The sequence below is a fragment of the Lathyrus oleraceus genome, chromosome 2 (genome assembly GCF_024323335.1).
Source record: "Lathyrus oleraceus cultivar Zhongwan6 chromosome 2, CAAS_Psat_ZW6_1.0, whole genome shotgun sequence".
NCBI classification, from domain to species: Eukaryota; Viridiplantae; Streptophyta; class Magnoliopsida; order Fabales; family Fabaceae; genus Lathyrus; species Lathyrus oleraceus.
Genome location: NC_066580.1, coordinates 27168840 through 27240928, shown reverse-complemented (window position 1 = coordinate 27240928; position 72089 = coordinate 27168840). Strand labels below are relative to the sequence as shown.

The following is a 72089-nucleotide window of genomic DNA, read 5'->3' as shown; positions in this document are numbered from 1 at the left end:
ATATTTCGCTCTGTCTTGGTTGTGTGTTCAAACAGGTTTTCTAAGTCCCTTTTTATAGAAGCCTTCTGTTGGGCTTGGACATCTTGAAAACCCTAAATCTATTTTCCAATCAAATCTTTTTATAACAGCTGTATAGATCTCCTTGGAAAATAGGTAAATCTGGTTGTAATCCATGATTGAATGCGCCAGCTAGCCATATCTTCAATCATCCAAAGATTGCCATTAATTGTGCAATCACAAAACACCAGACATTCATACTGAATGTTCTGTGTACAGGATGTCATGACATCGGGTCTGACATCCTGGAAAAATCCTGCATAATCCAATAATTCCTTTTATAACTTCCAACAGGTACAACCATATCAGATGCCATGACATTGTGTAGGTCATCTGAAACAATCCTGCATGAACATGTCTTTCATTTAAGCTCCAGCAGGTACATCCAACATCAGAAGCCTTAGCATTGTAAATGGCATTCTGAAACAATCCTGCATGCACATGTTCTTGAACTCCAACAGGTACATAGGAAATCTCATGTTAAGACATCACACATGACATCTTGTGAACACTCTTTGTTTTACCAAAATTGCTGCCAACACTTAGAATTAACAAACTCCCCCTTTGGAAAATTTTGGCTAAAACATATATCTGTCCTTTTTGTTCACAAGGCAACCTATCAGCAGTTAAACAACTTATCAGAAGTTTAAACAGCAGCAGAAGCAAAACAATTACTAGCTATGGCTACTAGTAATACACACATGCACAAGGGTACTTCTCCTCCCCCTAAATCTGTGCAACAAACAACAGAATTACTAGTTATGGATGCAACTAGTAAGACACACAAATGCACAATGCACAATGCACAAGGGTACTTCTTCTCCCCCTAAATCTGTGCATTCATCAAATAACAGTTACTGTAATTCCAGCACCTGCACCATCCAGAATGTCATACTGACATCTGCTTCAACATCAACACCTGTGCACCATATCAGACATCCTTTTTGACATCTGTAACAAACAGAATTACACATTCTGTTTTAGCACCTATGCACTTCCTTCTTCCTTTAATAATAGTTGTCCTCCAGTCCAGCCATATACAACTTCCACACATCAGCTTCCATATCAAGCACTTCTCCCCCTTTTTAGTCAAAATTGACCAAAGGTGACCAATTAGACAAAATAAATGTCTATTAGCCTAGCAGAGAATGGTAGATCAGATGTTATAACATTAAGCATGTTAAAACAAAATATTCAGGAAGTACACACCATCATTATACACAACTGATAGCTGAGATAATGAACAAATCCAAGGAACTCATTAAGAGCCCTAAATATTACATAACAGGTATCAATAAGGACTGCCACAAAATACAAACATTTCAACAGAAACAAAACATCCAAGCTTCCAAAACAGTCATAACAACATCCAGAATAGCACACATGTCATCATAACATGGGGACCATCACCACAACTTAGTCTGAGGAGGTAGCATCTTCTTCAGATTCAGAACTGCCACTAGATTGATCTTGAGAATTAGACCTCTTACTTGAGGTATGGGCATCTATCTCCTTGGCTTCACCATCTTCCAGATGGAAGGAAATGTTGTCCAAATGCACAACTGCAACCTTAGCTGGAGACTTTCTAACAGTTTGCCTTTTAGCAGGTGAGATGTCTAGGACATCGTCTTCGACATCATCTTCAGAATCAGAGCTTTCTCTGATTTTCCTCTTCTGAACCTCTACTTTACTTCATGATTTAGAAGGACCTACAGCAGCAGCCTTCCTACTAGTTCTAGCTGTCAACATCTCAGCCATAGTCTTGCCTTTCCTGGTTTTCATTTTCTTTGCAACACTTGGTTTCAAGTGATGAACCAAGGTGTCATCCTCTTCCTCCGAACTCTCTTCCTCCAGATTAACAACATTCTCAGCAGTGTCATGCTTCTTTATTGGCCATTCTTTGACTTGACCAACAATGATTGTCCTACAGACTTCATTATCTGTGGCTTCTAACTCAGCAGCTCCTTCTGTTCCTCTCCTTAGGAACTTATTCATTATAGTTGGGGAGAACCTTACACACCTTCTTCTCACAAAGACCTTGCAGTATTCTTTGTTATTCTTGTCAGAAATATCCTCTGGGATATTCACCACAAACTCCTCCACTAAACCTTCAAAACATTGGGGCAATGCACTAACTCTTTTCATCAACCCAGCAAACTTGATTAATTCCATAACCTCCTTCACTTCTACAGCCTCCTTCCCTAGCTCCCTTTCTACAACAACTCTCCTCTGTATAACAAATTTCCACTTTAATTGCTATAAATTCCCATGAATACAAATCCCCGATTTCCCTCTTAAACATTCAAATTGATTAGCATCCAAAGCTTTTCTAAATATGTCAGCTAATTGCATCTTTGTAGGAACATGCTCCAGTGCTATGATCTTCTCTTCCATAAGTTCTCTGATGAAGTGATGCCTGATATCAATGTGCTTTGTCCTGCTGTGCTGAACAGGATTTTTGGAAATAGTTGTAGCACTCAGGTTGTCGCAGTACACTGTCCTGACATCTTGTGTGACATTGTGTTCAGTCACCATTAGTTTCAACCAACCCTGTTGAGAACAACTACTTCCAGCTGCTATGTGTAAGACCCCAATTTTGTCCCTAAGATCCCTTATGGCATCATATCATATCATATCATTGCCTCAAGGATCTTTGTGCACCTTTGCTTCCCTCCTAGTGGGTGGGTTATCTTGTGAGTGTGATTCTTGATCACCAAGCATGTCTTGCATTTGTATATCATTGCTTTTCATCTGTTTATCAAACCAAAAGTACAAAAATATTGTCATCTAACCATGTTACTTGCAGATGAAGTCAGCTAGGTCAAAACAGTCAAATCAGCCATTGAACAATAGATGGTGGCCATTCTTGAAGAATTTGGGCACCATGATCATTCATCAAGAGTTCATATGAGTTGTGACATCATTTTGAATCAAGATATCAAGTGGTAGGGGCTTGGAATTCATCAGAACATGGTTCAGTCAACCAAAACTCTAGCAAAGTCAACTGTGGTCAACTGTGCATTTAATCAGTGATTTGATGGTAGGAATTGGTCTAAGAGGTCTCATTCATGTCCATATAAGCCTCATATAACATGTCAAACATCCACAGTGAAGAATTTGAAGTCAGACAAGAAATTTCCAAAAATAGAAAGTTGACCTGTAATTGGATTTTGCCAAAAATGGAAAATTCTTCTCCTCAAAATTACTTCATCATAAAAGCTTCAAATGAATTTTTGTCCAACATGAAAGTTGAAGATCTTGTTCTCCCATTTCCAAAAAGTCCAAGAACACTCATTTCTCATGTGTGGTTGGCAAGTTATGATCAAATCATTCTCAAAAATTTTTGAACTTCAAAGTGGCATATCTTCCAAACCATTTGGCCAAATTGAGTGAGGTTTTTTGCTACAAGTCATATTTGATGTGCTCTATCCAAATCCTTCATCACATTTTACCAAAAACCATCCAATCAAAATGGCCTTTTTCAAGTGGTTTGAATTTAAAAAGAGGAGGTGAAAAAATGACTTTTCAAATTGACCATTTCCAATGCATTTTACCATTTGCCAATGTTCAGAAATCATGTTTTGGATGTGCTTAAAGCCTAATTTTCGCACTGTAGCACATGCACATGCAGCATTTGAGTTAATTTTACTAATTGCCAAAAACACTTCATTTAACCAAATTGTGATTACCATTCCTTAACCAAGCTTATGCATCATTAAACAGAGTATATATGCTTCATTTCTGACTGCAAAAACCCTAGCCACACTTTGCCAAAACAGAAAAACTTCATTTTCTCTCAAACTCTCATTTTTCCTCACTTGAACTTTTTTCTGAAAATCTCAAAAGGACCCGTGTTCTTGAGCATTGTTCCATCATTTGCCATCATTTTGGAGGCCTTTGCAAGCTTTATCTCCCAACTGTAGAGCAAGAATCCGCACTGTTCCATTGAAGCACCTCACATGGCAGTTCTCGATTTAAGCATAACCCAACATTGTTGAGCTAAAATTCTTCCTCCATTCATCATCTGGAACATCCTTGCGCATCTGTTTCAGCTCATCATAGCCAAATAACCACTGTTCCATCATTGTTCTTCAAATTTGGTAAGATTTCGAACCTAGCTATTCTTGAAATCATAATGTGCTTTGAATAGCTCTTGCCTTGCTGGTTTTACTGAACTTTAAATCATGGAAAATGCTTGAGTATTAAGAAAGTTATGTTGACATGAAGTTTTATATATGGATGATATTTTGCTCGATTCTTCCATAATAACATGAGTTAGTGTAAATCAAGGTTGGATTTGTGATGTGCATGGTTTGCTGGTTTGAATGGTATGCTCATTTTCCAATTCTGGGGCAAAAGTTCATCACGATTGATGAACAAGATGAACAGTAGCCGAAACCCTAATTTCTAAAACCCAGGTCGCGTTTGGCTGCTGAGTTTTTTTGTTTTGCATGTTGCTTACTGTTCCATTGCCATGAAGCCAGTAAGAACGTGACACCTCCTTAAGTGAAACGCAGAGTTTCACTTAAGGGACCAAATAATTAGGGTCATGCCACTGCCGTGTTATAATTTCATTAAATCATTTTATTTTTTTAATTTTTATTTCATTTTGTATGCCAATCTTCCAAAATTCATAAGTCACTCAATTTTAATCCAAATTTGATGGGATTTTTTGTGAAATGCTCCTCATGACCTCTAGTTTTTTAAGATGATTTTTCCAGATTTTTTGCATGTGTGGATTTTAAAATGTGCTAGGGTTTGTTCATGTTGTCCATTTTATGTATGTTATGCCAATTTGCTTGTGAAATGATGATGCTTAATCAAATGCCTCTGAATTTTTTTGTGCTTAAACTAGACATGTTCATGGTGATTTTGGTGTAGAGTTTGTGAATTTATCATTGCTGGTTGATGAGATATGAATTTTTGAATAGGGGTGTGACAATTTGTGTCACACCATTCATGTCCAACTTCATGATTTTAATTACCATGCTTATTGAATTCAAAATGGTCTGGATTTTTGCATGAACATACTTGCGGATGTTTAGAATACATGTGAATTTTTCTGGAATTATTGATGGCATTTCCTATTTGATTGGAATTTTCTCCCCTGTTTGGTCATTTGTTGATTTTTTGTGACACATGTTTGTATATGATTTGTGAAATTCTAATGCTTAATTGGATGGACTTGAAATTTGACATGTGAATTGTAGACATCTTAATGTTTGTCATGGTTTTAGTCCCATTCATTTATCATGTGTTGCCACTGTTTTATGATTTATTGAAGTTGGTGCATGTTTTGATGCTTTGTATGAGTTTGCTTGAACTTGCTTTGACTTTCTGATTTTTCATTGACCTACTTCCTTTGATCCAAATGAGCTGAAATTTGGTATGCTTATCATGTTATGGATGATGTTTGATCATGAATTATTTGAGAATTTTTTGAAATGTTTGTGATTGGATTTGACTTGAATCTTTCTGTTGACTTCTATGAGCTTCTATATGACATGTTTTGACCTAATTTGTTTGTGAAATGATAATGATGAATGATATGAATGTGAAACCACTTGGGTTTGTTTGTTAATTGTTTGAACTTGATTTTGGATAGCTTTCACTTGCTGTTTTGGATTTTTTATCTCCTTTTGACCCTAGGCTTGTCCTAGTGGTCTTGTTGCTCATGTTTGAGTTTGGTTTTTCAGGTTAAGAAGCAAATGCCTTAAGGAGACTTATGCAAGTTGATTAAGTTTGTTTGATTATCATGAACTAACTTGTTTGTTTTGTAGGATGCTTAGCTCTTATGCTTTGAGCTTTGTGCATTGCACATTTGACTGATTGTGTTGGTCCTTATCTTATATTGGTTTTGAATTTGAGTTGTGTACTGATTTTATTTGATTGATTTCAGGTACCTTTAGTTGCTAATAGTTCTTTGAGAACTTGCTTTGCTTTGCTTGATAGCATTTGCATTGAGGTAGAATCCTTTTTCTTCATGTAGTCTGGAAAACCTGGCCTGTTACTTGGCCAGGCAACTGTCTGAAGTCCTCCTTAAGAGGCAATGTCTGTGCTTGTTTACTTTTGTCCCAAGCAGGAAAAGTCCTTTGAATAAGGCAATTGGTAGACAAAAGAGATATGTAACTTATCTCCTACTATTCTGTGAGTCACTCACCTTGCTCACACTACTTGTGTTGATGCATAGTGAGTAAAAACCCAAGATCTATAAAGTCTAACTTGTGGAGAGAGTTCCTACTTTCTGAACTCCCACACCTTCTATCATTTGAAGCTCTCCCTGACCAGGGATAAGAGCATGAGGCACACCCCTCATATCCTTTCATCTGCTTCACCTTGGCTCTCAATGTCAAGGTTAAGAGCACCAGTAACCTTATTCCAGTTGGCTTCAATGCCTAACCCTTTGTATGAGCCTAATTGTTTGGTTATAGAGTGTGTTGAATGACTTTGATTGATTGATTACTTAGTTCATTTGTACATGTCTGCTTGCATGCTTTGTGCATTTATCATCATTAATTGCTCATTAGTGCATGATCATTTCATTTGTCTTTGTGACATATCTTTGTTGTTTGCCCATTGAGGACAATTGTAAGACCATTCATTGGCCATTGTTCTTATGATATGGAAGTGAGTATAAGACCATTTCATTGGCCACTCATCTTCTCTTTGCTTGACGCTTTTGTTTGTTGTATGTGAGGATGCAATTGTAAGTCCGTGTAATTTGACATTTGTTTTCCTATGATCATATGTTGGAGGTTAGAGTAAGCCCAGATAGATTGGCATCTAACATCCAAGTGTTTGCTTTGTTGTTGGAGATTGGTATAAGTCCAGATAGATTGGCATCCGGTATCCACTTTTTATTTCTTTGTTGAGGAGATTGGTATAAGTCCATAGAGTGGCCTCTGATATCCAGTTCTATTTTAGTAGATTGGTATAAGTCCAGTGATTGGCATCCGGTATCCGTTTTTGTTGACTTTCTTCTTTTGCTTTGCTTGTTTGTTATTGCTCATTGCCTATTCCAAAGGACACACTTGAGTCATCTTCTATATGATTTCAAGAGGTGAACCTTCTAGGAAGTTTTACACTCCATCTTCATCCATTTTATCCTAAACCTTTTCACCCATTACTTTCAAAACTTGAGATAGATATTGTGCAAACATCTTCATGCTTTTAAATTAAAAACCTAGACCCCAAGTCCTTGACTTTTTCAAACTCCATTTCATAGTACTTCTTTTGAATCGATCTTAATCATACTTTGACCCTCCTTTTGTGAATAATCATAATCAATTAACTTCACCCATTCAATTGTTTTGTGGCTTTGTCCATTCTTGCTAAGTTTTCATACACTAGCCATAGGTTTGATTTATCCTAGTTGGTTGATGTCAATCTCACCTATTTGTCCTTAGTTGATTGAATTGTAAGTCTTCCTTGCTTATTATAGGGTTAACCCCTCACTAGCAAGTTGAAGCTGTTCTCACATGGTGGACTTGTTGTTTGTATAAGGTTGAGTTTTCTCCCGTGGATAACGTAAGACCTTAAGGCTTGTGTTTAAAATTGAATCCACTAACTTTTGGAAATCTTTTAGCCGAACTACGGCGTTTTGATCCTTACCTTTGATGGGAGGTACGTAGGCAACGGGTTCATCCGTTCGAACACAAAAATAATAAAAATTGTATATTCTTCTCTCATCATCCCAATCATGTTTGCACAATAAATATTTCATAACAAATAACAATTTTATACAACAAGTGTGAAAAGGGCTCCCTAGGAGTACCTAGGACATAGTGGGTGCCTAACACCTTCCCATTGCATAATTTACCCCTTACCCAGACTCTCTGATCTTTTGATTAGTTTTCTATGTGTAAAACTTCTTAGGCTTTTGTTCGCTTTTTAGCCAGTCCTTTGGATAAATAAAAGTGCGGTGGCGACTCGATTCATTGTATGCTTTGCTTATGGTTTAATCAATAAATCATATAGCGACGAATACACCGCTACAGAAAAGTGGCGACTCTGCTGGGGAGCAGATCCTTGGTGGTATTGCCTACTTTTCACCATTGTTGTGTGCTATATTGTTATTTGTTATATGACATATTTTTGTACCATATGGGATGACTGTATTGATTGTAATGTTTGAATTGCTTGATATACAATTGCTGTTTGCTTTGGTGATCTGTGAGATGAGTTCTATACCCGAACTCGAGTGCACTCTAGGATAGGAGAATGGCATAGTCTTGTTGACTGGTGTGGAGTATTCCTTAGCCAGTTGACTTGCGAGTCCATTCACTTGGTGGAGGTCATGTTGGATTAATAATGTCACACGAGTTATTTGTGGTTAGGCATTATTCTTTCAATCATGTGCCGCAGAAGCCAAGGACCGTAGTTTACCAAACCCATCTTGGCCTATTTTTAGGAACGTAATGCGGAGGTCGTTCAGATGTAAGTTCTGATGCGATTGTTACGCGATACTACACTCATAAGAGTTTCTCTTGAGAATATTTTTGGAATACGAGTATTCGTTCCTCCGATAATATTCGAAAGATGGAATGATGATTATGGGAACCTCTGATAGAACATGTCTGGCAGGTTTAAACCCTAGTACACTCCCTTTGGGTGGTTCTTAACCGAGACTCCATGCTCGTGATTCTCAACAAACCCGTGATTCATGGTTGAGTCGTTCAGACAACCTTAATATTAATGGAACCTGGGCGTTGATCAGGCATAAAACCTAAATCCCCCAAAACGGATGGTTGATATTAAGGATGTTCGAGCCGGTTCATGTACCGTTAATATCAATGGAACTTGGGTGTCGATAAGGTGAAAACCTAAAATCCACCAAAATGGATGATTGATATTAGGGATACAATGAGCTTTCCCATGACCTTTGTTTGGTGTGACTTGTTTGATCCTTGAGTGTGATTGTTGCATTCATGCATTCATGCATTCATCTGCACTTCATGTCATCAAAAGAAAAAAGAAAAATTTCAAGGAACTTAAAAGGGTTTATTTGCGAAATTTTCAGACATGGAAAGACCAAAAAGGCATACAAAGAAGTACAACTTTAAACAGCCCGATGTAAAAGAGTTAAGGAATCTGACATCTTATGTATTAGATCCCTTGGGTTTCAAAGCTCGCTATGGGAAGCTTCTGCCTCTGCTGACTACTCAGGTTGACGAAGGGCTGATGAGTACTCTAGCCCAGTTTTATGATCCGCTGTATCATTGCTTCTCATTTCCGGACTTCCAGCTGTTGCCTACCTTGGAGGAGTATTCTCATCTCATTGGGATTCCGATTTTGGATCAAGTGCCGTTCAGTGGCCTAGAGAGTATTCCGACTGCTCGAGAGATTGCGAGCTTGTTGCACATAGATGAAGATCTGATTAGGGCTAATCTGACTACCAAAGGCGGAATTCAGGGTTTTCCTTCCGAGTTCCTCATTGCTCAAGCTACCTTTTATGGGAAGGCCATGAGTGAGGATGCCTTTGAGGCTTTGTTTGTGCTGCTCATCTATGGATTGGTGTTGTTTCCCAACTTCGACAAGTTCGTGGACATGAACGCCATTAGGATCTTCTCAGTTCTTAATCCCGTTCCGACTTTGTTGGGCGATGCCTATGTCTCTTTGCATCTGAGGAACGCAAAGGGTGGAGGAGTTATTGTCTGCTGTCTACCTCTGCTATACAAGTGGTTTATTTCGCACTTGCCGCAGACAATTGCTTTCAAGGAGAACAAGGGATGTCTACGGTGGTCTCAGAGACTTATGTCTCTCACCAATGATGATATCACTTGGTATGATCGTGTGTATGATACCGTCCAGATCATTGACTATTGTGGTGAATTCCCTAATGTGCCTCTTCTTGGCACATGTGGTGGGATCAGCTACAATCCCATTCTCGCACGACGTCAGCTTGGGTTCCCCCTGAAGGATAAACCTCATAACATTCTGTTAGAAGGTATGTTCTTCCAAGAGGGTAAAGATCCCCAAGGCCTGAAAGCCAGATTTGTCCGTGCTTGGCGCAGTATTCACAAGAAGAGTAGGAACGAGTTAGGTCCAAAGAACTGCATTGCTTTGGAGCCATACACCTCCGACAGAGAGCTGCCGTGTACTTGATGCCGTATGATCATCCGAGACCTACACCGTTGGATGTGGTTGGGCCTTCAACCCTCCCTACCCAACGTGTAGAGGAGTTGAGAGAAGAAGACCTTTCACGTGCTTGGATCCGTGAAAGAGAAGAATTGCTTCAGCAGCTCAAGGAGAAGGACGCTATGATTGAGTTCCTCGAGCATCGAGTGATCGACGACCCGAACGACGCTTGGACCTCTCTGCTTCCTCAGTCTTCCAAATTCTGGAAGAGGAGGTATGATCGACTTGCAAAGGAGAAAGCAGACATGGAAGCGGCCTATGAGAGAGAGATCAAGAAGCTGTGCACTTCTCGTCTTCCAGCATCCCTAGCTTCTAGGGATCCATAGGATGTTTATTTCCCTTTTCTCTTTGTAATGATCAAAAATGCTGTACTTCTTTGTCTCGATATATTGAATGAAATATTTTCCATGAGAAATTAAAATGTTTAACTATTCAAAATATTGCAAATAATACCCTAAGGGTTCCTTGAAAAAAAACAAAGCATATGCACAAGCATTTCATGCATCATTTTTGCATAAGCAGGTACCCTTTGTTTCTGGTCTTCTTGTCCTAACTCTGTGTTCTTCATTTATTTTGAAGACAAGCTGACTCACCGGTATTATACTCGAGTCAATTCTGCGAGAGTTATGGAGCAGCTAGAACAAGAGAACAGAGAACTGAAAGAAGAGGTCGCCAGACTTGGCGCTTTGATGGAGCAACTCCTCGCTGCTAAAACTCAACCTGCTCAACCTCCTGCAACGCCTACTCAGAGGACGATTATCTTAGAGGTCGCCACTTCGACTGTGCCAGTTAGTGCTCATCCGGTGCCCAATGTTATGCCAGCCGGGTTCCCTTGGGGGATGCCTCCAGGTTTTATGCCTGATCTGCCTGCGCCAACATTTGCTCACATGCCGGCATCTAGCCCGGTCCCTGTTCCCGCTCCTCCTGTCGTGCATACCATGCCAAGGGTAGACGACACCATCTATCACTCCGAGCCGTCTGAGGGCCCGGACGTTTATGAAAAGATGGACGCCATGAACGACCAGTTCCTTGAGCTGAGAAAGGAATTGAGGACTCTTCGAGGTAAAGATTTGTTCGGCAAGTCTGCTGCCGAGTTGTGCCTTGTTCCCGGTGTGAAGATACCGATTAAATTCAAAGTACCTGACTTTGAAAAGTATAAAGGGAACACCTGTCCACTTGCTCACCTGGTCATGTACGCCAGGAAGATGTCTACCCAGACTGATAATGATCAACTTCTGATTCATTATTTCCAAGACAGTCTGTTCGGTGCCGCGCTCAGATGGTACATGAGCTTGGACAGTGCCAACATCAGATCCTTCAACGACCTTGGCGAAGCTTTCGTGAAGCAATATAAGTATAACGTCGATATGGCGCCTGACCGAGATCAACTCAGGTCCATGTCGCAGAAGGACAAGGAAACTTTTAAGGAGTACGCCCAGAGGTGGCGAGAGCTGGCAGCTCAGATCACTCCACCGCTTGAGGAGAAGGAAATGACCAAGATCTTTTTGAAGACTCTTGGCTCATTCTATTATGAGCGGATGGTAGCAAGCGCTCCCTCTGATTTCACCGAGATGGTGAACATGGGGATGTGTCTCGAAGAAGGTGTCCGTGAAGGACGATTGGCGAAGGATGAGAGCTCTTCCTCTAAACGATATGGAGCGTTTAAGAGGAAGGAAGGGGAAGCACATGCTGTGCAATCCCATCCCAAGCATAGAAGACCCTCTGCTCAGAGGAAGCCTGCACGTCGTGCCGGTCATCAGCACCAGGTGGCTCATATAGCACCTGTATTCAAAGATAATGCTCAGCAACATCAGCAATATCAGCATCAGCAACAGTATCAACAGCCTCAGTATCAGCAACAACCTCGTCCACAGCAACAGGCTTACCAGCCTCGTGGCAGTACAACCAATCAAGCTACCTTGGGTTATGATAGGAAGAAGATTAGCTTCGATCCAATTCCTATGACATATGCAGAGCTTTATCCTTCCTTGTTGGAAAGGAAATTGGTTTCTCCCAGGGATCCTCCTGCCATTCCTGCAAATCCACAATGGAGGTACAAACCAGATCAACATTGTGTTTACCATTCCGGTGCTCCGGGCCACAACATCGAGAATTGCTACCCACTCAAGACTAAGGTTCAAGACCTTATGAGATGTGGAATCTTGAGCTTTGAAGATTCAGGCCCGAATGTCACCAAGAACCCATTGCCTGCGCATGGAAAGTCAGTTAATATGGTTCAGGAATGCCTTGGGAAGTACAAGGTCAGATATGTAAGCCACATCAGGCAGTCGTTGGTTGAATTACATCGTTTGATGTGTCAGTACAGCTACTTGGAGCATAACCACGACAAGTGCCGCGTCTGCTCGGTTAACCGCTTGGGTTGCGATCAAGTACGAATAGAGCTTCAAAAGTTGTTGGATGAGGGTACCATTGAGATTCTGCAGAATCGCAATGTTGACAAAGACGAGCCTGAGGTGAATGTGATTTCACCAGTGTTCAAGCTGCCCGAGCCTGTTGTTATTCGTTACAATAGCAACAAGCCGAAGGCTTCCTCTTCTTTGGTCATTAAACCTGCCGGCCCTGTGCCCTATTCATCTGATAAAGCCGTACCATTCAGATATAACCCTGTCGCTGTGCAAGATGGGGTGGAAGTGCCTTTACCTTCAACTTCTGTGACCAACGTCGCTGACGTAAGTGGGTTGACCCGAAGTGGTCGTGTGTTTTCTGTGCCTCCTAAGGCTGTTGCTTCTGATACGGTTGAGCGTCCGGTTGGGACCGCTGTTAATAGTCAGAATCAGGCACGTGATGTTGCTAAACCATCCTCCTCTGTACACAAAACTCCTGTTTCTTCAGTTGGCCCGAGTGGCATTGTGGATGAAGAATCTGATGAGATGCTGAGGCTCATCAGAAAGAGCGAGTACAACGTTGTAGACCAGCTTCTACAAACGCCATCTAAGATTTCCATCCTTTCTCTGCTGCTGAATTCAGAACCCCATAGGGAGGCTCTGCAGAAAGTCTTGGATCTGGCGTATGTTGATCACGACGTCACCATTGAGCAGTTTGATAGTATTGTTGCAAACATCACCGCTTGCAACACTTTGAGCTTTTGTGACGCTGATCTCCCTGAGGAGGGAAGAGACCACAACATGGCTTTACATATCTCCATGAATTGCAAATCTGATGCAATGTCCAATGTGCTGGTGGACACTGGATCTTCTCTAAATGTATTGCCAAAGACCACACTCTCTAGATCGTCGTATCAAGGTCCTCCTATGAGGAAAAGTGGGGTTGTTGTGAAAGCATTCGATGGGTCGCGTAAGACAGTGATTGGGGAAGTGGATCTCCCAATCAAAATTGGACCAAGTGATTTCCAGGTTACCTTCCAGGTAATGGATATCCACCCATCTTATAGCTGTCTCTTAGGCAGACCATGGATTCACGAGGCTGGCGCCGTGACATCCACCCTACACCAGAAGTTGAAATTTGTGAAGAATAAGAAATTGGTTGTAGTAGGGGAGAAAAGGCTCTCCTGGTTAGCCATTTGTCTTCTTTCTCGTACATTGACGCTGAGGACGAAGTTGGAACTCAGTTCCAAGCTTTATCTATTGATGAACCAATCGAGAAGAAGTCTCCTTCATTCACTTCCTACCGTGATGCAAAGCTGGCCATTGAATGTGGTGCAGTTGCTGGTTTAGGGAAGGTGATTGAACTTGAAGATAATAGATCCCGGGCTGGCATTGGCTACTGTTCTGGGGCATTTAATGAGCAAGGTTTGTTCACGAGTGAAGGATTCATTCATGATGATCAACCTGAAGAGGAAGCTGCTGCTATCTTGGAAGAGGATGCAGAAGACGTGAACAACTTCGTTATTCCTGGTGGTGTCTGCCACAATTGGGTCGCTGTAGATGTTCCTACAGTCATCCATAGATCAGAGTAATTGTTCACTTTGTTTGAAACCCTTCTCCCATGCCAAAAGGAGAAGTGATGACATTGTTGGCAAAGCATATATACAATGATGTTTTCATTCAATTAATGCATTGTTAAACATTTGTTTTTCCTTTGTTTTCACTTTTCGCTTTTTTGCATGAAATCAGTGATCACAAAAAACCCATAAAAACAAGAATAAAAACAATCTTTTTCACTGCATAATGGTTTGCTTGTTTACATTGCTAAAGTTTTTCATTAACCAAAATCATTATGCAGGTTGATCCTAAAACCCATTGAACATAATGATCCAACGCCATCTCCCAATTTTGAATTCCCTGTATTTGAGGCAGAGGAAGATGACGTTGAGGGGATTCCTGATGAGATTACCCGTCTCCTTGAGCACGAAGAGAAGATCATTCAGCCGCATCTCGAAGACTTGGAAACAGTCAACTTGGGGTCTGAGGATTGTGTTCGCCTGGTGAAGATTGGGGCACTCCTTGAAGGGTCTGTCAGGAAGATTTGATTAGTTTGCTACGAGAATATTCAGATATCTTTGCTTGGTCCTATGAAGACATGCCGGGTTTAGATACAGATATTGTGCAACATTTCCTGCCTTTAAAGCCTGAGTGCGTGCCTGTGAAGCAGAAGCTCAGAAGAACTCATCCAGATATGGCAGTGAAGATCAAAGAGGAAGTTCAGAAGCAAATTGATGCGGGGTTTCTGGTGACTTCTACATATCCTCAATGGGTGGCCAATATTGTGCCTGTTCCTAAGAAGGACGGAAAAGTCCGTATGTGCGTTGATTATAGAGATTTGAACAAGGCTAGCCCGAAAGATGATTTTCCTCTACCACACATCGACATGTTGGTAGACAATACAGCTAAATTCAAAGTCTTTTCGTTTATGGACAGATTTTCCGGATATAATCAAATCAAGATGGCGCCAGAGGATATGGAGAAGACAACATTCATCACACCTTGGGGAACATTCTGTTATCGAGTGATGCCCTTCGGTTTGAAGAATGCCGGAGCCACGCATCAACGAGCTATGACTACCTTGTTTCATGATATGATGCACAAGGAGATAGAGGTCTATGTTGATGATATGATTGCTAAGTCCCGAACGGAAGTTGAGCATTTTGAGCATTTGTTGAAGCTTTTTCAGCGTTTGAGGAAGTTTAAACTTCGCCTGAATCCGAACAAATGTACATTTGGAGTCCGTTCTGGCAAGTTGTTGGGTTTTGTGGTAAGTGAAAGAGGTATTGAGGTTGATCCTGCAAAGGTCAAAGCAATACAAGAGATGCCTGCACCCAAAACTGAGAAGCAAATCCGAGGTTTTCTTGGCCGCTTGAATTACATTTCCAGATTTATATCCCACATGACTGCCACATGTGCGCCGATATTCAAGCTCCTCCGGAAAGATCAGTCTCATGATTGGACCGTGGATTGCCAGAAAGCTTTCGACAGTATCAAAGAATATCTGTCTGAACCTCCGATATTGTCTCCGCCTGTGGAAGGAAGACCTCTGATCATGTATTTGACAGTTCTTGAAGACTCGATGGGTTGTGTACTTGGTCAACAAGATGAATCAGGGAAGAAGGAATTTTCTATATATTACCTCAGTAAGAAGTTTACTGATTGTGAGTCTCGGTACTCTATGCTTGAGAAGACGTGCTGTGCTTTGGCTTGGGCTGCTAAGCGTTTGCGCCAGTACATGATAAATCATACAACTTGGTTGATATCCAGAATGGATCCGATTAAGTATATCTTTGAGAAGCCTGCTTTAACTGGGAGGATTGCCCGTTGGCAGATGTTGTTGTCCGAATATGATATTGAGTATCGAGCTCAGAAAGCTATCAAAGGTAGTATCTTGGCTGACCATTTAGCGCACCAGCCGATCGACGATCATCAGTCTGTTCAGTATGACTTCCCTGATGAGGAAATTCTGTATTTGAAGATGAAAGATTGCGATGAGCCTACACTTGATGAAGGTCCGGAACCTGGTTCCAGGTGGACGATGGTGTTTGATGGCGCTGTTAATCAATATGGAAATGGAATTGGGGCAGTGATTATTACTCCTCAAGGTTCACATATTCCATTTACAGCAAGGCTAACTTTCAAATGCACGAATAACATGGCGGAGTATGAAGCCTGTATTATGGGACTTGAAGAATGCATTGATTTGAGAATCAAGAATCTTGATGTGTATGGTGATTCAGCCCTGGTTGTTAATCAGATCAAGGGAGAATGGGAGACGAATCAGCCTGGTCTCATCCCATACAAAGATTACGCAAGGAGAATTTCAACATTCTTCACAGAAGTTGAATTTTACCACATTCCTCGAGAGGATAATCGGATGGCAGATGCTCTTGCTACGCTTGCTTCCATGATTGTGGTCAGACGGTGGAATGATGTCCCCAATATTACTGTGATGCGTTTGGACAGACCAGCTCACATATTTGCAATCGAAGAAGTGAAAGATGACAAGCCTTGGTATTTTGATATCAAGAATTTCCTCCAGAACCAGGTATACCCGCCCGGGGTATCTGTGAAAGATAGGAAAACTTTGAGAAGGTTGTCAGGCAGTTTCTACCTCAGTGGTGAAGTGCTATATAAGAGAAATTTTGATATGGTTTTGCTCAGATGCGTGGATAGACACGAAGCAAACCTGTTGATGACTGAGGTCCATGAGGGTTCATTTGGTACTCATTCCAATGGACATGCCATGGTGAAAAAGATGTTGAGAGCAGGCTACTATTGGCTGACAATGGAGTCTGACTGTTGCAAGTATGTGAAGAAATGTCACAAGTGTCAAATTTATACGGATAAGATTCATATTCCTCCGACACTTCTGAATGTGATTTCATCACCATGGCCTTTCTCTATGTGGGGGATCGACATGATCGACATGATTGAGCCGAAAGCGTCCAACGGACACAGGTTTATTCTCGTAGCAATTGATTACTTCACCAAATGGGTTGAAGCCGCTTCGTATGCGAATGTAACCAGGCAGGTGGTTGTGAAGTTTATCAAGAACCAGCTGATTTGCCGTTATGGTGTGCCAGAGAGGATCATTACTGATAATGGATCTAATCTGAATAATAAGATGATGGATGAGTTGTGCGCTGAATTCAAGATTGCACACCATAATTCCTCTCCCTACAGACCTAAGATGAATGGGGCTGTTGAGGCTGCTAATAAGAATATCAAGAAGATTATCCAGAAGATGACTGTCACGTACAAAGATTGGCATGAGATGCTGCCATTTGCTTTGCATGGATATCGTACGTCTGTACGCACTTCAACAGGGGCAACCCCTTTCTCTCTTGTTTACGGCATGGAAGCTGTTCTCCCAGTAGAGGTGGAGATCCCATCAATGAGAGTCTTGATGGAAGCCAAGTTGACTGATGCTGAATGGATGCAGAGTCGTTATGACCAATTGAATTTGATTGAAGAGAAGCGATTAACTGCCATGTGCCATGGTCAGTTATATCAGCAGAGAATGAAGAAAGCATTCGATAAAAAGGTCAAGCCTCGTGTGTTCCGAGAAGGTGACCTCGTGCTCAAGAAAGTTTTGTCTTTCGCGCCCGATTCCAGGGGCAAGTGGACTCCAAACTACGAGGGTCCATATGTTGTTAAGAGAGCCTTTTCAGGCGGAGCTTTGATGCTTACAACAATGGATGGGGAGGATTTCACTCGTCCTGTGAATTCAGATGCAGTCAAGAAATACTTTGCCTAAAAAAAAAGTATATGCAAATGAAAAACAGAATAGCTCGCTAAGTTGAAAACCCGAAAGGGCGGCTTAGGCAAAAATGAGCGTCTCGGATGAAAACCTGCAAGGGTAATCCAGGCAAAAATTAGAGACTTGAAAAAAATAGAATATTTGCATCCCGCTAGATTGAGTACCTCACCCTGGGGCAATCTAGGCAAAAATTAGGGATTTGGCAAGTAACTGCATCCTGACAAGACTTTCTGTTTCACCAGCTGTCATTTCGTCAGAAGATTCTCGATTCGTCGTCAAACTGAAGCTTCGAATACATCGAGATTCAAATTGGTAGAGAAAGGATCATTATGTTCAATGTAGCCCTCTTCCAATATATATCACTGATTTCAAATTTGGACAGATCTATGGAGTCTTGCCATTTGCAGGCTACCATTCCATCAAATGAATTTGAGCTTTTTATCCAATTATTTGCACTCTTATTTGTTTCAACTCAACAAATGTTTTGCATGTTTTAATTGATAAAATATCATTGTTTTTAAACAAATCAAATTTTTCAAAATTTGCTGTTTTAAACAAAGTGAATATCCATAAGGTTGAAAGGATACTCAAGAATATCTCAGTGCTCTCCCAAGGGTGGCATGATCTCCAACAGGTAAGACATTTGGTTCATATTCCTGGTTTGGTTGTATCTTCTTTCTCCAGATCTTGTGATGGGGTTGTTCCCTAGCATAGTTGCAAGCAGAGTGTTGTTGAAGACTCAGTTTTCTCCAGCAGCAGTTTTCCCCAGTAGAGTTGCTTATGAAGTTGGATTCTACTTGGATGATGTTTTTCTCCTTCAGTGGGTTGTTCCCCGGAGTTTGTTTGGAGTTGCAAAGCTCTTTGTTTCTCAGTTGATGCTGAGATCCCCTGCGGATCTTCGAGATTTTCTCTTGTTCCCCAACAGATTCGTCTTGGTGGCTGTTTTGCCCGTTGTGACTTTCTGTACCCTGATTGGGTTGTTTGCTGATCCATCACTCAGAGGTTTGGTGTTTCCTGATATTTCTGATCCTCTGCTCCCCAGCAGTACCCGCAGATCTATGCTTTATAGCCTGTAGATCTCCGCAGATTGGTTTTCCAGTTGGTTCTCCCCTGGAAGTATAGTACCGGGCGTTTGATTCCTGGACCTGTTTGTGTTAGATATGTCTGTTTTGTCAGCATTCATCAAACATAAATCACGCATATTCATGCATATTCATAAACATTCAGATATTCATGTTGCATTTCTTGCCATATATCTTTTGTTGATTGTTCCTTGCTATGGTGGTGCAGATCCCCAATAGATCTCCCCTAGCAGATGTCGGGTGTTAAATCTCTCCATATAGAGTCAGCCCCATAAGCAGAAAGTGTTGTCTTTCCTTCTGCAGTTCCCCACTGAGATATATCCTCGTGGATGACGGTTTCTTCCGTTTCCTCCCAACATATATATTGGGATGGATTTTCCTATTTGAGTTACATCCTCATTTGGACATGTCTTGATTCAGTCTGTCTTTTCGGATTATTCCCGAATTGGCTATTTGTCAAAATGTCTTGTGCTTCCCAGTGGGTTGTTCCCCAGCGGAGTTTTTCGGGCCTCTACCCTTATACCGGTAGTTGTAAGTCCTATTTTCTTTGCCTTTTCAGCGGAATTCATGGTTATATACCTTTTATTCCTCGGCAAGAATTGGTGGTTTTCTACCTAGTAGGGGGTAGTCGTAAATCCTGTTTCTTACTCTCCAACAGAGTTTGTGATTTGTTATAAACCTTATTTTTTGGTTTCCCGTGCGGATTTGTGATTTGTTCTATCCCCACGCAGAGTTTGGTTTTCTACCCCGTATTCGGTAGATGTAAACCCTAATTCATGGTTATCCCCATCAGAGTATGGCTATTACCTCGTATTCGGTAGTTGTAAGTCCTATCTCTTTTCCCCTAACAGAGTAACCTTTGCGGTTCGTCCTGATTATAAGTGGATTCCTGTTGTAGTGGTTTTATCCCTAACAGAGTTGGTGTCTCCCTGTGGTGATTTCTATCCCCAGTTGAGTTTGTGGTCTTTTACCCCGTATTCGGTAGATGTAAAATCCCAAGTGTTGATGTTTCTCCCCAGCGGAGTTTGTGCCTTGTGGTACAGTTGGATAATTGCCGGATGCTTGCAATTTATCCCCAGCGGGTCTCCTTTCATTTACCCTTGCGTTCGTAATGTTGTTGCTCCTTTTTGATTGGTCATCATTATATACCTAGTTTGGTACCCCGATACCTTTCTTTTCGGTCGATTTATCCTTTATTAACCCTTATACCGGTTGTGGATAATCTTACATGCGAGTATGTTATTCACGGTCTGCCGGTAATGAATAATATATCTCATGCACTCTTCAGTCGAAGCCTTTTGTGTTTCCCTGGTCGAGTAAGTTTCGTTATTTCCCTTTGCGGATTCGAATATCTGTTGTTGGATGATTGCCGGATGCTTGCAATTCATCCCTTTGAGTTATCTTTCGTTTACCCGGATGCTTGGTATCGATTGTCTCTCTTTTTGGTTAGTCACCTATTATATACTTCGGTATCTCTGGTGTCTTTTCCTTTCGAGTATATTATTCACGGTCTGCTGGTAATGGATAATATGTCTCATGCGCTCTTTAGTTGGAATCCTTTGTTGATTTTCCCCAGCTGAGCAAAATTCGTATTCTTTGTAGAATCGAATATCCATCCCTTAACCAGTTTGTGTTTCGGATGATGAGTGTGTTTGGCATATATACCAATCCACGTTTTCGGTAGATCACCTATTATATACTTCGGTATCTCTGGTGTTTCTTACCATGCGAGTTTATTATCTACGTTCTGACGGTAATAGATAATATATCTCATGCGAGTTTTCTTATCCACGGTCTGCCGGTAATGGATATTATATCTCATGCACTCTTTGGGTTTGTGTCCCCAGTTGAGTAAGGTTCGTTTTCCCGTTGTGGATTCGAATGTCCATCTTGTAAGTCGATTTGCTTTTTCAAGCCCTCCTTTCGGATGATGAGTGTTTTGGCATATATACCAATTCACGCTTTGGTCGGTCACCTATTATATACCTCGGTATCCCTGGTGTTCCTTCCTTTCTGCTCCCTATTATGACTTTGGTCCCTTGTGGAGTCAGATTTTCCTGAGTTTATGTACCTTTTCCAGGTCTTTCTCAGATGTTTGGTTGATTGATATCTCTCACCCTTATACCGGTCTTAGATATTCATTCTTCCTGAGTTCGTTACCCTTATACCGGTAACATCTCATTCTTTGGTGCTTCCTCAGTGGAGTTTCCTGTTGCTTCTCCCCAGGAGTCAGCTTGTGTCTCTCCAATGGATGTTTTTCCTTTGGAATTTTCTCTTCCCCAGTGTGAGTCCTTCACTCCCCAGTGAGGTCTCCAGTCAGATTTCTGTTACCCTAATCAGAGTCGTGCCTTGTTCATGCTGTGTCAGTTTTGTTTTTCCCCAACTTAAAGTCGTGTCCTGCTCACGCATCCTTTTTCTTTTACTATCCCCAATAAGAGTATTGTTAGAGTCTCTGTTCCTGGTGAATGTATTACTCCGATGGATCATCTTTTCTTCTGTGTGAATCATACTCCCCACAGAGTTTGTGTCTTTTGCATACATACATTTGCATCATGAGGTCTCTTAGGGACCAAAATTTGTCTCATTACTATTATTTAAGCCCATTCTACCGCGTCGAGATGAAGATTTCTAAACTTCACTTCTCCGGCTAGAATGACCTTAAATAGGGGCATCTTTAAGACCCCAATTTTGTCCCTAAGATCCCTCATGGCATCATATCATATCATATCATTGCCTCAAGGATCTTTGTGCACATTTGCTTCCCTCCTAGTGGGTGGGTTATCTTGTGAGTGTGGTTCTTGATCACCAAGCATGTCTTGCATTTGTATATCATTGCTTTTCATCTGTTTATCAAACCAAAAGTACAAAAATATTGTCATCTAACCATGTTACTTGCAGATGAAGTCAGCTAGGTCAAAACAGTCAAATCAGCCATTGAACAATAGATGGTGGCCATTCTTGAAGAATTTGGGCACCATGATCATTCATCAAGAGTTCATATGAGTTGTGACATCATTTTGAATCAAGATATCAAGTGGTAGGGGCTTGGAATTCATCAGAACATGGTTCAGTCAACCAAAACCCTAGCAAAGTCAACTGTGGTCAACTGTGCATTTAATCAGTGATTTGATGGTAGGAATTGGTCTAAGAGGTCTCATTCATGTCCATATAAGCCTCATATAACATGTCAAACATCCACAGTGAAGAATTTGAAGTCAGACAAGAAATTTCCAAAAATAGAAAGTTGACCTGTAATTGGATTTTGCCAAAAATGGAAAATTCTTCTCCTCAAAATTACTTCATCATAAAAGCTTCAAATGAATTTTTGTCCAACATGAAAGTTGAAGATCTTGTTCTCCCATTTCCAAAAAGTCCAAGAACACTCATTTCTCATGTGTGGTTGGCAAGTTATGATCAAATCATTCTCAAAAATTTTTGAACTTCAAAGTGGCATATCTTCCAAACCATTTGGCCAAATTGAGTGAGGTTTTTTGCTACAAGTCATATTTGATGTGCTCTATCCAAATCCTTCATCACATTTTACCAAAAACCATCCAATCAAAATGGCCTTTTTCAAGTGGTTTGAATTTAAAAAGAGGAGGTGAAAAAATGACTTTTCAAATTGACCATTTCCAATGCATTTTACCATTTGCCAATGTTCAGAAATCATGTTTTGGATGTGCTTAAAGCCTAATTTTCGCACTGTAGCACATGCACATGCAGCATTTGAGTTAATTTTACTAATTGCCAAAAACACTTCATTTAACCAAATTGTGATTACCATTCCTTAACCAAGCTTATGCATCATTAAACAGAGTATATATGCTTCATTTCTGACTGCAAAAACCCTAGCCACACTTTGCCAAAACAGAAAAACTTCATTTTCTCTCAAACTCTCATTTTTCCTCACTTGAACTTTTTTCTGAAAATCTCAAAAGGACCCGTGTTCTTGAGCATTGTTCCATCATTTGCCATCATTTTGGAGGCCTTTGCAAGCTTTATCTCCCAACTGTAGAGCAAGAATCTGCACTGTTCCATTGAAGCACCTCACATGGCAGTTCTCGATTTAAGCATAACCCAACATTGTTGAGCTAAAATTCTTCCTCCATTCATCATCTGGAACATCCTTGCGCATCTGTTTCAGCTCATCATAGCCAAATAACCACTGTTCCATCATTGTTCTTCAAATTTGGTAAGATTTTGAACCTAGCTATTCTTGAAATCATAATGTGCTTTGAATAGCTCTTGCCTTGCTGGTTTTACTGAACTTTAAATCATGGAAAATGCTTGAGTATTAAGAAAGTTATGTTGACATGAAGTTTTATATATGGATGATATTTTGCTCGATTCTTCCATAATAACATGAGTTAGTGTAAATCAAGGTTGGATTTGTGATGTGCATGGTTTGCTGGTTTGAATGGTATGCTCATTTTCCAATTCTGGGGCAAAAGTTCATCACGATTGATGAACAAGATGAACAGTAGCCGAAACCCTAATTTCTAAAACCCAGGTCGCGTTTGGCTGCTGAGTTTTTTTGTTTTGCATGTTGCTTACTGTTCCATTGCCATGAAGCCAGTAAGAACGTGACACCTCCTTAAGTGAAACGCAGAGTTTCACTTAAGGGACCAAATAATTAGGGTCATGCCACTGCCGTGTTATAATTTCATTAAATCATTTTATTTTTTTAATTTTTATTTCATTTTGTATGCCAATCTTCCAAAATTCATAAGTCACTCAATTTTAATCCAAATTTGATGGGATTTTTTGTGAAATGCTCCTCATGACCTCTAGTTTTTTATGATGATTTTTCCAGATTATTTGCATGTGTGGATTTTAAAATGTGCTAGGGTTTGTTCATGTTGTCCATTTTATGTATGTTATGCCAATTTACTTGTGAAATGATGATGCTTAATCAAATGCCTCTGAATTTTTTTGTGCTTAAACTAGACATGTTCATGGTGATTTTGGTGTAGAGTTTGTGAATTTATCATTGCTGGTTGATGAGATATGAATTTTTGAATAGGGGTGTGACAATTTGTGTCACACCATTCATGTCCAACTTCATGATTTTAATTACCATGCTTATTGAATTCAAAATGGTCTGGATTTTTGCATGAACATACTTTTGGATGTTTAGAATACATGTGAATTTTTCTGGAATTATTGATGGCATTTCCTATTTGATTGGAATTTTCTCCCCTGTTTGGTCATTTGTTGATTTTTTGTGACACATGTTTGTATATGATTTGTGAAATTCTAATGCTTAATTTTATGGACTTGAAATTTGACATGTGAATTGTAGACATCTTAATGTTTGTCATGGTTTTAGTCCCATTCATTTATCATGTGTTGCCACTGTTTTATGATTTATTGAAGTTGGTGCATGTTTTGATGCTTTGTATGAGTTTGCTTGAACTTGCTTTGACTTTCTGATTTTTCATTGACCTACTTCCTTTGATCCAAATGAGCTGAAATTTGGTATGCTTATCATGTTATGGATGATGTTTGATCATGAATTATTTGAGAATTTTTTGAAATGTTTGTGATTGGATTTGACTTGAATCTTTCTGTTGACTTCTATGAGCTTCTATATGACATGTTTTGACCTAATTTGTTTGTGAAATGATAATGATGAATGATATGAATGTGAAACCACTTGGGTTTGTTTCTTAATTGTTTGAACTTGATTTTGGATAGCTTTCAATTGCTGTTTTGGATTTTTTATCTCCTTTTGACCCTAGGCTTGTCCTAGTGGTCTTGTTGCTCATGTTTGAGTTTGGTTTTTCAGGTTAAGAAGCAAATGCCTTAAGGAGACTTATGCAAGTTGATCAAGTTTGTTTGATTATCATGAACTAACTTGTTTGTTTTGTAGGATGCTTAGCTCTTATGCTTTGAGCTTTGTGCATTGCACATTTGACTGATTGTGTTGGTCCTTATCTTATATTGGTTTTGAATTTGAGTTGTGTACTGATTTTATTTGATTGATTTCAGGTACCTTTAGTTGCTAATAGTTCTTTGAGAACTTGCTTTGCTTTGCTTGATAGCATTTGCATTGAGGTAGAATCCTTTTTCTTCATGTAGTCTGGAAGACCTGGCCTGTTACTTGGCCAGGCAACTGTCTGAAGTCCTCCTTAAGAGGCAATGTCTGTGCTTGTTTACTTTTGTCCCAAGCAGGAAAAGTCCTTTGAATAAGGCAATTGGTAGACAAAAGAGATATGTAACCTATCTCCTACTATTCTGTGAGTCACTCACCTTGCTCACACTACTTGTGTTGATGCATAGTGAGTAAAAACCCAAGATCTATAGAGTCTAACTTGTGGAGAGAGTTCCTACTTTCTGAACTCCCACACCTTCTATCATTTGAAGCTCTCCCCGACCAGGGATAAGAGCATGAGGCACACCCCTCATATCCTTTCACCTGCTTCACCTTGGCTCTCAATGTCAAGGTTAAGAGCACCAGTAACCCTATTCCAGTTGGCTTCAATGCCTAACCCTTTGTATGAGCCTAATTGTTTGGTTATAGAGTGTGTTGAATGACTTTGATTGATTGATTACTTAGTTCATTTGTACATGTCTGCTTGCATGCTTTGTGCATTTATCATCATTAATTGCTCATTAGTGCATGATCATTTCATTTGTCTTTGTGACATATCTTTGTTGTTTGCCCATTGATGACAATTGTAAGACCATTCATTGGCCATTGTTCCTATGATATGGAAGTGAGTATAAGACCATTTCATTGGCCACTCATCTTCTCTTTGCTTGACGCTTTTGTTTGTTGTATGTGAGGATGCAATTGTAAGTCCGTGTAATTTGGCATTTGTTTTCCTATTATCATATGTTGGAGGTTAGAGTAAGCCCAGATAGATTGGCATCTAACATCCAAGTGTTTGCTTTGTTGTTGGAGATTGGTATAAGTCCAGATAGATTGGCATCCGGTATCCACTTTTTATTTCTTTGTTGAGGAGATTGGTATAAGTCCATAGAGTGGCCTCTGATATCCAGTTCTATTTTAGGAGATTGGTATAAGTCCAGTGATTGGCATCCGGTATCCGTTTTTGTTGACTTTCTTCTTTTGCTTTGCTTGTTTGTTATTGCTCATTGCCTATTCCAAAGGACACACTTGAGTCATCTTCTATATGATTTCAAGAGGTGAACCTTCTAGGAAGTTTTACACTCCATCTTCATCCATTTTATCCTAAACCTTTTCACCCATTACTTTCAAAACTTGAGATAGATATTGTGCAAACATCTTCATGCTTTTAAATTAAAAACCTGGACCCCAAGTCCTTGACTTTTTCAAACTCCATTTCATAGTACTTCTTTTGAATCAATCTTAATCATACTTTGACCCTCCTTTTGTGAATAATCATAATCAATTAACTTCACCCATTCAATTGTTTTATGGCTTTGTCCATTCTTGCTAAGTTTTCATACACTAGCCATAGGTTTGATTTATCCTAGTTGGTTGATGTCAATCTCACCTATTTGTCCTTAGTTGATTGAATTGTAAGTCTTCCTTGCTTATTATAGGGTTAACCCCTCACTAGCAAGTTGAAGCTGTTCTCACATGGTGGACTTGTTGTTTGTATAAGGTTGAGTTTTCTCCCGTGGATAACGTAAGACCTTAAGGCTTGTGTTTAAAATTGAATCCACTAACTTTTGGAAATCTTTTAGCCGAACTACGGCGTTTTGATCCTTACCTTTGATGGGAGGTACGTAGGCAACGGGTTCATCCGTTCGAACACAAAAATAATAAAAATTGTATATTCTTCTCTCATCATCCCAATCATGTTTGCACAATAAATATTTCATAACAAATAACAATTTTATACAACAAGTGTGAAAAGGGCTCCCTAGGAGTACCTAGGACGTAGTGGGTGCCTAACACCTTCCCATTGCGTAATTTACCCCTTACCCAGACTCTCTGATCTTTTGATTAGTTTTCTATGTGTAAAACTTCTTAGGCTTTTGTTCGCTTTTTAGCCAGTCCTTTGGATAAATAAAAGTGCGGTGGCGACTTGATTCATTGTATGCTTTGCTTATGGTTTAATCAATAAATCATATAGCGACGAATACACCGCTACACTATGTATTCAGCTTGATATATAACACAAACACCATTTTCATCTTTGAATACTTTCGAATATGTAGGAGCAGGAGTCCTTACACGCTCCATGCCAATCTTCTTAACATTTTTCTTGGCACATTTGCTTTGAGATGGAAAAATAGACTCTTCTATCTGCTTGACTTGTAGCCCAAGTCCAACAAAGCTCTTCCCAACTTCAGACTGCATTTGACGAGCAACATGTTCTACCATCTGATCTGACCTCCTACCAAACCCAATATTATCCACATCTGTTTGAGCCACCATGAGCTTTTCTCCTTATGGTTTCAGACAACAATCTTTGAAGATTTCAACCACATCAGATTTATTTTTGGTCCAGATGTATCTGGAGAAATCATCCACCGCTGCAAACTTCTTTCCACCAAGGCTTTTCACCTGCATGGGTCCCATCAACTTCATATGGAGGAGTTTCAACCCTTTGGAAATGATGTTAAGTCTGATTTTCTGGTGTGATATCCTTGTCTGACATTTCCCACAGACTTTCAATTTGGGAGTTTTTCTAGCAGATATAATCATCTTCATGCCTTTCTCCTTGACTGAGGTACATTTTGAGGAGTAACTAATTTGATAGTTCCACATGTAACAGTTGTCTTTGGTTCTGACTCCTTCCATGATTACTTCACTTTCTTTGTTGGTAATCACACATTCAGTTTTAGTGAAGTTAACAGTTAGACCTTGGTCACATAATTGACTGATGCTTATTAGATTTGCAGTCAAGCCCTTAACAAGTAGGACATTGTCAAGATCAGGAATTCCAGGGTAATCAAGCTTACCAATCCCCTTGATTTCACCCTTTGCTCCATCACCAAAGGTTACATAGCTTGTGGCATGAGGATGAAGGCCCGTTAGCAGGTTTTTGTTTCCAGTCATGTGTTTGGAGCACCCACTGTCAAAATACCAATCTTCATTGGCTGAAACTCTGAAGGAAGTGTGAGCTATTAGACTTTTAACATTAGTCTTAGGAACCCATTGCTTTTTGTTGACAGGCCTGTACTGTTTGGGTCTGGGTTGATAGTGAGTCTGATGATGAACAGGGCTAGGATAACCATACAGCTTATAGCAGAAGGGCTTCAGGTGACCAAATTTCCCACAGTAATGGCATCTCCATCTTTGGTATTTCCCTTTCTGCTGTCTTCTCTTCCGATGTTGTGACATCACAAATTTGCTTTTACTATGGCTGCATTTTGGTTTGGCTTGAGGTTTGCAACCAGTGTAACTGCACTCAGGCTTATATTCATTATACCCAATGCCAGATTTGTCTCATGTTATTTGTCCAGTTTGGAGAATCTTGTCTTGGGAGTCAGATCCATTGTTTAACATCCTTACATACTTGGTCATCTCTTCTAGTTTAGAATTCAAGAACAAAGCTTCAGTTTTTAACTTGGAGATGATTTCCACATTGTCTGCCTTCTCATTCTCCAGCTGTACTATCTTCTGGCTTTCAACTTGTTGACTTTCATCTATCTTGGCCTTCTAAACCACTACTTCTGTTTTCAATTTGGAGATGATTTCCAAGTGTTCTACCTTCTCATTCTCAAGTTGAGTTATTTCCTTCTTCTGGCTTTCAACCTGTTTACACAACTCTACACTTTTGAGACACAACTTTCTGTAGGTAGTGGCCAACTCTTCAAAGGTTACTTCACCATCACTTGAGTCTTCATCAGAATCCCATCTTCTAGTCAAGGCAGTCATAAGATTTGCAGATTCTTTTGTTTCACTTCCATCTGACCAAGTGGCAGCAAGACTCCTCTTCTATTTCTTGAGGTAGGTCCCACATTCAGTTCTAATGTGTCCATACCCATCACATTCATAGCACTGGACTCCTTTTTCTTCTTTGGACTTCTCCTCTGACCTTACTCTTCTTCCATTGCTGATGTCATATGAGATGTTCTTGACATTTGCCTTGGATCTCACATCCATTTTCTTTAACAATCTGTTGAACTGTCTCCCCAACATTGCAACTTCATTGGCCCATTCTTTATCCACATCTTGACTGTTTTCCTCTTCTGTGTTTGATATGAAGGCAATGCTTTTGGTTTTATTTTCAGTTCCATCATTCAATCCCATCTCAAAGGTTTGGAGAGAACCAATTAGCTCATCTACCCTCATGTTGGAAATGTCTTGAGACTCTTCTATGGCAATCACCTTCATTGCAAATTCTTAGGGAGTGACCTGAGTATTTTTCTTACCAGCTTTTCATCTGTTATCTTCTCTCCCAGGGCTCCTGAAGCATTAGCAATCTCAAGGATACTCATGTGAAATTCATGAATGTTTTCATCTTCTTTCATCCTTAAATTTTCAATTTTGGAGGTGAGCAGCTGAAGTCTAGACATCTTTACCCTAGAGGTGCCTTCATGAGTGGTCTTGAGAATGTCCCAAGCATCTTTGGCCACTTCACAGTTGTTTACCAGCCTGAAAATATTTTTGTCTACCCCATTGAATATTGCATTCAATTCTTTAGAGTTTCCAAGAGTAAGATCATCCTCCTCCTTGGACCATTGTTCTTCAGGCTTCTTCTAAGTAGTGGATTCTCGTTCTTTAGTAATGACAGGATGCACCCAACCTGTTAGCACAACTTTCCAAGCCTTGTTATCAAGAGATTTCAGAAAAGCTACCATTCGAGGTTTCCAATAGTCATAGTTAGAACCATCCAAAATTGGTGGCCTATGAACAGATCCTCCATCTCTCTCCATTGTACCAGAAAGTATTGCCCCTAGATCTCACCCAGAACCAGAGCAGGATGCCCGCTCTGATACCAATTGAAATTCTGGTATCAGATATAAGATGTCGAAGGTAATGTCACGATACTAATATCTGTTAACACACAATGGATAAAAAATACAGAATGGTAAAGCAAATAACACAAGCAATTGTTCACCCAGTTCGGTCCAGCTCTCCGTACACTTCAACAAGTTACAGTCTTTCTCACCTAATCTCTACCCGTGCAATTTCTACCTAAGCACTCTTAGATATGAGAACCCACTCACTTCCCTTACAATCACACACCAGTGATTTTAAACAACAATCCCTTGTGAAAAGAAAATACTTTTCAATTACACACTCTTGATTTTACTTTACAGTTTTAATCAAGAAGACACACTTTTGATCTTGCTTCAAAGCTTTGATCAAGAAGACACACACTCTTGCTTAACAGCTTTAGAGTGACAAATTACAACCACAAATCAGTCCAATTCAATCATCTATGGATGACTTGAATGACCTACAAGTCTTACGACTAAACAGACACAAACCCTAGCTCTCTCTATATATTTCGCTCTGTCTTGGTTGTGTGTTCAAACAGGTTTTCTAAGTCCCTTTTTATAGAAGCCTTCTGCTGGGCTTGGACATCTTGAAAACCCTAAATCTATTTTCCAATCAAATCTTTTTATAACAGCTGTATAGATCTCCTTGGAAAATAAGTAAATCTGGTTGTAATCCATGATTGAATGCGGCAGCTAGCCATATCTTCAATCATCCAAAGATTGCCATTAATTGTGCAATCACAAAACACCAGACATTCATACTGAATGTTCTGTGTACATGGTGTCCTGACATCGGGTCTGACATCCTGGAAAAATCCTGCATAATCCAATAATTCCTTTTATAACTTCCAGCAGGTACAACCATATCAGATGCCATGACATTATCTAGGTCATCTGAAACAATCCTGCATGAACATGTCTTTCATTTAAGCTCCAGCAGGTAAATAGGATATCTCATGTTAAGACATCACACATGACATCTTGTGAACACTCTTTGTTTTACCAAAATTGCTGCCAACACTTAGAATCAACACTATCCACAGCGAAGATCAAGAAAAAACTACCTTTACATGCCCTTATGGAACTTCTGCCTACAGACGAATGTCGTTCGGCCTCTGTAATGCCCCAGCTACTTTCCAACGCTGCATGATGTCAATCTTTGCAGATTACATAGATGGTATCATGAAAGTGTTTATGGACGATTTCTCGGTTTGCGGATTTGATTTCCACAATTGTCTTGCTAACCTTGAGAAAATCCTGGAGAGATGCGTGGAGGTAAACCTCGTGCTAAACTGGGAAAAATGTCATTTCATGGTAACCGAAGGAATAGTTTTAGGACATATAGTTTCCGAAAAAGGTATAGAGGTAGATAAAGCTAAAATAGAAGTTATAGAAAACCTAAAACCACCAAAAACCATAAGAGAAGTCCGAAGCTTTCTTGGACACGCTGGATTCTATCGGTGTTTTATTAAGGACTTCTCTAAAATCACCAAACCTTTAACTGGACTTTTAATGAAAGATGCTGAATTCATTTTCGATGAAAAATGTAATGACGCATTTAATCTTTTAAAGCAAGCGTTAGTATCGGCACCCATTATGAAACCACCTGATTGGTCGGAACCTTTTGAGATAATGTGCGATGCTAGTGATTACGCAGTTGGAGCCGTTCTAGGACAAAGGAAAGATAAAAAATTACATGCCATTTATTATGGCAGTAGAACCCTAGATGCTGCCCAACTTAACTACGCAACAACTGAAAAAGAATTACTCGCTGTAGTATTCACTATAGACAAATTTAGATCTTATCTAGTAGGAGCAAAAATTATAGTTTACACCGATCATGCTGCCATTCGTTACCTATTAAGTAAAAAAGATGCCAAGCCCAGGTTACTCCGATGGATTCTATTACTACAAGAGTTCGATTTAGATATAAGAGATAAAAAAGGCACTGAAAATGTAGTAGCCGATCACCTTTCTAGGCTAGAACATCTAAAACCTGAACTAGTACCCATAAATGATGATTTTGCCTATGATAGACTGATAGCTAGAGTAGAAACCATTGAAGATAATAACCTAGACCCTTATGAGCACCCCCAAAATTCCTTAGCAATAAGTAACGTACCTTGGTATGCAGATTTCGTTAATTACCTAGCTGCTGATATAGTACCCCCTGATCTTGACAACCACCGCAAGAAGAAATTCTTCCACGATGTGAGAAACTTCTATTGGGACGAACCGCTCCTTTTCAAAAGGGGTAAAGATGGCATTTTTCGCTGTTGCATTCCAGAAGAAGAGGTAAATAATATTATCGAGCATTGTCATTTTGCACCTTATGGTGGACATGCGAGCACCTCTAAGACATACGCCAAGATTCTTCAAGCTGGCCTATTCTGGCCTACCATGTGGCGTGATGTCTATGCTTGCATTGTCAAATGTGATAGATGCCAACGCACTGGAAACATTTCAAGACGTGATGAAATGCCTCTAAGAAACATTCAGGAAGTAGAACTCTTTGACGTATGGGGTATAGATTTCATGGGACCTTTTCCACCATCCTTAGGAAACAGATATATCTTAGTAGCTGTGGACTATGTGTCTAAGTGGATTGAAGCTATAGCTGCACCCACAAACGACACTAGGGTAGTAATCAAACTATTTAAAAACTATATATTCCCTAGATTTGGAACACCACGTTTAGTCATAAGCGATGGAGGATCACACTTTATATCGAGAATATTTGACAAACTTTTAAGAAAATATGGAGTTAGGCATAGAGTAGCAACACCATACCACCCACAGACTAGTGGCCAAGTAGAAGTATCTAATAGGGAGATAAAACAAATCCTAGAGAAAACTGTTTCTATTTCTAGGAGAGACTGGTCTCAGAAGCTTCAAGAAGCATTATGGGCCTACAGAACCGCTTTCAAAACCCCTATAGGAACTACTCCTTATCAACTAGTCTATGGAAAATCTTGTCACTTACCTTTTGAATTAGAGCATAAGGCCTATTGGGCCATTAAAACTTTGAATTTAGACTACCTAGCCGCTGGAGAAAAGCGTACCCTAGACATTCATAAATTAGAAGAACTTAGGCAATCGGCCTACGAGAATGCGAAAATATATAAAGAGAGGACAAAATCCTATCACAACAAAAGAATAGTAAAGAAAAACTTCAATATAGGCGATCCTGTTATCCTTTTTAACTCTAGGTTACGACTCTTCCCTGGAAAGCTACGTTCAAGATGGACCGGTCCTTTCGAAGTATCAAAGATTCTGAGGTCCAGAGCCGTAGAAATCAAGAACGACACCTGTAGTCCATTCATCGTAAATGGACAAAGACTGAAGCTCTACGAAGGAGGAGACATTCCAGCATACTACTCGAGACACACCCTGATTGATCCACCGATTCCTACTACTACAGGTGTATAAATTCTAATCGTCAAGCTAATGACGTTAAGCAAGCGCTGCGTGGGAGGCAACCCATGGTTTTTCTTTCATTTTACTTTTTCGCATTTATTTAATTTAATTTTTCTTTTATTTTATTTTATCATATTTTGCATTGAGACTAAGATTTGAATGGTTTGTATTTTCAGGATCACTTTCTTAACTTTTACAGGATACAGGATTTCGATGACATGCACGTGTCCTATAGAGATAATGCTCAGAGGGAGCGCTACATTGCTTTGTATCAGCGCCCTATGGCACCCACACGTTATCCTGATCAGCACTGTATGGAGGCACTGGGTATCGAGCCGAGTATCTGATTCCTTAGCCACCAGCTTCACTGGGACGAGTTTGCTGATGACTTGAGTAACACCTACAGGAACCTGACATTGGAGTTCCTGAGTTCATTTGACTATGACCCATATTCTGGACCAGATAGGAATGCTGCTTTCAGGCTTTTCGGAGTTGAGTACTCCTTCAGCCAGAAAGAGTTCGGGGACTTATTGGGTTTCCAGACCACTCCTGATGCTATCCCAGAGACACCTATGGGATATTTCCTGGGTAAGGAGGTTGAGAAGTTTTGGAGTGATATATCAGGTGGCGGAAGCCAGGATCCATCTATGCAGCTGTCTCATGTCATACATAACCCCGCCTTCAGATACTTTCAGATGATATTAGCATATTCCTTCCTGGGAAGGCCGGATGCAGAGACACTACTGAGTGAAGAGGAGATCTTCCTATTATTTTGTGCATCCCAATCTCGCCTAGTCGCATGTGGGAACTCCTTGTTATACAGTCTCAGCGGTATCTCCAGATCTACCGAAGGAGTCATCCATGTTGGCGGAATCATCCCGCAGATTGCTGTCGCTTTAGGTCTGTCTCGAAAGCTGTTACATCTTCGAACCTACTGTGGGTACACTACCATGGACATCGATTTCTGTTTGACCAGAGGATTGATGAGGATAGCCTCTTTCCACCCATGTCAGTTCCGACTGCTAATCGACAGCGAGGCTATTCACTATTTCACACTGCCAGATCCTATGATGACCAGTGTGCATGATCCAGCGAATTGGAGTTATGCTCTAGAGGGCCAGGGAGAGACCGTTAAGGAACCGAGATCACCACCCATTGCTGAATACACGCCTACACCACCATCTCCCAGAATCACTGTTTCCTCTAATAATCTTTCATTGCAGACACCCGACATCCGCACTCAGATTGCTGAGTGTCGTAGAGAGATCGCAACGCTTAGATAGGAGGTGGCAGACCTCACTATATAGATGGGAGTGTCTAATCTCACCCATGCTACCGAAGCCGACTGTCTATATCAGGAGATCGCAGAGCTCAAGCAAGAAGTAGCCATGCTCTGTGGTTCCTCTCAGGAAGATGACATCCCCACTATATGATCTCACCATTTAATCTTATCTTATCTCCTTTTTATATTTCTCGTATTTATATAACTCATCTTATATTATCGCATTTTGAATATTACATAAAATCTATCCATTAGTATTTCTATTTTTATCTATATATGTTCTATGTTTATTTTATTTGCATTTTAATTTTTCAGTTATTTATTTATTTATTAGTCTAATATTTGATTTTTGTTTTTATTTTTATTTTTATCTTTTATTTTTTCCTTTATAAAATTATGCAAGTCAAAGATACTAGGAAAATCACAAGACAAATGCTATCCGGACCCCTCAAAGCCAAAAGACAAGAGAAGCCCAAGCCAAAGGACCAAAATCCGGCCCAACCAGATTTTGCCTTGTGGCGCCCGCCATAGACCCTGTGGCGCCCGCCACAACGTCTGTAAAAGGTCGGGGCAGAACCCCTTTCTTCACCATTTTTGCAACTTACAACCTTCCAAACCCATTTTTTCACCTTGGAAAAACATCCTTGAACCCACAAAAAGCTCATACTTTTCTAACCACCACACCACACAAATCATTATTCCAATTTCCATTTTCGATTTCATCCGTCGAATTTTGTAAAAATCCAACCTTTTCACAAACCACTTCATCTTCTTCATCACTTTTCAAGAGCATTCAAATGGAGTTTAACGGATTCATTCTTCGAGGCGGGAAACCGGGGGATAGACAAAGAAAAATTATTGAACGGTTGCAAAATCGGGAAATCCTCCCGACAAGGTATGTTGACGAAAACTGTCTCTACACATTAGGTATCTATCATAACATATTTCATTTATTAGATAATTTAGGTTTGCATAATTTCTTTTCCAATAAAGAACCTACCTATAAGCAGTTGACAATTAAATTTTTGAGTTCCTTAATTTATATTGTCAACCCTAACACTGCTAGCACAGTTGGTACTATCAAATTTAGAATGTTTGCTGTTGAATACCAATTCAGTACCGACGAACTAGCCAGCTTGTTAGGAATCCCTCATGGGGACGGTGCTATTTGTGAGGCCCCTTTGGATTCTGAATGGTCTGTTGAGGTATTTTCCTTCTGGGAGCGTCTATCAAACACTTCCATAAACTCTTTTGGAGGAGTTCTTGCCTCAACTATCCATAACCCGGCCATCAGAGATTTTAGATATCTGTTGGCATGCACTATTTTTAGCCGGGAGAATCCAAATAAGGTTAATGCTAGAGAGCTTCTATTTTTGCAAGGAAGCCTCACAAATAGACGTATTAATTCGGTCCTGTTCATGCTTGCTCATATGACTTTAACCTTGAATAAAGCGGGACCGATTTCTTTTGGTGGATTGATTACGTCTATTGCTCGGGCACTTAACCTGAACAATAAGATGGCTACCCTAGACCCCTTACCTCCTCGCACAATTAACCTAAAATTTCTGAGAGACATGAAATTGTGCCGTTCAAGGAGAGAAGGAGGTTATACACTTATGGTTCATGGTGTAGCCATCCCATCTGTTGTCCTACCTTGCACTAGACGTACAAATATACGAGATGAGAGGAATTGGACCTACGTTTTAGATGCTCCACCTGTTTTGGGTCCTCTTCCTCCTAACATTCCTGATGAGGCGGGACATGACACTGATGATGAATATGATCGGAGAGAGAGAGAGATCTCCCGTACCCCATGTGTCCCCTCATCATCCTTCACCACCACACATCACACCATCTTCTTCTTCTGCAGGTACCACTCCTGGCTTCTATATTACAGAGGAGATGTGGCGTGACCACATGGCCAGAGAGCAAAGGCGTGACGACCTACTCTCTACCATCTAGCAACAAATGGCAGATAACATGCGCTTCATGCAAGAGTCGCAGCGGAGGACAGACAGGTCCTACGACACTGTTCTACAGTCCTTGCAAACGATCACAGATTCACAAGCCTGCAGCAACACTACCAACAGAGACACATGACACTCATTGAAGCCACTCAAGGTTCCATTATGGGTAACCTTCGAGAGGTGAGGACCGCTCAGGATGCCCTGCAGGCGAGGATGGATAAGAGAGACTGTCGTCGTACCCGATCCCGTCGTCCACCTCAGGATGGCGAGGGCACTAGTGGTCAACAATAGGTTGTCAGGTAACTCTTCCCTTATCTTATTTCGAAACATTGGGGATAATGTTCGATTTAAGTGTGGGAGGAGACTCTATCGTCTTTTCTTTATTGCTTTTCTCGTTTTTCCTTTATCGCTTTTTCTTTGCTGTTTTTAGATAGTTTATTTATTGTTATTTCCTTTTAGTTGTTTATTTTGCTTTTTAGTATAATGCATGAGTCTGACGAGTCACCAAATATAGTAGATCTTTAGTACAATCCTACCTCCCCATACCTTTAGCCCCATCGAATTTTTTTATTTTTATTTTTTTGCAAAAGAAAATAGTATTATTTCAAAAGTTTTCAGGTTTTAAAGACATGTTTTGAGTAAGGATGCGGTGACTTGGGAGAACTTTGCGAAACATCAGTATTATTTTAGCACCATAGACTTCGTAAATATAGGAACCATTCCCGAAACCCCATATACCATGGCCTTAATCATCATTTCCGGCCTACGCATCCTCTACGTAGGGGACCGATGCAAATAAGTGAATGATCCAGAAAAACAAAAAAATAAAAGAAAGCAAAAAGGCAACTCCGGTATAGGTGACCCTCACAAAGTCATTTAAACCAAAGAATTGTAAAAAAATTGCTACAAAAAGAAAAATAAAAAGAAAAAGAAAAAACTTACCCACTATTAGTTGGTTCAGAGGTATCTGGCACTGAACTCGGTAGGGCGGATTACGATCCGATCCCCCACAACTACAGTTGGGTCCAATAAAAGGGTTTACACATGTTTATGTGCCAGAAACCCCATGCTCAGATCATAATCACTAACAGGCCACTCTACTACGAAGCATGTACGAATAACGGGCTTAATGTGATTGCGCCTGAATGAAAAGGACACAAAAAGAGATGAAGAGGCAGGCCTAGGTATTGTGGGATAATATGGGTTGGTTAATATAGGAATGAAGTTTATGTCCGTATTTGCGGATTAGTGTCATCATGATACCCTTAGTTCACTCAGTTAGTACCTATCACTGCATCCCGACTTGAACTTGGAATTTTTACCTGAAGCACTCGTTTACATGGCTGACGAAGTACCACATAATCGTCCTCTCAAATTCTACACTACCCCATCTCAACAAGAACCTCACAACAGCATTGCTGCTCCCGCTATAAATCGAAACGATTTCGAGCTGAAACCCTCACTCTTATCAGCCGTCCAACAACATCAATTTGCTGGAAATCCAACAAAGGATCCTAATGAACACCTGACCAAGTTTGTGCAGTATGCCGATACTGTAAAAGCGAATGGTGTATCTCAAGATGCGATAAGACTGCGCCTTTTTCCCTTTTCTCTAAGAGACAAAGCTTGGGCTTGGTTGCAATCCTTGCCCTCTAACTCCGTTACAACATGGGAGGAGCTGAAGAACGTCTTCTTATCCAGATACTTTCCGCCGAGCAAAACTGCTATGCTGAGAGCTCAAATCAACGGATTCAGGCAAAAAGATGTGGAATCTCTCTACGAAGCATGGGAGAGATACAAGGATATGATGAGAATATGTCCATATCACGGTCTAGAAGACTGGGTGATCATTCACACTTTTTATAACAGGCTTCTGTACAACACAAGACTTACAATAGACGCTGCCGCAGGCGGTACACTTATGGATAAGCCATACACCGAAGTCTATCAACTCATTGAAAACATGGCCCAAAACCATTGCCAATGGGGAGGTGAACGAACTCCAGTGGAAAAGTCCCAGACTAAGGGTGGAATGTACGAAATCAGTAGCCTTGACCATGTTCATGCAAAGGTAGATGCCCTTGTCCAAAAATTAGATAACTTGACCATACCACCCGCAGCCACCGTGGCTGCTGTGACTCCAAACTGTGAGTTATATGGAAATCCTGAACACACTGCACAAGAATGTCAAATACTAGCAGGAGTCCCAACAGATCAAGTGAACTACACTCAAGGAAATCCCTATTCAAATACTTACAACCCTGGTTGGAAAAACCATCCAAATTTCTCGTATAAGAATAACAATGCCCTTTATGCACCTGGCCAAGCACCAGCTGTTCCGCCTGGATATCAAAAGCCAGCTAACAATGCTCCTAACATGCCTAGGAAGTCAAATCTCGAGTTGATGATGAAAAGCTTCATAGCTACTCAAGCTCAAACAAACAAGGACTTCTTGAACCAGAACATACATACTAGCGAGCAACTTAAACAAGTAGCGAATAAAGTAGACGCCTTAGCCACCCACAATAAGATGCTGGAAACACAGATTTCACAAGTGGCTCAACATCAAGCGTCTACAGTCGCTCCAACTGGAACATTTTCTGGACAGCCGCAACCCAATCCGAAGGGACATGCAAATGCCGTTATACTGAGAAGTGGAAAAGAAGTAGATGGACCCGTAGATCCGAGACTCCAAAACCCTGCCATGTACCAAAAACCAGATAAAACCTCAACTGAGCAGGTGGATGAACCAAAGGAAACAGAAGATAATAACCAGGAGGCCGAAGAGAAAGAGAAACCTTATGTGCCTCCACCACCTTATAAACCACCCATTCCGTATCCTCAAATACTTAAAAGTTCTAAAACTGCGAATCAATTTAGGAAATTTGTTGAGCTTCTGAAGCAATTAAACATTACTTTACCCTTTACAGAAGCCATCACACAAATGCCTTCCTATGCCAAATTTCTTAAGGAAATCCTATCCAATAAGAAAAAGATTGAGGATGACGAAACAGTTACACTTACTGCCGAGTGTAACGCCATAATCCAGAACAACATGCCTCCCAAACTAAAAGACCCGGGTAGTTTCTTGATAACACTGAAATTTACCGTATTTTCGACTCCGATTTCACATGCATTCTAGTTGTTTTAATGTTATTTTGTTGTGTTATTGCTATGTTTTCCTTTGTTTTCAGGTTTTTACTTTAATCGGAGCCCCGATCGAGAAAAGGAGCGAAAAAGAGCAAAAAACCCTAAAATTCAGCATTTTGTACTTGTGGCCTACCCCATGGCTCGCGCCACAGACCCTGCCATGACGTGTCCAAGCTCAACTTCCCTCAACTCCCACGTTCCCCACTACCTCCACTAAGGTGCCTCACTTTGGCCTTGTGGCGGGCGCCATGGCCTTGTGGCGAGCGCCACAAGAGGAAAATAGTTTCCCTCCCATTTTCAAGTTGAAGGGCATCCAAGTCATTTCCATCTTTTTACTTGCTTATAAATAGAAACTCGAATTCACTTTTACAATCATCCAAACTTAGAGCAGAGGCAAACTCAGAGCAACTTTGTTTCATTTAGGCATATATTCAGTATTTTAAAGTGGAAATCGCTTCGCATTGGAGTGTTACGACAATTGTGTAATCAAGTCTGTGATAGAGTCTGTAATCGAGTTTGGAGCACTCTGGAAGGAAGTTAATCCTGCCGCCATTTTCATTTCCGCTTTGCAATTTATTCAACCCTCCTATTGGAGCAGGTTTTTATTACTTGCCTTTACTTTATTTATTTCCCGCACTCGCTTTACTTTATTTATTTCTCGCACTCGCTTTACTTTATTTATTTCCCGCACTCGCTTTACTTTATTTATTTCCCGCACTCGCTTTACTTTATTTATTTCCCACACTCGCTTTACTTTTATTTATTTCCTCGCACTCGCTTTAAATTATTTATTTCCTCGCACTCGCTTTACTTTTATTTATTTCCTCGCACTCGCTTTAAATTATTTATTTCCTCGCACTCGCACTACTTTTATTTACTTTCCGCACTCGCACTACTTTTATTTACTTTAATGCACTTTTACTTTACCATGTCTCACTAAATCTATAAGGTTAGAATGTAAGAATCGTAATTGAACCGATAATCCATACAATTGTTCGTAGAAGCACTTAAGGGCTATTTTAACTTTCAACTTAAGTTTTCCCGCACTTCAATTCCGTTAGGTAAGATCGAAAGCCGTCCAACGTCTTTTTAAACTTAATTGTTTTTAACTATTTCAAAAATAGCGAAAGCGCTTTGTTTAGTTCATTAGGAGATTTTAACATTAATAAGAAAAGAGATTTTAAAACTCTTTTGGGACGCGTTTATAAGTTTAGAGTCTGGTTCGTAAGAACCTCTTTTGGTTAAGAAATCCAGGTTATAATACTTTTCAACTTAGTCAAGATACTATATTTCTTAAAAATAGGTTTAATTCTCTAACGCAATGCGCGCCTTTTTATAAGTGACAATAGGAGGGTTTGATTAGGGAGTACAACTCGGTTCTGAATACGCGAAAGCGACAGTTCTTGTTAAATTAGTTCTTTTCAAAGTAGGAAACACTGCCCATAAGTAACTCTATTAGCAAGTACTTGGATTATTAATTGATTACGTGAATTACATTCGACCTTGTCTTTATTAATTAAATTTATTTCAATACTTTACTTTTCATTGCACACTACAAAAACACCTATTTTGATTGCCTTTGATAAACACCATAACGACAGATAACGATAGATTGACACTTGGTCTCTGTGGATTCGACAATCTTTTATATTACTCTGACGCGTTCGTATACTTGCGAAACACCGCATCATTTCTCCATACCCTGTGTCATTGGAAAGTTCGTCATAGACAAAGCTCTATGCGATCTAGGAGCCAACATTAGCGTAATGCCCCTAACCATTTGTAGAAGGCTCAGTATGGGAGAGTTAAGACCGACAAAATATCCTATCGGTATATTAGAAAATGTCCCAGTTCGTGTAGGGCAATTTTACATTCCTACCGATTTCATAATCATGGACATTAAAGAAGATGCCAGTACACCTATCATTCTAGGAAGGCCATTCTTGGCTACCGCCGGAGCCATCATAGACGTAAAAAGAGGTAAGCTGATATTCGAAGTTGGAGAGGAAAAGGTGGAATTCATCTTAACCCAATTCTTACAAGCGCCAACTATAGATGACACCTACTATCTGCTCGATGTCATAGACGAATGCGTGAGAGAGATGGAGATGGAAGAAACCACGTACTCCGAAATAATGAAAATCCAAATCCCTCCAATCCTCGAAGACAACCATTGGCATGAACCATACCAAAACGAAAGTCTAAGCGAATGCTTAGCACTTACACCCGACCAGATGCCATGCCCAAAGAAACCTAACTTGGAATTAAAAACGCTACCAAAGAACCTAAGATACAAATTCCTAGATACTGAACTGAAAAAACCAGTAATAATCAACGCCGACTTAGGACAGATGGAAACCGAGAAATTACTAGATGTTCTAAGAAAGTATCCAACAACGTTAGGATATAACATCCCCGATCTAAAAGGAATAAGTCCTTCGATCTGTATGCATCGTATTATGCTGGAGGAAGACTGCAAAACCTCTAGAGAGCACCAGAGAAGGATTAATCCAATCCTAAGTACCGTAGTCAAGGATGAAGTAAAGAAACTTGTAGACGCTGGAATCACATACCCAATCTCAGATAGTTAATGGGTTAGCCTCGTTCATGTAGTACCCAAGAAAAGAGGTGTTACAGTTGTTAAGAACGAGAAAGGCGAATCCATAGCACAAAGAGTTATGACCGGAAGTAGAATGTGTATTGACTATAGAAAACTGAATAAAGCCACTCGTAAAGATCATTTCCCTCTACCTTTCATTGATCAAATGCTTGAACGACTGGCTAAGCATTCCCACTTCTGCTATCTAGACGGTTATTCATGATTCTTTCAAATCCCAATCCATCCTGACGACCAAGAAAAGACTACCTTCACATGCCCTTATGGTACATTCGCCTACCGACGAATGCCGTTTGGCCTATGTAACGCTCCCGCAACATTTCAAAGATGCATGATGGCAATCTTCGCAGATTTTATAGATGACATCATGGAAGTCTTCATGGATGATTTTTCTGTCTGCGGTCAGAGTTTTGAAGGTTGTCTATCTAACCTCGAAATGGTACTCGAAAGATGCGTGAAAGTAAACCTCGTTCTAAACTGGGAGAAATGCCATTTATGGTTCAACAAGGAATTGTATTAGGTCACGTGGTATCTGACAGAGGAATTGAAGTGGACAAAGCTAAAATCGAAATTATAGAGAACCTTCAACCTCCGAAAACCGTTCGAGAGATAAGAAGCTTTCTAGGACACGCCGGTTTCTACCTACGTTTTATTAAAGATTTCTAAAAAATAACCAAACCACTTACAGGATTATTAATGAAGGATGCTGACTTCATATTTGATGAAAAATGCTTAACAACGTTCAACCAACTGAAAACATCTTTAATCACCGCACCCATAATGTAACCACCTGACTGGAGGTTACCATTTGAAATCATGTGCGATGCGAGTGATTACGCAGTGGGCGCAGTACTAGGACAAAGGAAGGATAAGAAGCTTCATGCTATTTACTATGCGAGCAGAACACTTGATCTAGCCCAAATGAACTATGCCACCACTGAAAAAGAACTTCTAGCTGTCGTGTTCGCATTGGACAAATTCCGTTCCTACCTGGTGGGGGCGAAGATTATCATCTATACCGACCACGCTGCTATTAGATATTTGTTAAGTAAGAAGGATGCCAAACCAAGACTTTTAAGATGGATACCGCTCTTACAAGAATTTGATTTAGAAATAAAAGATAAGAAAGGTTCTGAGAACGTATTAGCAGACCACTTATCTCGTATCGAAGGGAACAAGCCTGAACGAACCCCAATTAATGACGATTTCCCTTACCAACGACTCATAGCCCAAATGGAAAGTGATATGTCTGAACTGACATTAAGTGATACAGAAATAGAAGAATCCGTGGAAGAAGTACAGGCGAATGCAACTCTGCCGTGGTATGCTGACTTTGTCAACTACCTAGCCGTCAGAATACTTCCACCAGACCTATCTTACCAACAAAAGAAGAAATTCTTTCATGACCTAAAACAGTATTACTGGGATGAACCCCTTCTTTTCAAACGAGGGACCGACGGTATTTTCCGTCGATGTGTTCCTGAGGATGAAATCGATGATGTAATCTCTAATTGCCATTCCGCTCCCTATGGAGAGCATGCAAGTACCTCAAAGACCTGCACTAAGATCCTGCAATCCGGCCTATTTTGGCCTACTCTATGGAAAGACGTCCATAACGCGGTTATAAAATACGACCGGTGCCAACGCACTGGCAACATCTCAAGACGCGATGAAATGCCACAAACAGGAATCTTAGAAGTCGAAGTCTTTGACATATGGGGGATTGACTTCATGGGACCATTTCCCGCTTCTTTTGGTAATAAGTACATACTCGTTGCTGTCGACTATGTCTCAAAATGGATCGAGGCTGTAGCCTCTCCCACAAATGACACACGAGTAGTAATCAAGCTATTCAAAAATATTATCTTTCCCAGATTCGGTGTGCCGAGACTAGTAGTTAGTGACGGTGGCTCCCACTTCATATCGAATATATTTGGAAAACTCCTTCTGAAGTACGGAGTACGACACCGCGTAGCCATACCGTATCATCCACAAACTAGTATGCAAGTCGAAGTCTCGAATCGAGAAATAAAACAAATTCTTGAGAAAACCGTAAGAATATCCAGAAAGGACTTGTCATCCAAGCTAAACGAAGCTTTATGGGCCTACCGAACGGCTTACAAAACCCAGATAGGAACCACACCCTTCAAACTAGTTTATGGTAAATCTTGCCACCTCCCTGTAGAACTGGAACACAAAGCATATTGGGCAATTAAAACCCTTAATATCAACTACACTTCCGCTGGCGAAAAACGGATTCTGGACATCCACGAATTAGAAGAACTGAGATTGGACGCTTACGAGAATGCCAGGATCTACAAAGAACGAACCAAAAGATGGCATGACAAACGCATCTCTAGGAAGGAGTTTAAAGTCGGCGACGTAGTGCTGCTATTTAAGTCAAGACTTAAACTCTTTCCAGGAAAACTCAAATCTCGGTGGTCTGGTCCTTTCGAGATCACCAAAGTTCTCACTAGTGGCGCGATAGAAATAAAAGGTAGAAATAGTGACCCTTTTGTAGTAAACGGGCAGCGCCTTAAGCATTATCACAATATAGAAAACATAGACTATTCGAACAGTCTCAGACTCATAGAGCTGCCCGCTCAACACCTAACCTAGTACAACGCGACACTACTGTTGAACTTGCGACATTAAACAATGTGCTTAGTGGGAGACAACCCACCTTACTTCTTTTCGTTATTTTTCTTACTATCTAGTTTCTCCTTTCTTTAATTTTTCTTCGTTGTTTTTGTTTGCTCCCCCTTCTTGATTTTTGCAGTCACTCTTGTTGTTTCTAGTAACTAACTTAGATATATTGGATACTGACTAATAGGAAAATTACTAATTAGTTAGTTAATTAAATTCATCATGCAACAACCAGAGACAGTTTTCAGAGGTCGAGTTCAACGCAAGAGGTATGATTATCTAGCCAGGAAGAATATGGCATTAACCATATATTATGATGGACCGACCATGGATAAATTAGGCATCCGAGATAGCATCCTATATATGTTTAACCAGCTGGGGTGGGAGAACGCAGCCATTAAGAGACGGTTTGTCACGTACCGTGAGCTAACCTTAGAATTCCTGAGTTCCCTGGTATACATCCCTGAGCAGGGTTACGGACTTAACAAAGGGTTAATATCCTTTAGGTTATTTAGCATGGACTTCACCTACACCCGTTGAGACCTTGCTGACCTCCTAGGATTCCATAGCGGCCCTTTTGTCTTTACTACCCGCCAGGAGGACCTTATCGATGACATTAATCTCGATGACTTCTGGGGTTACACATCCGGAGAATCCAACCCAAACCCGAATGAGATGCACTCACAAAAGATCCATAACCCTGCTATCCGCTATTTTCATAAAATACTAGCCCACACCTTATTTGGTAAGGAAGAGAATAACACATTAGTGTCCCGAGATGAACTCTTCATCCTGCTGTGTGTCGACCAAGGTCGACACGTCAATATAGTATCATTCATGATGGAAAGATTTGTCCACCTTGCTAAGAATAACCATACCCCACTAATCATAGGAGGCCTAGTTACCATGATAGCAGACGCTATAGGACTTGTACGCCCACTTTATGAGCTAATACCTTTTGGAAACATCCGCCCAATGGATATCGACTTTTGCTTTAACCGCAAAATCATAGGTAACATTAGGACGAATACCTTTGATTATCTAATCAGTAATGAAGTGGTTCGACTTTTCACCTTGCCTAACCATGAGAAAACGAGTGTTCACAACCGAGACAAATGACTCTATGACTTAGAGGAACACCCTATTGATCCACCTTCACCTCCCGCTACACCGCCTAAATATGAGTGTGTTAATTACCCTATCCTTAATGAAGAATCCGACCCTGAAACACCTCCTAACTATTATAACATTGCTGAACCGGTTCCTCCGTTTTGTGCTGATAATCATGCCATGCTCATCACCCGTCTGAATACTTTCCAAGCTGACATCACCATTGTGAAAGAAGAGATAACGCGCATACGCATTGATGTCCTAGGCCTGATGGATATAGCCGTTGAGCAGTTTCATTATCTGAACGAAGCTGTTGCTGCATTGGGACAACAGCGTGGCTGAAATTTCTGACCACTGATTTCTCCTACTCGCACTAAGCAATGAGGACACTGCTTTGTTTTGGGTGGGGAGGAGCACTTCTATTTATTGCATTACTTTTGTTCTATTGTTTTCATTTGCTATGTTATCGCTACATTTTTTTATTTCAATTTATTAATTCAATTGCAATTTATTTAATTAAGCTTATTTCATCTATTTATTTATGTCTGCATTTATGCTGTTAAATTCATATCGCTTAGCTATTATCTTTGCTGCTATTCTGCTGTGTTGAGAATTTTTTTGAAATTAGCGTGTGACGATCGTCACTATAGGGTGACGTTCGTCTCGCAGACGTGACGACCGTCACAAATCTGGAACGATCTTCACACACATGAAAGTGACCGTTACGAGCAAGTGACCATTGCAGACGACCGTTACGCATCTGTTGCACGTGACAACCGTCACACCCCTGTGACGACCGTCACGAATTCCAGAGAGCTCGCCTATAAAAGCAGGCTCCCTTTATCCCTTTTCTCTTTATTCTGATCATCATCTACTCAATTCTTCACTATTTTTCTGCGAGCACATAACTCACAAACCTTCCACCTCACCCATCAACACCAAAAGTTACATCCAACTCATCAAATGGCCCGTCAAGAAAGAGGCACTCCCGACCTATCAACCGTGACTTTCCGTGATGGATAAGCCAGTGAACGCCAGCGAAGCAACTACCTCAAGTTCTGCCAACGCTCCGTTCAGGCCACGAGGTATGTGGATCATGAATGCCTAAGGAAGTTAGGACTTTTTGAGGGTGTGGAATGGATGCTAGCTGCCTCTAGTTTGACAAAACTCTGCACCACACCGCAGCCGACCCTGGAGTTTCTAAGTTCCTACTCATACATCACTCCCCCTGGAACTCAACAATATCTCACCGGTGTAGCCACATTTAGAATGTTCGGCACCGAGTATTCCCTTAAGCAAACCTTGATAGCGAGAATGCTTGGTTTCCGACATGGAGAAGGAATCCACTGCTGCATTCCAGAAGGATGGTCTGATATAGCATTCCAAGTTTGACACAACCTCACCCACATGAACGCAATGGGTTGGGATACGCTTAATGCCACCTACATCCACAACCCAGCCATCAGATACTTTCACAGAGTCCTGGGGCACACAGTTTTTGGAAGAGTCAGCAACCACAAGGTAAACTCTAAGGAACTTTTCCTTCTCCACTGTGTGTTTGCCCAAATTGCGTTCAACGTTACTCCTTTCCTACTAGCCAACATCCAGGCTGCTTGCATGAGAGACAGCCAGGCATTTTGTTGTGGGGGAATTATTACCTCCATAGCATTGGGCTTGAACCTAGGAGATAGGCTAGCCAACTTACCAGCCCTGGAAGCAGAATTCCTCGATATCGACTATTGTCGTACCTGACACCTAATAAAAGCAAGAGATGATGGGAAATATCACCCTGTTGTCAGAAACAAGACAGTCAAGAGCATCATCATGCCCAACAGGAACTGCACAGATCCAAGAGAAATGACAAATTGGATTTTTGATCTGGAAGCCCTTGAGGCAAATGATGGAAATCCGGGTAATGGTACAGATGAAATCGAAGAGGAGCTTGACAAAGGCATGCCTTAACCACCTCCAGAGCATGCTGCAGAGACCTCCTCCCGAGGACAACGAAGAAGCGAACAAAGACCCGCCTCCATGGAAAACATCTACGCCGAGATGTTGAGACACAACCAACTAATGGAAGACCGCCAAACAGAAATGATGCAAGCGATCCAGCAAATGCAGCGGGATCAGCACGATTATGCTAACTAGCATGATCAAGGGATGGCGGAACTTTCAGACCAGATGAGTGCCCTTACTTATCGCGTAGATGCCATCCAGGAGTACACTTAGCACGTAGGACTGGATCCTACCCAGCGAGGACGAGGTGAGCGCGCAAGAGCAAGAGCCAGAGCACGAAGAAGCCAGCCGCGTAATGATGAGCAGTGATTTTTGTTGTTGTTTCTTTCCCTTTTTACTTCTGTATACTGTCGCATTGAGGATAATGCAATTTTCAAATGTGGGAGGAAATCCTTATCACTCCTCTACTTGTTTCTATTGCTAATATTTTCAGTAAATACAAATTTTTTTGCTTGTCCTTTATCAATCATTTACACATATTTTGGCATAACAAAATTTTTCCTTAAGATTAAATGCATACCCTACAAGTACATAGGTTGTCCCGAGGAGACTTTGTTAGGAAAACCGAGAAAGATCTAACAAGATTGATACCGTCCTAACACCCTAGACCCCTTATTTCTACGAGATCAGTTTGAATAACCATTATACCGACACCTTAAGTCTCCATTCTAGATTAACCCCTAGTAGTTTATACTAGCAGTCAACACCGTCTCAAGCGTAAACCACGTGGAGAGCCGATGAATATAAGTGTTTGATGCCTACAAATCAAGAAACTCCTTCATACTGTTGCTATCAAGAAATTGATAAAAAGAACCATACAAAAGGTTGCAAAGTTATGCAAAAAGAAGGAATAAAAACCCCAGTTGGTTGGTCCAGAGGTACCTGGTACTGGACTCGGTAGGGCGAACTACGGTTCGATCCCCCACAACCTTCAAATGGGATATATAAAGGGGTACCACATTAGTGTACCAGACCCCCGTGCCAAGTCAAGGAACAATTGGGAAAAATTGGGGACGCCTACTTTGATTTGACGCTCTGCAATTTAATTTCCAGTTTTTAGCATTCAGCATTTTTTCTTTCTTTCCAGCAACCTTGTTTCCGTTGCCTTATTGTATTCACCATTCTTTTCATAGTTTCCCTTTTCCAGTTAGTTTTTCAGTTAGCCATAGTAGTAGTTTCCTACACTGGGGAGCTACTACACTTTATTTAATTTTAAGTAGTAATCTGTATTGAAGAAGCAAAGCCTACCGACTTGTGGAGGACTGCTCAAGTGCTTCAAGAATCGCTATACTCTGTACTTCGATCTCCAGGTTTTTATTGAATTATTATTATTATTGTCCATTTATTGTTATAAGCATGTTTGTCGCTGAGTTAATCTGTTTATGCCTTGCGATTGGCTTATTTAATATGTCCGGCTAAACTACCGGTATCGGTATGTAGCAACTTAATTTGATGGGATTTAATAATAACCGATGAAAACCCCTTTTCTCAAATAACCTTTTAGGCTGAAGTTTTTAATATGAATTTAATTAACTTTAGCACAAAAGCGTGAAAATCTATTTAATACGATTTTGCCACGAGAGTGGGAAATTAACTAAGGTGAGAACCAACAATCGTGAGAGCGTGAGGCTCAAGCTGGATAGTAAAAAATAGGCATTGGGTTTAAAAACAGCGAGAGCACTTTAAAAACAATTAGAATTTATTTTTTTTCAAAAAGTAATTTTAACTTCAAATGGGACAGCGAGAGCGTACATTATGACTTAAAGTTATAGGCCAAATCAACAACCACGAGAGTGTGAGATAAAGTCTTTTAAATAAACATTTTCTACTGAGAGATATTTGACAATTAAACTATTCACCGGTGACTTATCGAATCCCTGACGATTAATGCGCTGCATACTTATTCCTTCCTTTAATTCTTTCTTAAAACCGAAAATTTCCCTTAGACTTACTATATTACCCCTGAACTCTTACTAATCTATTCCCTTAGCTAAACATAGTGACGTTAGCAGCACTAATTTGACCATAGCTCCCTGTGAGATCGATATCTTTTAAAACTAAAGCGACTAGACTGTGTACTTGCAGTCAAGTACCCGACACACTATATTTTATTATAGCCAAACGAACCATCAAACACACGCTGTAAAAATAGACTAAAGGCTCCCCCCTTAGATACCAATTCAACTATGGTTTTATACCTAAGTCTCTTCATCCAATTTTATTTTCCTTTCATTCAGAATAATCAAATTAAGATAATAGGGATAATGATAATCATCACACACACATGGTTAATTGAGGATTTATTTTTATTTATTTTCACATCACATGAACAAACTAACTTTTAGGAAGGGCCACCTATTTAGGGTGGGCCCAACTTACTTTGATTAGTCACTTTTTTTTACATAGATATTTTCACACATTGTTTCCTTTTTGGCATTATGGATCAACCACTGTTTGGTTCAATAACCAGGTGAGAATTATCCAACTTAAGAGGTGCTTATTCCTTTTAATGCCCTTTTTTTATTTAATTTTTCTATTTTTTTCATAGTTGAATTGGTAGTATGAATCCTTCTCATATGACTAATGGGAGATAGCAATACTATACACATCATTTGTCACAAGAACGAGCCCTCATGCTCTATGAGGATGTTTCCTGGGCGACATCACTCTCGGCAGGGACCCCGAAGTCGCTCCTGTTTGGGACTTTCATAAATATAACACTAAATAGTCCCTCAAGCACGAGGGCTTGTACAGGAAAAAGTGTTTTTATAGCTTTTAGACGATAGGCTTAGATATAGAGGGGGGTGAATAGATCCCAAGTTTTAAAAATTGTTTGAAATTTTGATTTAGATTTTTTTTGACGCGGAAGCAAGTTTCAAATATTTCCTAGATCTAAAGTCGTTTAATCGAACCTTCTATTGAAAAGCCCGAATATGCGTAAAGTACCAATAGAATGGTAATAATCCACAAGTCGGTCACCAAATATTAAGCACAACTAATTGAATACTCTACAATAGTAAAAGTCTATCTCCAACGATATTCATGCACAAAAAACTAAGTCAAGCAATTTGTCGAACACTTGGTGTGTGAAAACAAAATTTGGAGTTTTATATGGTGTTTGTTGTTCTAAGAAATCCAATCACAACAAAATGGTTAATGATCAATACAACAAACACAAGATTCAAAATATAATCAAAATTATGATCCAAACTATGTTGATCCGATGATCAAAGCAATCGATAATTTGCGAGTTGAAAAATAAAAGAGAGAGAGAGAGAGAGAGAGAGAGAGAGAGAGAGAGAGAGAGAGAGAGAGTACGCTAGGATTTTTTTAGGTAGTTCCCCAATCGACCTCGCTATGGGTACTGTAAGACCCCAATTTTGACCCTAAGATCCCTCATGCAATTTCATCATATGCATTAGCATTGGGATCATACCTTGGCATCCTCCTTACCTCTCTTTCATTGGGTTTGTTTTGGGAGATATCACCAAGCACCATGTGATTGTATCATACTTGTATATTGTCATTTTACTAACCGAAATATCAAAAATATGTCTTTGTATTTGTCTAACCCTTTTGTAGGTAGGGCATGATCCTCATTGATCTATCAAGTCTATATCAAGGGCTTAAGACCCTCATGGCTAAGAGAATAACCATGTATTGATCCACAAGGAATCAAGGCATCATATATAAGTCCCATTGATCTCTACATGTCACATTGATCAAGTATTCTTCAAGAGTTTGGAGGTGATTTGCCTTGGAAACCCTAGTTTGACTGGGTATCTTGAGTAACTTCTCCAACAAGCTATCTCACCAATTGATCAAATTTCTAAAGGTGCACTTCAAAATTCATCATCTTATGCATATATGATCTACCATGAGCCTAGAAAGTCAATATAATTGAAGGTTAGCAAGTTGGTTGATGGTGGTTGGACAGATGAATTCATCTGATCAAAACTGGGTCTCCCTAGACCCTATATCCTACAATGTTCACCATATGAAAATGATTCCAAGAGAAACATTACTCTAAATGACATTCCAAACAACTTTCATGTTGAGACCTAGAGCTAGTTTTGCTTGGAAAATCATTTTCTATGTTTAAACATTATAGGTCATTTTGTCTAAACCCTAATTTGAAATTCAACTTCCCAAGGTCATAACTTGCTCAATTTTTATGATATGAAATATTTACAAGTTGCACAATTAAATTTAATATGTATACTTAAACTTTGATGTTTGGAGGGATGGCTAATTCAACTTTTATGAGCATGTGATATGAGGATACATTATAGGTCATCTTTGCCCTATACCATTGAACAAGTGATTTTTCCAAACTTAAAAAATGCATAACTCTATCATTCTAAATCCAAATGAAATGAAATTTGTGACCATTTTGAACGTCTTTGAAAGAGATACAACTTTGATGAAGACACGTTTCTCATTTGAAACTCACATAAAAAGTTAAGCAAGGTGGAATATTGAGATATATGGCTTGACACTTAGAAGATTTTTCAACATGTTGAAATTTCCAAACTTCCACCTCAAAATTCACCATGATCCAAGTTCCAAATGAAAAAGTGTTCAACATTATTTCCCTTGATCTAAGCTTTCTAAAGAACCAAATTTCATGCATTTTGGATAATGTTTGCTAGGTCTGCGCATGGCTTTAACAGAGTTGCATGATTGGAAGAAATCAAATGCCAAAAATCACATTTCACATTGCCTTGACATCCAAGCCTCATTTGAACTTCAGAATAGATGCAAGTGGATCAAATTGGGTTGCTTCATGGGTATGTACACGCTCATGCAACCTTGTGCATGAAATGTCCAAATTTAGCAATTTTTCAAGTGTGCAAATATCAAACCCAATTGCTATAAATACAGGCCCTTGGAGCTTAATTCAAACACACCTTGCGCGCCAGCTTTTCCCCCAATTGAAACCCTCACATTTTAAAGGAAAGTCTGAGAATTTTCAACTTGAAAATTGAGTTTGAATCTCACTGTTTGGAGATTCAGAAACTTCAGGATCCAAGCTTTGTACCATTGCCAAACCTCTCCTGCAAGCTTCTCAAGTGTGATCAGATCAGGGTTGAAGCAAGCAAGATCCATTTCTGCACAACATTGAAGGTAAATTTCAGAAAACTTAATCTCTTTGATTCTCACTCAATTCTCATCAATTCTCTTGAATCTTTGGTTGTCTGAAGTCCTACCAATGTAGGCAAGAAGATTGAGTTGCTTTGAGGTCAAATCGAAGCAACTCAGTTGTCATACCTCAAAATTCAACTCCTCATATCTTTTTATATATATTTGGAGTTAGTTGAAATTGAGGTCAGATTCGTGCTCTACGCCATTTTTTCTTTCAGATCATGTCCTTTATTTATTTATTTTGGTGATGGTTGTGGGTGGACCAGTCCGGTGAGGTCCACCGGAGAAGAAAACCGGAGCTCTGGCTCTGGCGGTGTGTTGGCACGTTTCCCAGCCACATGATCCATTCAAATTGTTTTAATCTTAGGCGTTGGTTTTGATTACCACGCGTGTGGCGCGCAGACTAGGTTCCATCATGGAACGCGCGTCTGTGTCCACTTGACCCGCCACCTCAATTAATGAGGAAGATCAAATGGCTCACGCTTTTTTTGATTTTTTGATTTTTGTTTTAATTCATTTGATTTTCATTAATTCATATTAATTTTAATATTGATCCAAAAAATATGAGAGTTTCACAAAAAATTTCCAAATAATTTCCTCTTTCATATTTTGAATTAAAATTATTTTTTGGATCATTATTAATATTTTTCATGATTTAATTGATTTTGTAATTATTTTTAATTGTTTAAAAATACTTTTAAGTCTTTAAAAATTCTGAAGTTTTTTCTCTAAGGTCCTTTGACCTTGTTTGACCAATGATAAATCTCATGGCCATTTCTTTGGTGTTTTGATGAGGTTTTAGGAATTTGATAAACTATATTTAATTTAAATGCATTATTTTAGTATTTTTAAATTGAATAAATGCCAAATAATTGTGTTGACCTCTTGTGATGGTTTGTGTAAGTTTGACTTGTGTTGTTGGGCCTTGGTCAAGGTTGATTTGACTTTGCTAGATTAATATTGTAAGACCCTAATTTTGACCCTAAGATCCCTCATGGTATCATATCATTTGCTCAATGCATTGCCTCAAGGATCATAGCATGTGTGGTTCCTTAACCCTAGGGTGGGACTTGTGTGAGTAGTTTGAGACCACCAAGCATGTTTGTATTGTATATTATTGTTTTTCTTATTTGTTTACTAACCAAAAGCACCAAAATATGTCACTAACTCTCTTTGTTTTGAAGCTCAAGTGATCATGTGCTCACCATGCTCCTAGGAGGCTCCTAAGCTCATTAAAGTGGCTAGATGAAGATGAGAAAAAGCATGACAATGGTCCACAAAGCTCTTAATCATCATATATGTCTCTCAAGTATCTCAATTTGTCAATTTGATCAAGATAACCCAAAGGGCTTGAGGATTGTTTCCCAAGGAAACCCTAATTCAACTGTGCATTGACTGTGCCTTGCTCATGAAGCAACCTCAACCTATGATCAAATTCAATCAAGGGAAGTTCTTTCATTCATTATTTTATGCATATATGATCCTATTTGAGTATCCTCAATCATTCATTCATCAAGATTTGAAGTTTGGCCTTGAGAAGTTGACCAATCAAGTCATCTGACTAAACTGAGGATCATTGAGACACAACTTGTGATGTGTTTGTCAAATGAAGATAACCCCGAGATGCAAAATGTTCTTAAGAACCATATGAATAACTTTCATGTTCATCAAAAATCCATTTGAAACTTGGAAGGTTGTCATTCATTTCAAAACATTATAGGTCATTTTGACTGAAACCCTAATTTTGGGTCAACTTCCCAAGGACCTAACTTCCTTAATTTTTATGATTCTGAAGTGAGACCATATGCATTGGAAAGCTTAAGATGTATACTTAAAATGTTATGTTAGACAACATTTCATAATCCTAAAAGAAACACATGTGATAATACAAAACATTATAGGTCACTTTGGACCTAAGTCATTGAATTTGAAAAATGTCAAACTTCAAGTGCCCATAACTTTCTCATGAAAAATCCAAATGATGCAAAATTTGAGTCTAAACTGATCATATGGAAAAGATATACAACTTTGATGTTGGGGTTTTTCCATTTTAGGCTTGCATCATTGAAACAGAAGGGCTTGAAGTTGCTTGCTTTTGGTAAAAATTTTCAAAGGGAACCTAGACATGTTTTGTACCCCAAACTTCACGTCCAGTTTTCATAAATTTCCAAACTCCAAATGGATTTTTTCCCAACATAACTTTTGTTTCTTATTCCAAGAGCTTTCCAACCATTACTCACATGACCATTTTTGGATTTTCCATGTGGGAGTTTCAAAGGGCTTAATGCTTATGTTCATTTATGCAATTCACATTGAAACTTCATGTGCAAGCAAATGCAACTCCAATTACACGTCCAGTTCACTTGCATATGAGTTCAAAAATGATTTCCATTCACTTTTGGGCCTCACATGGGCCTGTACAGGCCCATGCATGGAGGATCCAAAATTCATGCACACGAGCAATACACCACATTGCATCAAATTCAACTATAAATAGAAGCTCTTGCTCATTCAAAAATCAACCAAAAAGGAGATCTTAAATGCTGCTGGATTGAAAACCAAAACCTCACTCAAAGGAATTTCAGTTTTCATTTTTCAAATTTAAGCTTGAATTTCAACATCATTAGTTGATCTTCAAGTCTTAATTCCTTAGCCTTGCATCATCATTACATCTCTAGATCAAAATTGGATCAAAAGCTTGAAGAATTCGTGCTGTTAGAAGCTCCATTTCAGAGGTATATCACCAAACATCTTTGATTCAGATCTTGCTATACAATGTGAATTGCTTTGGTTTGAACTGTTTTCTGAAGTCCTCAAGCATGAGGCAGGCCAGTGGTGGTCTTAATTTCATAAATCGTGCCATATCTGATTAAACACCATGATCTTCAAGCTCAGGTTTCTCTTTAAATAGGAACTTTGAGGAGAACTTTTGAGTGTTCTCCAAATAATGACTTAAAAAGCAAAAGCAAAACAATACTAACTTCTAACTCATTAACAACTAATATTTAATTTCAAGTCATTTATTTTAATGCACTTTAATTTTTAAGCTCCATTCATTTGCCATTATTCATACCATTCTAATTGTTTATATTAATGCCTTTTCACTTTGTTCACTTGGACCATATTGTGTGATATATCTTGTTTGTGTATATTCTGTTTGTTTGTGTGGTCTTTGACCATCAATGTACATAATAAGAAACAAAAACCCTAAAAAACTATTGTGTGGACTGTTGGCTTGATCTTGGACAATTGGACTTAGAATCTAGGCAACCTCCCTATGCTAAAGGACTTGGCCAATGCCAACTATCATGTAACCAAGTGCTAGCAATCTGAACTTCATCTGATGCATCTTTGAAGATCCCTTTGAGTTCATCTGCAACATGATCACTATGAAGCTGTTATTTTGAACCTGTGACTTGTGGAATTCATCTGCTACATAGGCCAATTTGAAGGAGATTATGGAGTGGCTAAAGCTTGGATGGGGCTATCTTTATTTGATGCCTTGCTCTTCAAGATAATATTGTATGCATAGTTTGTTTCCTGATTCTAATATCCAAGGGAATTTGGGGTTTCTATATGGCGTTCTTGCCTATTGGATTGCTACCCATCGGTCAAATCTTTTTAACTCTTAACTTTTAAATTTGTGCTTAGGATTAGTCTTTTCATCTCCTCCCCATCTCTTTAATTTCAAAATCTCTACCTCCTTTTAAAAAAACTTCTTTGTTTGAATTTGTTATTTTCTAAACTTTGACCATTTTGCAAACTAGAAACTTTTGCCTTATGCCATTGCATTTTCAAACTTGTTTTCTTAATCAAACTTGTAAATAAAGTTAATTATACTTGACCTAAACTTTCAAAAAAGAAAAAAAGAACTAACTCATTCAAACCATTTCTTAGGCCTTTGTGCCTTTCAAACTTAATTTTTGTTAAAAATAATGAATACACTTTGAAATTTGTATCATGAACTACGAGGTTTTGATCCCTCATTTTTATGTTGGTACGTACGCATAAGACCGAAGGTCTTGTCAAACACAAAAATATAATTAATGAATTCTTTTCTCATCCCCCCATTCTATTTGTTTGTAAACATCACTTTGTACAAAATACATATGCATACAAAAAAGGGCTCCCTAGGAGTACCTAAGACACTTTGGGTGCTAACACCTTCCCTCTGAGTAACCAACCCCCTTACCTGTAATCTCTGACATTTTATTAGTTTTGATTTGAAAACTTCTTACTTTTGGGTTTTGTTCGTACTTTTTCCCTTTTCTCTTGATAATGACTTGATTCATCCCTTGTCCTTTGTTTGTTTGCCTTGTATGTGATCCCTTATTTGTGATTGTTGCATCCATGCATTCATGTGCATCATAACATTCATCACACGAGTGCACTTATGATAGGAGAATGGCATAGTCTTGTTGACTTGTGTGGAGTTATTCCTTAGCAAGTTGACTTGGAAGCATATTCACTTGGTGGAGGTCTTGTTGGGATCAATAATGTCACACGAGTAGTCGTGGTTAGGCATTACTCTTTCCAATATAAACCTTAGAAGCCAAGGACCTTAGATACCTAGCCCATCTTGGCCTATTTTAGGACGTAGTGCGAAGGTCGCTCAAGTGTAAGATTTGATATGATTGTTACGCGATACTACACTCATAAGAGTCTCTCTTGAGAATATTTTTGGAATAGGAGTAGTCGTTTTATCCAATAATATCCGAAAGATGAGATGATGACTATGGGAACCTCTTTTAGAACATGATTGTCAGGTTTAACCATAGTACACTCCCTTTGGATGGTTCCTAACCGAGACTCCATGCTTGTGACTTACGACAAACCCTTGATTCGCGGTTGATCCATTCTCGTATATCCTCAATATCAATGGAACTTGGGTGTTGATAAGGTTTAAACCATAATCCACCAAAATGGATGATTGATATTAACGATGACTTGAGCCATCCCGTGACCTTTGTGTGGCGTGACTTGCTTGATCCTTGAGTGTGATTGTTGCATCCATGCATTCATGCATTCATATGCATCCATATCATCAATAATGAAAAATTTCAAGTAACTTAAGAGGTCTATTTGCAAATTTTCAAACATGGATAAGCAAAGAAGGAATACGAAGAAGTACAGTTTCAGACAACCCGACTTGAAAGAGTTAAGGAGTTTGACATCTTATGTATTAGAGCCTTTGGAGTTCAAAGCTCGCCATGAGAAGCTCTTCTCTATTCTTTCTACCCAGGTGGATGAAGGTTTGATGAGCGTGTTGGTGCAGTTCTATGATCCTCTGTATCGTTGTTTCACTTTTCCGGATTTCCAGCTCTTGCCTACGCTTGAGGAGTATGCCTATCATGTGGGTATACCTATCTTGGATCAGGTGCCGTTCAGTGGTTTGGAGAGGGTTCCTTCTTCCCAGGAGATTGCTGACATGCTTCATATAGATGTATCTGACATTGTTGCTCATATGACTACCAAAGGTGGAATTCAAGGTTTCCCATATGATTTTCTCATTTCCTAAGCTACTCTGTTTGGGAAGGCCATGAGTGAGGACGCCTTTGAAGCCATATTTGTACTCCTCATCTATGGGCTAGTGTTATTCCCCAACATCGACAATTTTGTGGATGTGAACGCTATTAGGATTTTCTCTTCTCTTAATCCTGTTTTGACTCTGTTGGGTGACACTTATTTCTTTTTGCATATGAGGAATGCAAAAGGTGGTGGTGCCATTGTGTGTTGTTTGCCTCTGTTGTACACGTGGTTTATTTCGCACTTGCCTCAGACGCTCGCCTTCAAGGAAAACAAGGGATGTCTACGGTGGTCCACGAGACTTATGTCTCTCACTAATGATGATATCTTTTGGTATAACCGTGTGTATGATGGCGTTCAAATTATTGATTCTTGTGGTGCATTCTCCAATGTGCCTCTTCTTGGTACATGTGGTGGAATTAACTACAACCCTGTTTTGGATAGCTGTCAGCTTGGGTTCCCCTTAAAGGATAAACCTAATAACATTTTGTTGGAAGTTATATTCTTTCAAGAGGGTAAATATCCCCAAAACTTGAAGGTTAAGATGGTCCGCACCTGGCGCAAAGTTCATAAGAAGGGAAGGAAGGAGCTTGGTCCGAAGAATTATATTACTTTGGAACCCTACATAGCTTGGGTGAGGAAGAGAGCTCTAGAGTACCGCATGCCATATGATTATCCGAGACATACCTCTATGGTTATGGTTGGGCCTTCAATCCTCCCTAACCAAGGAGTAGAGGAGTTGAGAGATGAAGACCAGTCGCGTGCTTGGGTTTGTGAGCGAGAGGAACTACTTCAGCAGCTCAGAGATAAGGATGCAGTGATAGAATTTCTAGAGCATCAGGTTATTGATGAGCCTGATGATGTGGTTACTTCTCTTCTTCCTCAGTCATCCAGGTTTTGGAAGAGGAAGTATGATCGACTCGCCAAGGAGAAGGCCGATATGGAAGTAGCTTATGAGAGATAGGTGAAGAGGCTTCGTGCAACTTATCTTCCGATCTCGAGAGCTTTGGACGATTGTTTCTAGGGCTCCATAGGATGTTCATTCTCCTTTCCTCTTGTATTGTAGTTGGTTACCAAAACTGTACTACTTCTTTGGTGTAAAATTTTCCGAATATTATTGCTATGAGTATTCCATATGTGTCTTAAAAGATTAATATTTTCCAATATTTGCAAATAGATCTCTATAAAGTTCCTCTGATGAAAAAAAACAAACCATATGCACAAACATTGCATGCATCATATGCATAAGCAGGTTTTGTTCTGAGCTCTTGATTAGTGGTCTAACTCTTTGCTCTTCATTTATTTTGAAGACAAGCTGACGCAATAGTATAATACAAGGGCCAATCATCCAAGGATAATGGAGCACTTAGATCAAGAGAACCGGGAACTGAAAGAAGAGATCGCTAGGCTGACTGCCATGATGGAGTCGGTTCTGGCCTCCTAGAGCCAAGCTTCACCAACTCCTGCAACTCCTCCCACGAGGACTGTTATATCAGAGATTGCTACCTTGACTGTGCCTGCTTCAACGGCCCATTTCGCTTCAACTATGCCAGTCGGGTTCCCTTGGGGAATGCCCGCCAATTTTGTTCCAGAGGGTTTTGCTCCTACTCTCGCTTCTCTGCCGGCATCTAGCCCGGTCTTTTCTGTGCCACCTCCCGTTGTGCATACCTTACCACAAGTTGAAGACACCATCTATCACTTCAAGCCGTCTGAGGGTCCGGATGTTTATGAAAAGATGGATGATATGATAGACTAATTCCTTGAGTTGCGCAAGGAATTGAAGACTCTGAGGGGTAAGGACCTCTTTGGTAAAAGTGCTGCTGAGTTGTGCCTAGTGCCCAACGTGAAGATCCCTGTTAAATTCAAAGTGCCTGACTTTGAGGAATATAAGGGAAACACATGCCCTCTCAGCCATCTTGTGATGTATGCTCGCAAGATGTCAACTCAGACTGACAACGACTAGCTGCTTATCCACTACTTTAAGAATAGCTTGTCAGGTGCTGCGCTCCGGTGGTATATGGGGCTGGAGAGTGCTAGCATCTGCTCTTTCAATGATCTTGGCGAGGACTTCGTCAAGAAATACAAATATAATGTGGATATGGCTCCTGACAGGGACCAGTTGGCGGCAGTGTCGCAGAAGGACATGGAGACCTTCAAGGAGTACGCCCAGAGATGGCGAGAGTTGGCAGCTCAGATAGTGCCACCCCTAGAAGAGAAAGAGATGACAAAGATATTTTTGAAGACTTTGAGCTCTTTCTACTATGAAAGGATGATCGCCAGTGCTCCCTCAGACTTCACTGAAATGGTGAATATGGGGATGAGATTGGAAGAAGGGGTTCGTGAAGGACGATTGTCTAGGGATGACAACTCTTCAGCAAAGAGATATGGGAGCTTTACTAAGAAGAAAGAGGGAGAGACTCATGTTGTGTCCTCCCATATCAAAAGAAGGCCCTATGTGAAGAGGAAGAACGTGCGTCCTGCCGTTAACCAACACCAGGTGGCTCATATAGCACCTGCTTTTCGAGAAGTTCACCAACAATAACAACAGCAACAACATCATCCACAACAATAGGCCTACCAGCCTCGAAACAACAATAACACCAACACCAACAATTACGAGAGGAAGATGGTAACTTTTGATCCGATTCCGATGACATACGCTGAGCTCTATCCTTCTCTGATTGATAGGAAGTTGATCACTCCACGAGACCCTCCTACTGTACCAACCAATCCTCAGTGGTGGTACAAGCCTGAACTACATTGTGTATATCATTTCGGTGCTCCCGGACATGATGTGGAGAATTGCTACCCGTTGAAGACCAGGGTGCAAGTTCTTATGAGAAGCTGTATTTTGTTTTTCGAGGACGTAGGTCCTAATGTTAAGAAGAACCCATTTCCCGAGCATGGGAAAGCAGCTGTCAATATGGTCCAGGGGTGCCCTGGCAAATACAAAGTCCTTTATGTCAATGACATAAGACAATCTTTGGTCGAGATGCACAAGCTATTGTGTGAACACAACCATTACGAGCATGACCATGATAGGTGCCAGGTGTGCACTATCAACGAGAGAGGATGCCGATAAGTTAGAAAGGACATCCAAGAGATGATTGATCAGGGGATGATCGAGATACTTCAGAATGGTAATGAGGAAGAAGTTGATGTAATTACCCCGGTGTTTAAACTTCCTGAGCCTGTTGTCGTCAAATATGATGGCAGCAAGAAGAAGGTATCACCAGCTCTTGTGATCAGGCCAGCGGGTCCTGTTCCGTATTCATCAGACAAGGCTGTTCCCTACAGGTACAATGCTGTAATGCTAGAAGATGGTAAGGAGGTGCCTTTTCCCTCAACCTCTGTTGTAAGCATTTCAGACGTCAGTGGTGTGACCCGTAGTGGTCGTGTTTTCTCGGTGCAGCCGAAACCCCACGAAGATGTTGTGAAGAAGGTTATTGTTAATCCTACTCTTGTTGTGAAGGGTGTTGACCCTGTTGTTGGGAAGAATAATAACACTCCTGTCCTGGTTGGCCAGTCTGGCACTTTGAGAGAGGATGGTGATGAGATGCTAAGGCTCATCAAAAGGAGTGAATATAACGTTGTTGATTAGCTGCTACAAACTCCATCAAATATATCTGTCTTATCTTTGTAGATGAATTCTGAGCCACACCACGAAGCTTTGCAGAGGGTGTTGGACGTGGCATATGTGGATCACGATGTCACAATAGAGCAGTTTGATAGCATTGTTGCAAACATAACCGCTTGCAACAATCTGAGCTTCTGTGATGCTGATCTTCTCGAGGAGGGAAAAGACCACAATTTGGCTTTACATATTTCAATGAACTGCAAAGGTGATGCCTTGTCCAACGTGTTGGTGGACACATGATCATCACTTAATGTGTTGCCAAAATCTACTCTGGCTAAACTTTCGTACCAAGGGCCTCCCATGAGGCATAGTGGAGTGGTTGTAAAGGCGTTTGATAGATCGCGCAAAACCGTGATCGGTGAATTAGAACTCCCGATCAAGATTGGACCTAGTGATTTCCAGATCAATTTCCAGGTCATGGATATTCATCCGTCTTACAGTTGTTTGCTTGGCAGACCATGGATTCACGAGGCAGGCACCATGACATCCACCCTACACCAAAAGTTGAAGTTTGTAAAAAACAAGAAGTTGGTTGTGGTAGGGGGAGAGAAGGCTCTCCTGGTCAGTCATTTATCTTCCTTCTCCTACATTGACGCTGAGGATGAGGTTGGGACTCCGTTCCAAGCCTTGTCTATTGTTGAGCCTTCAAGGAAAGGACTTTCTTCATTTGTCTTCTACAACGATGCAAAGTTGGCCATTGAGCATGGTGCAACTACTGGTTTGGGGCAAATGATCAAGTTGGAAGATAACAAATCCCGAGCTAGCATAGGGTATTCTTCTGGTGTTTCTAATGAGCATGGGCTGTTCCAGAGTGGAGGTTTCATCCATACTGTTGAAGATCAGGAAGCTGCTGTCGTTGTTGAAGATGATGAAGAGGAAGACCTTGGCAACTTTGTCATCCCTGGAGGAATCTGCAATAATTGGATCGTTGTTGATGTTCCAACAATTATCCATAAGTCAACGTAATGTGTTTGAAAACCCTTCTCCCATGCCAAAGGGAGAAGTGATGACATTGTTGGCACATTTTGATTAATACAATGATATTCATTCAATAATCACATGTTAAATGTTTGTTTTTCCAAATTATTTTTCACTTTTTGATTTTTTGCATGAAATTGGTGATCACCATAAAACCCTAAAAAAGAGAATAAAATCAACTTTTCATCTGCATAATGATTTTCTTTGTTTGAATTCTAAAATCTCTTTTATACTCAAAATCATTATGCAGGTTGATCAAACCCATTGAACATAATGATCCAACACCATCTCCCAACTTTGAGTTCCCTGTATTTGAGGCAGAACAAGATGATGTTGAAGAGATTCCTGATGAGATTACCCGTCTGCTTGAGCATGAAGAGAAGATCATTCAGCCACATCTTGAGAATCTGGAAACAGTCAACTTGGGGTCTGAAAACTACGTTCGCAAAGTGAAGATTGGGGCACTTCTTTAAGAGTCTGTGAAAAAGGGGTTGATTGAGTTGCTACGAGAATATGTCGACGTATTTTCCTGGTCGTATGAAGACATGCCTATTCTAGATACTAATATTGTGCAACATTTCTTGCCGTTGAAGCCTGAGTGTGTGCCTGTGAAGCAAAAGCTCAAAAGAACTCATCCTGATATGGCAGTGAAGATTAAAGAACAAGTTCAGAAGCAAATTGATGCGAGGTTTCTGGTGACTTCTACATATCCTCAATGGGTGGCAAATATTGTGCCTGTGCCTAAGAAAGATGGAAAAGTCCGAATGTGTGTGGACTATCGAGACTTGAATAAAGCTAGTCTGAAAGATGATTTTCCTCTACCACACATTGATATGTTGGTAGACAATACAAGTAAATTCAATGTCTTCTCATTTATGGACGGATTTTCCGGTTATAACCAGATTAAAATGGCACCTGAGGATATGGAGAAGACAACATTCATCACGCCTCGGGGAACCTTCTATTATCGAGTGATGCCCTTCGGTTTGAAGAACACCGGAGCCACGTATCAACACGCTATGACTACCTTGTTTCATGATATGATGCACAAGGAGATCGAGGTATATGTTGATGATATGATTGCAAAGTCGAAAACGGAAGTTGAACATGTAGAACACTTGTTGAAGCTTTTCCAGCGTTTGAGGAAGTACAAACTCCGCCTGAATCCGAACAAGTGTACATTTGGAGTCCGTTCCGGCAAGTTATTGGGCTTTATTGTCAGTGAAAGAGGTATAGAAGTTGATCCTGCCAAGGTCAAAGCAATACAAGAGATGCCTGCGCCCAAAACAGAGAAGCAAGTCTGAGGTTTTCTTGGCCGCTTGAATTACATTTCGAGATTTATATCCCACATGACTGCCACATGTGCGCATATATTCAAGCTCCTCCAGAAAGATCAGTGTCATGATTGGACCGAGGATTGCCAGAAGGCCTTTGACAGTATCAAAGAGTATTTGTCTGAGCCTCCGATTTTGTCCCACCTGTTGAAGGGAGTGAAGGAGAATTGCGATCCAAAACGCAGCGGAATTTAAAAATTTCTCCTTTAATGATCCTTACGAATGGGCATGATCAGTGATAGAATCGTTACCTCTTGTGGCGATCACGAACGTTGAATGATGGCAACGCCTCTACTTAGTCCACACGAACGGATTCCTTCAATCTCAGTGATAGCTGCTACGAATGAAGGCTTTGAGTGAGAGAGAGAGAGAGAAACGAAATTGCAAGAGTGACAATGCTTCTACCCAAGGGTTTTATTTATAGAACCACTTGTGTGGGCTGCAAGCTAAAAAGCCCACTCAAGTGTATATGGTCCATATCTTATAATATGCCAAAATCACCTAAGTGTGTGGTACCTTACCATATTTTGTATTCTATTTAAGTACACCGTACCTTACGATGTTCTATAATTCACTTAAGGGAACCGTATATTACAGTATTCCTTAATTACTCTATCTCTCATCAATCCGTCCTTTGTGTGTGACCCTATAGGTTTTCGCGGCATTGGCAATTATATTAAATCACATATTTAACATAATAAACAGTGAGCGGTATCTAGCAACACATCACTGCTACCCAAGACACGAAAATGTCATGTGATCTGACATATCCTTCTGTGATAATAATTATGTGTATAATTATCCTTTTTCCCTTATGTCTATATTGAACACAAGGCATAGACCGTGTCATCCTTGTCCAGTTCAATATTGGGCCCATAGACATTTATCCTGTTACACAGGATGGGCAAATTCCATCTAGGTCACTCATGTCCCTTAGCATGCTTCGTGGAGTACCCATCAACTGTCTTTATGATTATCCAGTTACGGACAATGTTTGATCAGCAATAAAGCACTCGACTCTACATCTAGGGTCCATAGTGGTTTCAGGTCGAAGAGTGGTATACACCATTATCACCATGAGAATAACTTATGACACTTTGCATAACTTTCTATATAGTATTCTCATAGCGGGTCAATCCGGTATAAATATTACTCTAAATATTCATACCTATGTTTAAGACTTGATAACTCCTTATCCATGATCCATGAGATGTGACCATCAGTCTATATACATAATAGTCTTCATGCTTTAATGTTATCCCATTTCACAATAAAGCTTGACTACAGATACTTTAAGAATAGTGTCCTTATGTTTAATGTGATCTCATGATTAAATCATACTTGATACATTAAACGGACTAGCTATTCTAGGGACTTTATTAAACAAACATAATAAAGAAAAAGCCTTTTATTATTAATAAATAATTCGATACAAGTACCAAAAGTATTGGCCTCTAGGGCTTACACCAACAATCTCCCACTAGCACTAGAGCCAATCAGGCATACCCCTAATGCCCATAGATCTAGTATGGCCATCATGCTTCTGCTGCGCAAGAGGCTTTGTCAGTGGGTCAGCAATATTGTTAAGTGTAGGTACCCTGCATATTTTCACATCTCCTCTATCTATTATCTCTCGAATGAGGTGATAACGCCTAAGTATGTGTTTGGATCGTTGGTGAGATCTAGGCTTCTTAGCTTGTGCGATAGCACCATTGTTATCACAATAGAGACCAATGGGATCCACAATGCTAGGAACTATGCCAAGTTCACTAATGAACTTTTTGATCCAAACAACTTCCTTTGTTGCACTTGAGGCAGCAATATACTCGGCCTCGGTTGTAGAATCAGCAACTGTATCTTGCTTTGAACTTTTCCAGCTCACAGCGCCATCGTTTAAACAAAACACATAACCAGATTGCGATCTAAAGTCATCCTTATCTGTCTAGAAGCTAGCATCGGTGTATCCAATTACAACCAACTCTTCCTGACCTCCATATATCAAGAATGAGTCCTTAGTCCTTCTCAAATACTTAAGGATATTCTTGACAGCTACCCAATGGGCATCACCAGGATCAGATTGGTACCTACTCGTTGCACTTAAAGCATACGAGATATCTGGTCGAGTATGTAGTGGGGTATTCGTTACCATTAGAGATATTGACTAAATCCAAGGTAAATCATACAAGTCGAGTCGCCACCGCACTTCTATTTATCCAAAGGAATGGTTAGAAAGCGAACAAAAACCTAAAAGTTTTATCGAATCAAAAACTAGTAAAAATGTCAGAGATTTGGGTAAGGGGGTTGGTTATGCAATGGGAAGGTGTTAGGCACCCAAAACATCCTAGGTACTCCTACGGAGCCCTTTTCCCATTTGTTGCAAAGGTTGTTGTTTTTTTTTTTTTTGAAAATTTATTTGTGCGAACATGATTGAAGGGATGAGAAAAGCGTGTATGTTTATCTAATGTACTACTTACTAAACGAAGGGTCAAAAGAAAATGACTCGCACGGACGTCGCATCCACTGAATACGTATCTCATCTGAATCTGAGAATCAGAGTCTTTGTAACTCGGCTACCTATGGGTTAAAGAGGAGTGTGCTCGCTAAGACATCGCATCTTATGCCTACGTATCTCATCTGGGATGAAAATCAGAGCAAAACGTAGTTCGACTAACTACGGGGTAAGGGTTGTGTTTTGGGGTGAACGACGTTACTACGCAATCTACCGGATGCTCGACCTTTGGAGACTTACTCGCCTGTAGTAGAAGGAGATAACGTGTTCTTAGGAGAAGAAAAATCAATGAGTTTGGGGTGTTTAGGGATGCTCATGCAAAAAGGCAGTCTTAGATGAAGGAACCGCGCTACCTTAAATGACATGCCACGAGAGGCTATACGAAACCCAAGAAATCGGTAACATGCGAGAAAAGTAAAGGGATCGAGAGATCTACTGTATGGATAAGGATCCGAAGTAACAACAATTAAAGAGATAAGAAACCCAGAGATCTCTCAAGCTAGCACCATCAAAGAAAGTGAGTCAGTACATGTAATCGGAATAAACCTCCAGGTGGTACCCCACAAATAAAGTGGAACACCAGGCAAGCCATCTCTACAAGAGTCATATGAGCCCTCACAAAACAAAACTCAACAAACAGGTTAGAGAAACAAGATAGGGTAATCAAGAGTTGCCCCCAAATCAAAATGTAACCACATGAATCATGCCATTAAAATTCCCAAAAGCTCACAAAAAGCAACCAAGGGTAGGAGGCCTAAACCTCTTGTCAAACACATGCATCAAAAGGGTATCAAATTCACCCATAATACCTCATACATTCAGAGCATTCAAATTAAAAGCATAAAGTAATGGGAATAAGGCAAACCTGACTGGAGAGATCGAATGAAATTGAATTGTCCGGTTGGGTTTGCAAAGCAATCTGAGGGTTTATATGAGAGGGAATTGGTTATTTGGCGATGAGTTCCCTTCAGTCTCTGGAGGTTGCTCTGAACTCTGTTAGCTCTTCTCTCACTATCTTTTTCCTGCCAGGGTAATAGGAATAGAATATCTTTTTGTTTCACTGAAACTCGGAATTTATAACCTGATTTTTGTGGACCTGTGGGCTCAAATGAGAGAGGCCCAAGTCCAAAATTTTTCTGTTATATTTTATTTATCTGTTTATTTTATTTTATTTTATTTTATTTTATTTTTTCGTTTTTTTTGACACGTGGGCTTCGCCTAGCGAGCATGACAGTTCAAGAAATTTCTCTGAGCGTAGGTGATTCTGGTGGCTTTTCTTGGGACTCGCTAAGCGACCCATTCTGCTCGCCTAGCGAGCATGTCAGCTCATGAACAAACTTTTGCTCCTTCAAGATTAACGTTTTGACTGACGAATATACCCCATTTGAACCTATTGGAAGTATCTCAAGCCATTCCCTTGTGTTGACTGATCATCTAAATAGAACCCACAAAGTGTCTTGGATGATACTCAAGCTTTAAACAAAAGATGTTAGTGACACATTTTTGTGCTTTTGGTTAGTAAACAAAAGTAAGAGAAACAATGATGTATAATTCAAGCATGCTTGGTGATCTCAAACCAATCACAAGGAGTCCCACCCAAAGGCAAAGGGAACCAAATGCTAAAGATCCTTGAGGCAATGCAAATGCAATGTTATGATGCCATGAGGGATCTTAGGGTCGAAATTGGGGTCTTACAGATGCCCCTATTTAAGGTCATTCTTGCCGGAGAAGTGAAGGTTAAAATCTTCGTCTCGACGGGGTAGAATGGGATTAAATAATAACAAAGAGACAAATTTTGGTCCCTAAGAGACCTCATGATGCAAATGTAGGTATGAAAAATGGTAGCACTCTGTGGAGATATGTGTCCACAAAAGCAAAGAAATCAGAAGCCACTGATAATCCATATGAGCAATTCACTCCATGGGACCAAGACCCTGGGGACTCTCCTGGGGATAGAAAAGGGATAAAAATGCGCGAGCAGGTCACGACTCAAAGCGTGGGGAACAGAATTCCAAAGGGAAAAGATCCAATGGAAAGACTCTAGCTGACTCGAAGATGCATGTATTGGGGAATATGCCAATACAGCAAAAAACTATCCACAGCGGATACTTCGGATAAAATCTGGATGAAACAATCCACTAAGGGACTTCACTGGGGATGTCCACAAGGACACTCCTGGGGAAGCAGCGGGATGAGGTATTACCGGTTACTGGGTAATAAGCTCAAGGAGACATGTGATCTGAACGCCAGGTATGAGGGTGAGAGATACAACATGCTCAGGAAGAGATGAATATCCAAGACCGGTATAAGGGTGAGAGATATCAAAACTTCAAAACGTCTGAGGAAAACCTAAAAGGTATACTTCAACTTAGGGATTCTGACTCCACAGGGGATAAAAAGTCATAATAGGGAGCAAAGAGGAAGGAACACCAGGGATACCGGTTACTGGGCATATAATAGGTGACCAACCAAGGCGTGAATTGGGGGATATTCCCAAAACACTCATCATCCAAAAGAGGGCTAAAAGCAAACTTGATTATAGGATGAATATTCGACTCCACAAAGGGGATACGAATCTTACTCAACTGGGAAAGAACAAAAGGCTTCAGACCCGAGAGAGCATGAGACATACTATCTATTACCGTCGGAACGTAGATAATATACTCGCATGGACGATTATCCACAACCGGTTACTGGGTTAATAAAGGATAAATCGACCGATAAGATAAGGCATCAGGATATCGAAACTAGGTATATAATGATGACCAATTCAGGGGAGAAACAATCATTACCAACAACAACAAGGTAGACGAGAGATGACCCGCTGGGGATAAATTGCATAATCAGGGCAATTAACCAAGCAGATGAGTGGATATCATCACCGAATATTGGACGAAGATAACTGTCACCAATTAAAGATGAGCAAAAATAGTTACTCTGCAAAAAGGGAAGAAATATGGTTTACAACTACCGGTATGAGGGTAGAGAAACACAGACTCCGCTGGGGATAATAATTACTAATTATTGAGCAATTATTCATTTGCCACGGGGAAACAGGAAAAGAGTCTCAAGAGACCGATCTAGGATCAAACTAGATAGGCATACCAAATCAAGACTTGTCCCGGTGATGATATAACTCAATGGGGAAAACCATCCTAGTATATGTGTTGGAAAGGAACAAAAACAATCAACATCCACGAGGATATAACCCGGTGGGGAATATGGAAGAAAGGATAGACGCTTTCTGCTTATGGAGCTGACTCTATATGGAGAGATCAGACACACACATCTACTCGGGGAAGTATATCACCAAATAGCAGGAGACAACAAACAACGATATATGGCAAAGAATGCAACATGAATATCTGAATGTTATAATTATGCATGAATATGCGTGGTTTATGTATGTATGTATGATGTATGCTGACAAACAGACATATCTAACACAACCACCCGGTACTACATCTCAAGAGAGAAAGCCAAGTTCACCGGGGAGTATCCAATCTGCTGGGGATCAGAGATACCAGGAAGCAAAGAACTCTGCAAGGGATGAATCATCAATCATTCCAGCTGGGGACGAGAGTTATCACAGACAAGGTCCACCATACCAACAACTCTACTGGGGAATCTATCCGAGGAGATAAAGGATTTATCGGGATCAACCACCAAATACCGCTCTTGCCCAAAGAGATCCAAGCTGCTGAGGAAGAAAGATTGCTACTCTGCTGAAGGGAAGAGAGGTGACTCTCAACAAGCAATCCACTTGGTAGGATAAACCACAAGGGGTTCCGGAGGGAGGAGATACAGTCATGCCAGGAATATGGACAAAAATATTACCCTGTTGGGGATCGTACCACCCTTGGGAGAGCACTGAGGATCTCCTAAGTATCCTTTCGTCATTGTGAATGTTCACTTTGTTTAAAAACAAATTATAAAAAATTTGATCGTTTAAAACAATGATATTTTCTTAATCAAAACATGCAAAACATTTGTTGAATAGAAACAGATAAGAGTGCCAATAATTGGATAAAAGGATCAAATTTATTTGATAGAATGGTAGTCTGCGAATGGCAAGACTCCATAGATCTTTACAAATCTGAAATTGGTGATATATATTGGAAAAGGGCTACATTGAACATAATGACCATTTCTCCACCAATTCTGAATCCGATGTATTTGAAGCTTTGGCTGATAATGAACAAGGATCTCTGACGGACGACAGTTGTAGAACAAAGTCTTGTCAGGATGCAGTTACTTGCCAAATCCCTAATTTTCGCCTAGATTGCCCCAGGATGAGGTACTCAATCTAGCGGGATACATATATCATTATTATATATTTTTTGTGTCTCTAACTTTTGCCTGGATCGCCCTTTCGGGTTTTCAATCCACCGAGACGCTCATTTTTGCCTAAGCCGCCCTTTCGGGATTTCAACTTAGCGAGCTATTTATTTTTTATTTTTTTAGGCGAAGTATTTCTTGACTGCATCTGAATTCACAGGACGAGTGAAATCCTCCCCATCCATAGTTGTAAGTATCAAAGCACCGCTTGAAAAGGCTCTCTTAACAACATATGGACCTTCATAGTTTGGAGTCCACTTGCCCCTGGAATCGGGCGCGAAAGACAATACTTTCTTGAGCACAAGGTCACCTTCTCGGAACACACGAGGCTTGACCTTCTTATCAAAAGCTTTCTTCATTCTCTGCTGATATAACTGACCATGGCACATGGCAGTCAATCTCTTCTCTTCAATCAAGTTTAGCTGGTCATAACGACTCTGAATCCATTCAGCATCAGTCAACTTGGCCTCCATCAAGACTCTCATTGATGGGATCTCCACCTCTACTGGGAGTACAGCCTCCCTGCCATAAACAAGAGAGAAAGGGGTCGCCCCTGTTGAAGTGCGGACAGATGTACGATAGC

General features: G+C 40.2%; 1 non-coding gene across 1 annotated transcript; it reads right to left on the bottom strand.

The window, feature by feature from the left end:
- Window positions 1–38226: 38226 nt before the first annotated feature.
- On the bottom strand, window positions 38227–38333 carry LOC127124945 (small nucleolar RNA R71). Its single transcript, XR_007804419.1, has one exon. It is a non-coding gene; the product is annotated as a small nucleolar RNA R71 (small nucleolar RNA).
- Between the last annotated feature and the right edge of the window lie 33756 nt (window positions 38334–72089).